Source organism: Pleurodeles waltl, chromosome 4_1 (assembly GCF_031143425.1).
Source record: "Pleurodeles waltl isolate 20211129_DDA chromosome 4_1, aPleWal1.hap1.20221129, whole genome shotgun sequence".
Lineage (NCBI taxonomy): Eukaryota > Metazoa > Chordata > Amphibia > Caudata > Salamandridae > Pleurodeles > Pleurodeles waltl.
In genome coordinates this window covers 373,776,735-373,837,682 of record NC_090442.1, presented here as the reverse complement: position 1 = coordinate 373,837,682, position 60,948 = coordinate 373,776,735, and the positions used below count along the sequence as shown (strand labels likewise).

Sequence of the window (60,948 nt, the reverse complement as noted above, 5' to 3'; positions counted from 1 at the left end):
ACAAGTTAGTCAAGCTGTACAAGGGTGACTTAGTATAAGCCAGAGCTAAATGACAATTTGAGCAATGGACTAGCATTTTATCACTTCATTCCTTCAAAGTCTAGGTCGTCCACCATTTTTTAAAATTTGTATTAATTTATTGGCAATGGAAACAGCCTTGATTATTAGGAAGCACTTCCATACGTTTTACTTTTTAATAGATACGCAATTGGTAAGTGAAATCACGGAAATCTTAAGGTGGTGCTAGCTAAGCAAGACAAATAACTCAGCATCTCAGCATGTGCTTCGATTGTTTGTCAAGTCGAGTATGGACCAGCACTAAGTTATTTCAGTCACACAAAGATCAGGCCGCTCAGTACTCTGTTCTTTTGTAAAGTCTCTTTTATTCATTATTATAGTGTTTTTACTTACTATGTTTTTGTATTGGTTTTCAGTGAGCGCACAATAAAACATATTTACTTACTTACCTGCATTCCTTATCCTGGCTCTCACAAACTCATCCTCTTGTGAATGCAGGCAGAATATTTTTCCGTGTTAGTCTCCAGGTTATACTTGTTTCTGCTGGGTTTTGGCATTCATGTGCAGTAGTTAGGGGACTTCTGGTGGCTCTGGTGCTGGTGTTGTACTGATGCTATTATGATCATTACTGCTTTACTGGCTTGGTGTCAGACTCCTTAGGAGTCTCTGCTATTTCTCGGAGGCCATACTGATGTCATAGCGGTTGCATTAATATGTTGCAATATGTACATCTGTGTTAACTCTAAGCATTCTCTATGTGTCTGTGCAAGCTCTATGCATGCTTTATGTGTGCTTTGAGTGCAGCAAGTGTGTGACAAGCGTGGGTGTATAGAGCTCCGAGCAAGGAGAAGGCTGATATGGAAGAACCTGCTGTGCATAAAACAACTTTCAAAGCCTGAGGATGTTTTCAAATACCTATGTGGGTTAGTATGACATGCCCACATGCTCTCACTTGCTCATGTGCTTGGGTACTCTTGGCATCACTTCAAATGACCCAAGCCAAGATGAATCAAACTCCAAGCCCACTGTTTGCACTGCTGATACATCTGCAATACCACTAGTGCCCATGATATTGTTAGAACAGCATACTGGTACATGAATTAGATAAGGCAGTCAGTAAATTGGCATTTTGGTTTTTATGATCTGGTGCTGATTTTAATTCTGGTGTACATTATACAAGGCCTTTCCCTGAACCCTCCTCTTCCTCACTCAGTCATCATCCTGGGGCTCTCAGGCAGCAGCCAGTGACACCCAGTTTCAAGCTCCGCCCCCTCTAAGGCTCCCGGTGCATTGATCCCCAGTTGCATGAGTGGCATCCCCATGTGGTACAGCATATCAGGAAAATGAAAAAAAGGAGTAAGGTCCAAATAATGGGGATGATAGATAATTCACCTGAAGGGGAATTTTGGTTGAAGGACAATGACTCAGAGGTGACTCATAGCAAATCACAATTGTGGAGTGGGAACTGAGGAACCAACCCACATCACATTCTATGCCAGCTATCTCCATTGCTGCAAGGATCCACCCAGGCATCAGTCACCTAGTGTCCTGTGTTGGATCCCCCTCCACATGAGACTGACCATAGCAGATTTAGAACAACCTTAGACTTTCTTCATATACCAGCAATACATTCTGATGTACCAATTTATGTTTCAGAGTGTCCTATCTGTGCCCAAAATGAGTCTTTACACTAAAAGCCTTTTGGATATTTCCAGCCCTCAGCAGTGGCTCCAATCCGTGCTTACTATTTCCACCAAATTAATTCTTGACATTCTCGCTTTTGAAGCATACCAAGTGTCAGAATCCCTTTCCGAGGGCCACAGGACAAGAAGGAGTTACTGGGCCCCACCCATGGGGTTTGAAGCCTTTCACTCCTGATGTCCCTGGGCCCAACTTACAATGGATTCAGAGCAACTGTGCCAAGTACCCCTTCAGCACTTGGCTCTCAGGAACAGAGTGGTCTGAGCAGTCCAAGGCTTCCTCTAGGGGAGCTGGATACAGGGGAATGAACACAGGCTCACAGCTCAAAATGCATGCAACAGCGACAATAAATCATTGTCCAGCCAAATACTCACTTTTAAGAAAAGATGAATTCTACAACTAACAAAACACAGAGGAAATATCCGACATTCACAAATATTGTTTTGTTAGGCTGTTCTCCAGGTCCCACGCTCTACTTGCTGCTAGCAGTAGTGGTTATTTTCCTTTCACTGTAGGCAACATCCAGGGTAAGCGCACTAGTAGTTCGAGTCTCAAGTGTCCGCTATCAAACTATTTTAAAGTCAACAATGTTCCAGTGCTGTAGCGCTAAGTACCAGCAAGTTCCCCCAGGACCGACAGGCCAAAAATCAGTCTTATCCACATCTCACAGGATCAGAGTGACCAGAGTTCCCGAGCGCACGCCTTCTGTGGGAGGTGGAGCACCAGCACCTGATTCAACTGCTCAGCATTAGGGATTTGGGCATCCTTGTAGTTGGGCACACAGGAGTGCATGTCCATTACCAAGCAGAGGACTTTTCTGTCCCATCACCATGGTTATTGTAGATATTTTCCACAACATAGCTCATTTTTCACCTTTCCCAGCTACTAAAATGGGCAATTGTTTCGTATCATATATTTGTACCCTTTCTGTCTGCCTCACACAATCATTTATGCTATGTGTGCCACATGTGAAGCACCAAGTCTATTCCCTATGTTAGGAAGACTTGACCTGAGGAAAGGAAAATTCCTTTCCACAACTCCCAATAGTGACTGCTAACACCTCAGGGAAGTGTTTCCCAAAAAAAGGCCCTTTAGAAGGAAAAATCTCTAGGCATAAAAACATCCTAGCTAAAGATGAAGGCAGATGATGGCGTGCTCGAAACGGTAGTTACCAGGACTGGACTGAGAACCAGACGGCTGCTAAATAATAGAGTATCATAATTCTTGCAGTAAGGAATTAATAAATCTGGAGCAGAACAGGACTAGCAATTTGAGAATACTAGAAATCTAAAGAAATAAAGAAAATAGTGAAAACCTGCCAGAACATGGCAATCTCTGGGCACTTTTGCAATATGCCCATCATTCTCTTTTAATGCCTTTTATAGAGAGCATGAGAGGAAGTGGGGAGTTGCCAGGAAATGGAAAACCTGCCATTTTCGACAGGATAACTCCTAAAAAGATTACCCAATCACACTCTGATTTTCAACTATACAATGATTAAGAAATAACTCTGCCCCCACAACAGGATTCCAAACTTAAAAAAATGGTTATCATGAATGCTCACAAGAGAGCAATATCTTACCCATTTGGCATGTACAATTCTCATGCTCCTGGCTGATAGAAGAATGGCAACTGGTCCGCAACCTCCAACCCAAAGCCACCATATACTGTGGGCAGAGAACGGCTGACTGTAGTGCTCGGCTTGCCTGTAGGGAAATGTTACAACATGGCCACACAGCCTGTATCTTCACTGTACATGAGTTGGGGACTGCAGGGTTTTTAACGTTTTGAGACTGAGGACCACAATAATAGTATTTGTGAAAGGCTTTTTAGAGCTCTTGGTATTGAACATTTATCATCAGGACACCATCCTGAGAAAAATAGGCAAAAAGAAAGAGTGAACTAGTGCCAAAGCAATATCTTTTCTTTTATTATAATGCCTTTCAAGACAAAGGACATCCTACTTGTTTAAGGCTTTTCTCTTATGAGAATCAAATAATAGTACCATCAAAGACTCCCCCATATTTTGCATAATGGTTTTTCATCCATTCTTCCTCAGCATTCATTGATCCTTTGGTTGCAGATGCCATTGAAGGCACGAACATCCTACCACGGTGGTTTCCAACATTTTGAGTTCTGTGGACCCCATCTTTACCATTACTGGAACCGAGACGGCCAGCCAAACATACATGCGCACTGAGGGTAGTGCTCTGTGCACTCACCTCACTGTTCATCACCCCATGGCCAGGCCCCTTTAAAAATAAAATGATAATAAACACCTTTTATTATTGTTTTATTTTTTAAGGATTGCAGCTTCTGCTGCTGGTGGGGGGGCAACACAGCTGCCCCAGCTTCTATGATTTGTCAGTGATTAGCTCAAATTTCAGCAAATCCAACGTACCCTCTCTGACGTTTTAAGTTCCTAAACTGAGCACCCTTAAATTAGGTAATATTAATACTTGGTACTTGCAGCATGGTAAAACTTTATTACTTTGCAGAAATAGATGCCTTCTCCACAGAGCTAAGCTTTGTAGCTCATTGTGTTTTTGAACATTGCTTGTTACAGATGATAGTCTATACATTTTTCAAAGAGGATGGTGAAACGTGCTCAAGAGTTATGTGGATTTGCAGAAGAATATTACTTCAGCCATATTGGAATGTTATTTTCAGTTAATGCAAAACAATATATAAAATCCTGGAGTTTTTAGTATTTAGAACGAAAACCAAGTAATTTTTTTATTTTCTATGTGAATGATACACCTCAAGGCACCAAAGAACAGGGAGCATCAAGTTATGACTGTGAACACACCACTAGGAAAAGATTGCACATTTAGTGTGTAGGCAGGTGTTAACATACAGATAGCTTTCTGTGAACTATCACAACTTTTCTACGTTCAAGCACTACACGTTAAAAAAGTTGTCTTCTCTTTTTAATTTAGTGTTCAAAGTACAAAATAATAACAGAAAAGAAATGTGATAAATTGATCTACGAACATAATTTCGTATAACTACCGTCTTCCCTGTAGGAGTATGAACTGTGTCCTACACCAGTCTGCAGTATGCCATTCTAGGCCCTGTATAACTGTTAGCACACTATACCGTGTGGCGAACCACTTGGTGGACAGTATTCAGTTTTAAATGTGTTTATTACACTAGGCACTTCATTGCTGCTTATATCCTACATTAGGCAGCGCTCAGACGGGGACGGTACTCAGTCAAGGTACAATAGTTTACTGGCTCAGATACTCAGCGCCCAGGTGTCTATAAAGTCTGGAAGGCTGGGGTATATTAGCGTTGCTCAATACAAATTGTAGCAATGATGATTTGTGTTAGGCTGTGAAATATATTTTCTTCCCTATACCCCAGCTTAGAGCAGCTTACTATTTAGAAATACACGTATGGATTTTTTGTTTGTCTTTCATTTTGTTTGTTTTAACATCTGAATGCAGTGGCGTAACAAAGGGCCTTGCAGCCCCTGAGGTGGGGGGAGCGCTGAGCTCCTGCCCCCACCCCTTCAGCACAGAACACTGTGCACCAGCGGAAGGCCTCTGACTGAGTCCAGGGGTGAGGGGAGCTCCACCAGGTACTTTGCAGGGGGGGCAAATTTCATTACACCATGGTCTGAATGAGGCATTTTATATCTTGCATTTCACTGTAGGCTTGTTTGATTTTAGCTATCTTGTCATATGGTGTATTTGATGTAGCTCTCCTTCTTGAACATAAGTAGGAAATGTTTGTGTACACGTCCTGTTGTGAAGGACTGATTTTTAATAGGAAAAATGTTTATAAGGATTTTTATGCTGGTACAATAAAATCAAACTGAATTTAAAAGAGAGAGGGAGGGAAAGAGGGAGGAAGGAAGGAAGGACAAGAGAGAAAAAAGTATAAAAGAACAAAACAGCAATTTAATGGGAGACAGAAACAAAAGGAAACACAATTGGAGAGAACACGGAAACAAATTATGGAAAAACAAAGGAAGGCAAGCTACTTGGAAAGGAAGCTAGCCAGATGGAAGAATGAGGAAAAATTTAAGTGAGGAAAGAAAGGAAAAGTTGAGGCAAAAGAAAAAAGAAAAAAAGAAGAATAAAAGAGAAAAAAGGGGAAGAATGAGAAGAATGAGAATCTATAATTGAGGAACGACACAAAAACAGAAAGTAATAAGAAACAAGAAAGAAAGAAAGGAAGAACCAAGAAATGAAAAATGACAGAAAGAAAGAAAATCAAACAGAAGGAGAGAAAGAATCTAAATATTTTAGTTCATGTAATTAAACTATTTTGGGCCTCATTTAGAGGTAGAAGCAATGGATCATCTGCTAAAATTGGCACATATCTCACGCCTAGTTTAGAGGTCGGTAGAAGACATATCAGCAGCAGAGTCAATGTGAACACTATTGTGCTGACCTACTTTCAGCAAGAATGGCATCGGAAGTGCAACCCCCCTCCCAAAAAAAAGCAAGAAAGGAAAAAAACACATATAAATGTGCTATGCAGGGCATCATTTACATGTTGGGAGATCAGAAAGAGAGAAAGGAAGAAATAAATGCAAAATGTTAGCACATTAATTAGGAGACTGGTTTATATGGATTATTCCATCACAAAAATTACAGATATTCCGTCCGCCCTATTCCAAGTGCATTCTACCATCTGGCATATGTAGTAAGGTGGGTAGGATATTCATCACATTTGTGAAAGAGCAGGTCCTCGAACAAACTCTTAATCCGGCCCTAAATAGGGATTCAGAGGTGGGGGGGGCAACAGGATAGCTGCTAAAAAATGGTGAATACAATGGCAGCTCCTTCGTGATGACAAAGGAGCATCACCCCACTGGCTCAGAGCCAGTAGCTGAAAAATAAAATGATATTTTGTTTTATTTTTCAGCTGCTGGCTCTGAGCCAACATGTGCAGGGAGGGATGGGGCTGGGCCAGGGGAGGGGGAGGAGTAGTGAGTGCACTTAAGCATGTATGTCTGTTTTGCAGGCCATTCTAGGCCAGCCAAACAGACATGTACACTTACGTTGAAAAAACAGCACAGACTCCCTGTGTCTGAGCATGCAGTGAGCCAACCTGCTCAGGCCAATCCCCGCACTGCTGTCATGCTTGGTAATAGCAAGAGAGCAGCACAGGGATTGCGCAGAAAGTCTCAGAAGCTGCTGGGGCCAGGAAGAGTAGTGTGAGGTGGTCAGCAGCATCAGGTCAGTTTTTTTTGTAAAGGGAAAACCCTCCCATGCCCCCTACATTCCCCCCTCCTTTGCACCTCCCCTGTACTTCCCCTGTGCCCGTCTCACCACTTTTATTATGTGTCACCCGCCCATGGGTGGATATTGTGTCCACCCACCTCAGAGAGTTCCTGAAAATGGAGTACCACCAGCTCCTCAATCAGGAAAGCCATTGTGCAAACCTGAAGCAGGAAGAAATTCCATCTGAGGGAATACCCTATTTAGGGCAGTCCCTGAGACACCACAAACTATCGCCTTATTTCTGTAAAGAATAGTAATTTACACTATGATGGTACTGGACAAGAAAAGTCCTCAAATTTCCCTGGCTCAGATAGTGGAGATCAATAATGTAAATTGGAAAGATGGATCTCAATTTGGGGTGTTTGCCACCATCAATTTTCTAAGTGTCAATAGAGCATCCATGCTGCGATGACATGGAACACCTGTAAACAGTTTCTTCTGTGGTCGCCATTGCACTATTTTTCTTCAATCTGGCACTACAATATGGGCGACATTGAAAGGTCCCCTGTTTGGGCTGTTTTGTTTTGGTCCTGTCACAGCTTATGGGACCATAAAAAAACACGACCCACACACTGACCCTTTCAAGCTGGCCATTTGTCGGTGCCAGGCTGCCTGATAGCCCATTCCAACACTGTCTGTGGTCAGTTCACTACACTTAAAATGACCCCTTAGTGCTTAATTCTTACAATATGCAGAATCTCCGTGCCCATCAAGTGAGCTGCTGTCTCCAGACTATATCATGTTATTGGTTCAAGGCATGTGAGTAAGTAAACTATGAGCATTCAGATGTGAGACGGAATCAGATTTCATCGTTTCTACATTTCTCCTTTGCTGAGTTCACTACCATAGAAGATAATGGATCTGTGTACAAATTGAAGTGTGAATAATATTTTGCTGATTAAAGTAGCTAATAGATACACTGATATGAAATGCTGAGTGAAAAAGTAACGGGATTAGCAAACCTAAAAAAAGCAAACATAAATCAGTGCAACTACATATCTGGCAGCAAGAGAACAAAGGCGAAACCGATTTTTATTCGTTTTTTATCACCTTGCGCATAACTGTTTTATCTTATCTTTAAAAGTAAGAAGAAAAAGACCAGAAAAATCTAACGATAAAAATGAGATAAAACAACAGAAATGTTTAGAAAAAGTAATCAATTCAGGAAATTAAAAAATATAGAAAGATTCTTAATGTCTTTCTTTTCTCACAGATACTTGATGCTAGGGACCAACTTTCAATAACATGAGTGAGGCTGCATTTATCACCTTCCTAACACGCTGCTTGGTACTAATCAGAGGTGGAGCTTATTCCTTCAAAGCCTTCTCTACTCTGGGAGATTAGTGTACGAGCAGTCATGGGCTAATATACAATAGTTGCAATTTCAGTAAAGATTGAATGTCCAAAGTTGGACTGTTTCAAAGGAAACAAACAGTATTGTTATCCTTTGGGAGGGGAGCTGATCTCAAATCCTCCAACCAAATAATGTAACTCCTGCTGTACCTTTCACGATCTTCCTAGTGGTCCACTATTCAACGTGTGTAGACTATGATTCCTTCAAGTAATTATGATCAGAAGCAAAGAAAGCGAGAGGCCCCTTCGAAACCAAGGGGATAGGGCCACTGAAACAAGCAAACAATAAAATTCCCCTGGACCGAGACTCAAATATCTCCTATGAGTGTAGACTGTGCAAAAACGTCCTACATAATAAATAATATACAAACAAATAGTATTTATTAAAAATGAGCACATCATAAATGATTAGAGAAAACATATCACAGCTCAAAATCAATGCATCAATTTAAATATATAAAACTAAATTTAATGGCATGCTCTATTTCACATCATTGAGTATTAAATCCATATCCATATCTAATGATCATGATCTTGATCATGAGACACATATCTCTGGTCACCTTGGAATCCAGAAAGCATGAGCAATATGTGTGGATTATAATACTCAATGATGGGCAATAAAGGATGCCATTAAATTAAGTTTTATATGATTTTAAAATTGATGGACTGTCTTTGAGCTGTGATATATTTTTCTCTAAATGTGTTAATAAACTTTTTCAGGTGTTTATATTTAATACATGATATATTTTTGTATATTTGTTTATGTTGTAAGAGGTTTTTCCACAGTCTACACCCATAGGGGCTCTTTAAGTCTGGGTCAATGTCACATAAAACATGACAAGTCATGATTGTATAGGATCAACAAGCAAAATAGCATACAAATGAACATATTTGACATGCAAAGAATACTGAGATGAACAGGTGTTGAAAGGGCACGTGATGCTTTTATGAGGTGCTTAAGATTTCAAATCTGCATTAATTATTTTACAGGGTTAAAATAAATAATCAAAAATTAGATATGTCACTACGTTTCGTAAGAGAGATTTCTGAAGTGCAGTTAAAGAGACTGTATGATGGCTCACTATAGCAGATCTATTTTTTGTGCATGGTCACATGATTTTTTAAAACTTTTTCTGGACCCTATTGTTGCTGGTACTTGGCCTCTGTGCACTGTGATGCTTATATTTAGTGCCACAGCGCTTTCGTTCTGGCCCTATAATGTCTATTTATCGTTCCTACTATAAAGCATCCTACTGGAGAACCAATGGTTAGTACTTCGAAGATCACTCAGAAAGGCATAAGACACAGAGCTTCAGAAAGGAGGGTGAGAAGGGTGAGCTGGGTGAGGATTGCCACCAGCCAGACTGTAAAACTCAGAGGATGGAATGGCGTAAGTACCAGAGAGAGGTGTGCTAAAGCAGCATGAGGACTTTGCTTCTAGTTCCGGTAATAAAGAAGAATGTTAGAAGATGCTTAGAATTGCAGACGTAATCCACAAGACTCATCCGATCTTAACTGAACATCATTTGAAGGGTGGTGATCCTCGCTCAGTTATCACATTATTGAAGAATTGCCATTTGTATCAGCTATTGGTGACTAGTTCTAAATCCAGCAAACCATAACCTCATAAAAGGTGTATGCTTGTTTCATGTCTTCATAAGCTGTGAATCATTCTTAGATTGAAGAAATGTATAGATTTATTTACAACTTTGAATGTTCATGTGTTTCTTTATTGATCCAGTGTTTCTTTATTGAAACTGATAATAGTTGGGATGGGACATATGTGTAACTCAGTAAAAGAAGCCCAGACCTTGTTGGATGTTTACTCTTGATTAGAGAACGGATCCAACGTTAAAGTTACTGCCTCAATTCCATTTCAAATTGGAGGGTAGCATTCTGAATAATGAAAAGGGTATCTACCAAAAAAAACAGCTTGAGTCTTGTAAGAGTGAGGAAATTGTTTGCCACAATTTGAAACATCTGCTCCCTTGTGGTTTAGGTGGGTGAGAAATAGTTCTGAATCTTTTTTCCACATTTAATATGCTATAAATCAAGCATGCTGCAGCTTGGATGGGCATCTTAAAAGTTATTCAGTAGTTTGTTAATACTCTAGCATAAGCCAAAACAATAAGTTAAGACAATTAGATGTGACTGTGTAGGTTTAGGGAGGCCAGGCCTAATCCCATGACGTGAAGGAGTTATTTTCCAGAGAAAGTTCTTGATACCCAAGAAAAGCCAACCCTTTGACAAGACAACCCTATCAAGTGAGAAGAGAGGCAGTGAGGCAGAGGCCGGTGGAACTCGAGACACATCCCAGACACGTGGAGTCGAGAAGGAACAAACAAAGAAGCCGATTGCAGCGTCCTGTCTGCCAGAGATGCTGTCTGCCCTCTTATATAAACCCCAAAGAAGAGGAGCCTGAAGTGATGCTGCTACATACATATATTTAGAGAGCAAAGGCATGGTTTGCGCTTACTATTATAGTTGATAAAATTGTTTGGGGGTTATTTCCAATGGGGTAGTTTCGACCCATGAGACACCTTCAAAAGATGAGACATTTTAGAGACATCAGTGAGGCCAGCATTGTTTTGTTTTTTGCAGTTTTTGTTATAGCGCAAACTTGACATGAAGGTTTGGCAGCGCTTTACCTGAGCACCAGCTGCATTACACAACGGCAGATTTATTTTTAAGGCACGGGGACATTAAGAAATGTGCCCAGAATCACAAGATGTTGAGCTGATGCCGAATCTGGTTCCCTAGTCCCAAAGTCGGAATCCTCATGGACGTCATTTAGGGGTCACCAGCTGCTACACCTGGCATGGACTTTGCGACCCCTTGTCTCAGAGGTGGCGAAATCAGTACAGCTCGTCCTTGTGGATGTCAGATGGGGCTCCACTCTGTTTTCTGTCAATATTTTATTACTCTACTAGTGAATAAAAGTGTATTTTAGTGTAATAAAAATGGAGTACAGTTAGCTTCCATGGAAGCTGAGGTAAGTAAAAAAGGTTTTTAACTGTATGTTGTGTGTGTGTTTGCAGGTGAGAGTGTGTTTATCTGAGAGACAGTGTATGTAAGTGTAAAATTGTCTGTATGTATAAGTGTATATGTGAGTGAAAGAGGGGGGTCAGAGGGCATGTGATGTCACCTGCGCTACCCCTGGCATTTAGGTGACTTGACGTCCATGCACATCCTCTTAATAAAACATAGGCAGTGATAGTAGCGTGCGACAATGTGAAGGATTCCACGCAGATGAGAGAAAGTATAAAGTACTTACATGGAGAAATGCAATAAATACTATCTCAGATTTGTAAGTCTTGCATACAATTTAGGATTTCACTTTAACCGCTTTAGGGCCCAGGACAAGCTGGTCTCACCCTCGGCCACGGCTCTCCGGTGACCTGGACGAGACCAGCGCGTCCTGCTATGGGTCCTCGGGGACCGCGCTAGCGCTCCCCGACGAGGGCCTGGTACCCCCCTCCCCTGGGCAGGGATGGAAGGGGAATCGCTTTTTTTTTTGTTTTAGTTTTCTTTTTTTAGATATGGGGAGCGACCCCTTAGGCAAGGGTCGCTCCCCTGGGGGAAAATTTATTTTAGGTCATTTCTGCCCCCTTTGGGGGCAGATCAGCCTATTTGTACAAGGCTGATCTTCCCCCAAGGGGGGCAGAAACCACTAGTCAGCAGGGATTTTCTTTTTTGCACCAATTTTACGAAAGGGGAGCAACCCCTTAGGCAAGGGTCGCTCCACTAGGGGGGGGAGTTTATTTTAGACCATTTCTGCTCCCCTTGGGGGCAGATCGGCCTATTTCTATTAGGCCAACCTGCCCCCGTGGGGGAGCAAAAACCACTTAGGCACCAGGGATTGGTGTGTGTGTATGTGTGTGTTTTGTTTAGGGGGGCAGCCATGGGGGCACATTACTGTTGGCCATATCTGCCTCCCTTGGGGCAGATTGGCCTATTTTTGGAAGGCCCATCTGCCCCCAAGGGGGGCAGAAAGCCCACCAGAGACCAGAGAAGACTTTTTTTTTCAAAAAAGAGGGTGTGGGTATGGCCATGCCCCCACCCAAAATAAATGGGGGCAAAGTTGTTCTGCCCACTGGTGGGCAGATGGAGCAATTACCCCAGATCCTCTTCCCAGGGGGGTCAGAAAGCCTACTAGATGCCAGGGAATTAAAAAGAAAATAGTGGGATGTGGCTAACAACAGTATGGGCATGGTTATGCTCCCTCCCCAACTGAAGGGGGTAACAGTCTTTCAGCTCTTCCCTGAACACTAAAACATCTTATCCCATGGCAAGCAAGAGGACATTTGATCATTTTGGGTTTTGGTTTTACATTTGGGCCATGAGAGCTTGTCTAACTCTCAAACTCATCCCACTTGGAATGGTGAGGCCTCACTTTTTTAACTTTGGGACACTGCCATAGAAAAATCCACAACACCTAGATATCTGAAAACTAAACATCTGGGTGAGTCCAGGGTGGTGTGCTTCACATGCACCCCGCACAAATTTCTTACCCACAATACTGTGCAAACCTCCAACTTTGCTGGAAATCACACATTTTTCCCCCATTTTTATGATGGAACCTTTCAGAATCTGAAGGAATCCACAAAATTCCTACCACCCAGCATTGTTGCATCTATACCGATAAAAATTCTGCCCCACTTGTCAGCCTACAAATGTTTCTTTCAAACTGCCCTTTTGGACCCACTTTGGGTCCCCCTCAATATCGACATGTTTTTGGCTCTTCCTGTCACAGGTACTTGGCCCACCTACGCAAGTGAGGTATCATTTTTATCAGGAGACTGAGGGGAACGTTGGGTGGTAAGAACTGTGTCCCGGTTCGGTGATCCCACACAGAAATGTGAGAAAAATTAGATTTTTTTTTAGTTCAATTTGAGGTTTGCTGAGGATTCTAGGTTAGAAAACACTGAGGGATCCATGCAAGTCACACCTCCCTGGACTCCGTTGGGTGTGTAGTTTTCAGAAATGTTTGGGTTTGGTAGGTTCCCTATATGGCTGCTGAGCCGAGGACCAAAAACGCAGGTGCCCCCAGCAAAAACAGGTGTTTTGAATTTGATAATTTTGATGTGTCCATATAGTGGTTTGGGTAATTTCCTATTGCGGGCCCTAGGCCTACCCACACAAGTGAGATACCATTTTTATCAAGAGACTTGGGGGAATGCTGGGTGGAAGGGAATGTGTGGCTCCTATTAGATTCCAGAACTTTCTATCACTGAAATGTGAGAAAAAAGTGTTTAGTTTTGTCAAATTTTGAGGTTTGCAAAGGATTATGGGTAACAGAACCTGGTGAGAGCCCCACAAGTCACCCCATCCTGAATTCTCCTAGGTGTCTAGTTTAAAAGAATGTACAGGTTTGGTAGGTTTCCCTAGGTGCCGGCTAAGCTAGAGGCCAAAATCCACAGCTAGGCACTTTGCAAAAAACAGCTCTGTTTTCTTTGGGAAAATGTGATGTGTCCACATTGTGTTTTGGGGCATTTCCTGTCACGGGCACTAGGTCTACTCACACAGGTGAGGTAACATTTTTAATCGGGAGACTTTGGGGAACGCTGGGTGAAAGGAAATTTGTGGCTCCTTTCAGATTCCAGAACTTTCTGTCACCGAAATTTGAGGAAAGGTGTGTTTTTTTTTTTTGCCTAACTTTTGAGGTTTGCAAAGGATTCTGGGTAAAAGAAACTGGTGAAAGCCCCACAAGTCGTCCCATCCTGAATTCCCCAAGGTGTATAGTTTTAAAAAATGCACAGGTTTTGTAGGTTTCCCTAGGTGCCGGCTGAGCTAGAGGCCAAAATCCACAGCCAAACACTTTCCAAAAACAAGTCAGATTTCAATGTAAAAATGTGATGTGTCCATGTTGCGTTTCCTGTCACGGGCATTAGGCCTACCCACGCAAGTGAGGCACCATTTTTATCGGGAGACTTAGGGGAACACAGAATAGAAGAACAAATGTTATTGCCCCTTGTCTTTCTCTACAACTTTCCTTCCAAATGTAAGACAGTGTGTAAAAAAGACGACTATTTGACAAATGCCCTGTAATTCACATGCTAGTATGTGGACCCCGGAATTCAGAGATGTGCAAATAACCACTGCTTCTCAACACCTTATCTTGTGCTCATTTTGGAACTACAAAGGTTTCCTTGATACCTATTTTTCATTCTTCGTATTTCACCAAATGAATTGCTGTAAACCAGGTATACAAGGAAAACCCATTGTAAGGTGTAGCTCCTTTATTGGCCCTGGGAACCTAGGGTTCTTGATGAACCTACAAGCCCTATATATCCCCGCAACTATTAGAGTCCAGCAGACATAGAAGTATATTGCTTTCAAATATCTGACATCGCAGGAAAACGTTACAGAGTAAAATGTGGAGAAACATTGCTGTTTGTTCACCTCAATTTCATTTTTTTTTTATTTTAGCTGTCATTTTTTGTAGGAAAACCTTGTAGGATCTACACAAATTACCTCTTAGTGAATTATGAATTTTATCTACTTTTCAGAAATGTTTAGCTTTCCAGGATCCAGCATTAGTTTCACATTCACTTCTGTCACTAACTGGAAGCATGGTAAAAACACCAAAAATAGTAAAAATGGGGTACATCCAAGTAAAATGCCAAAATTGTGTTGAAAAATGTGGTTTTCTGATTCAAGTCTGCCTGTTGCTGAAAGCTGGGAAGATGGTGATTTAAGCACCGCAAACCCTTTGTTCATGCCATTTTCAGGGAAAAACCACAAACCTTCTCTTGCAGACCTTTTTCCCTTTCTTGGTCTCGTTCAAGGGAACCCACAAACTCTGGGTACCTCTAGAATCTCTAGGATGTTGGAGTAAAAGGACGCAAATTTGGCGTGGGTAGCTTATGTGGACAAAATGTTATGAGGGCCTGAGTGCGAACTGCCCCAAATAGCCAAATAAAAGACTGCCACCTGAGGGAGAAAAGGCCTGGCAGGGAAGGGGTTAAAGTGAACAACGAGCCTTTTTGTTCTACTAACGCAAGTTTATGCGTATGTCACTTCAGTTAGTGTGACATTGCGTTTATGTGGCACATCAGGGGGTCCCTAGGCATCTGCCTTATATACGCGGTCTCGACCGTCCATAATCTCGATCTGGTATGATCATCTTCACTCGAGATTGATGCGAGTTTCGCCAGGAAATTGCAGGCTCGGGTCTGTAGAAAATCGTGCCTCACGGAAGGAGGAAATTGCAGCTACACCACACTAATCTTATTTAAATGAGATAAGAGGGAGAAACGTGTTGGGCAATGCTGATGAAAGGAAGGTCTGAAAGAGATCTGTTTTTCTTTGGGCCGTGCCGATATCACGCTCTCTGGGTCAGCGTCAGGCACCTGGGAAGGCCATAAAGTTCCTGATAAGGTTTGATTGGAATAATGTGGCAGGGAGTTAAGGGTATAAAAGAAGCCCTCAGACTGTACCTCAGTCTCTCTCTCCTGGGCACTGATGCTAGTGTATCACTGACTGAAAAGTCACCTTAACTCCAGTGATACTCTAAGACCTTACCACACTAGCAACAATGTCAAGCCACCCAAACCTTATTCACATGTTCAATGGTATCCCCTTCACGACAAGGTCGTCTACTGACCTCCTGAGGTCACTTGATACCTTCCAGGCGAGAGAAGACGACCTGCTCCTCGTTTCTTACCCGAAGTCAGGTAAATCCGCATTTTACAACTTTCCAGTTGTTTGCATTGCATTCGAAATATTTCATTTTGACAAACAGGATATTTTTCAGGGTTGGTTTGGGGGTACATTGGTAGTTTTCTCTTGATGTGGCACAATTCCTGGACTCTAATCTATTGTACTTTAAGAATAATATGTCCCCATGCCATTGGCTGTAAATGAAATAGTTTATACATGTTGAAAAGGTTATCCTCAGAATTTATATTTGGTGTAGTAATCCTTGTTGAACACTCCACTTTCCAATAGTGTATGCTTGTCATAGCCTGAATGAAATGAGATAGCAAGTTTATGAGAATTTAAGGTTCAGAAACCTATGTATTCCATGTTAATATGAATGCCATAGTAGTGGAACAATATTCACTGGACTCCTGTTTATAAACTCTGTACAGATCTTTTTGAGCTAGAATCAAGAAGGCTTGTTCGCGACATGGGACTAGTGTTAGCAGCATCTATTGGGTGGACTGGATCAATTACTTACAGTAATATCAAATTTAAATACAGTGAGAATATGGCTACAGGAAAATTTACTCAAGGAGGAACATATGTTTTCTATGCCAGATTTGACTGTCCATGTCATTATGTGGGTGCAATAGGCACAGCCATACATTAAAGTTTGTTCTAGGCAGGTGAAGATTTTTGTATATACACATGTTCATCCTTAACCCAGAGCCTGGTGGAAGATGATTCTTTACTTACATCAAAACACCAAAAATTGCCAATACCTTGCCATTGTTTTTTTTTTTTTTTTCTAATTCAAATTAGTGTAGGTGATTATTTAGGTCAGTAATGCAACTAATATATAAAAATAGATTTTAATTTTCAAGTGTTAGATTATTGAGGAACAAGAGAATGTATACATTGGAAAACAACTGCTGGGTTTGACTTGAGTCCGGTAGTGTTTCAGCATTACCAGGTCTCTCAGAGTTAAGACACACCGCTGCAGACCCTAAGCGTTTACAGATTCCCATTTGGAAAGAAGCATTTGTTCCAAAAAGAGAATGACCTTGCATGTCATTTTTGGTTTTCCAGGTGAAAAAACAAAACACTGCATGTGTCAGTGGATACCATTGTATACCACAACACGCTCATGGAACATATGCTAGAGATTTTCAAGAGATTTTCAAGAGAGAAAGAGTACACAGGTACATTAAAGAGCCTGCTGCATTGTTCAGTAAGGTTAAATCAAATAGGCTGACATAGAAGTCACCAGGAAACTGTGTATGGAAAGTGGTCAGGAACAATGGTTTTTGAGGATTTACTTCAGACACTAACGTCCGGCAGCCACATTATGATCCTGGAAAGATGCAGACAGTACACAATCTGAGGGTGCTGAAGTGCTACAATATTGGCCTTGGCTCCCTTAAGGATGCCAAGACCAATATGGTAGCACTGTTCCCATCGGTCAGCCCGGCGGGAATGCGTAATACAATGTTCCTGCTGGCCAGCATGACGGGAACATTGTAATACGCTCGGGGGAACGCCACCGCCATGCTAGTGGCGTCCTCTTCGCATCTTTGGCGGTCCTGTGGCGGGACCGCCAAAGGCAGAACCAGAACCTAAGTCAAAGGCAGCTTGCAAATGAACACTTTTATGTTTTAGAAAATTCTTTTTTCCATAAATGTTGTGAAAATGTGAAAGGTTGAATAGAAATTCCTCACTATTATGGAGAAATGAACTTGGCATTCTTCAATATTATAATCAGCGATCTTGTCACATTAGATATTTTCTTATGAATTACCCAGATCATTGTATTGGTTTTGATAGTATCGTCAAATGTGATTGAGGGACTTCTAGGGAAAGGTTCTAAATGTTTACTATGTTCTTCTAGGAACCCACTGGCTGGCAGAAATTATTAAGAACCTATATGACTCCAAGGTGACCCTGACATCCCCACTTGAGTTTGGAGATCTTTCAAAACTAGAAGAAATGAAAAATTTGCCTTCCAGAAGAATTATCCCTACGCATTTGAGCTACAACATGTTGCCACATGACCTGAAAGCAAAAAAATGCAAAGTAAAAATTATTTTTCCAAATATAAGTAAAAATATCAACAGTGCTAAACAAAATACATTGACTAAATGTGGAACACATACTGTTATATTACATTCCCACCATATCTAGTGTGTAGAACAAGAATGGAATACTTTTCAATATCTCAATAATTCTGAAAGAACTTGATATATTTCAATGTATCTCTGTAAACAATATTTTAATTCAGCTATGGCCCAATGCACTGATGTTGAAATGATATTCAGTTCAACACTCTCTATTTCGGCGGATCGCCATAAAAGAACAATGAATCAAATGATATAGCAATACATTTACTGAACAAAAAAAAATCATAGCAAATATTTCTAATCTGATGTAGAATTTCTCTCTGCACCAGATACAGATCTGCAACAATACAGAACACGTATTAGCAAGATGAGGAAATAAAGAAATGTGCACTGTTAACATTTGTATGAATCATTGACAGGCAGATATTTTTCAGAGTTGATCACATTTTGCCGCCACTGACAGTATTTCTTCCTTTCTATAGTCAATCTACATTGTGCGAAATCCAAAGGACACAGCAGTTTCACTATATCATTACTACAGAGACAACCCAAACCTGCCAACCATTGAAGCATGGCCTGCTTACTTCAACATGTTCATGCAAGGAGAAGGTAAGCAAGTCTATACAAGCAACGTATTTTAATTCATTCAAAGCTTTTAACCAATTGGATGTTTACGTTGCAGGTAGAAACATGAGTTGTGGGAATCAACAATGTTAGGTTCTCAGGCAATTGCAAAAGGTTGTTGGCGTAATTAATGAGGCCTGTAGCTGATTATCTGGTCATCTTTACAGTCTAGTGAGAAGCAAGAATACATCATATACACCCTAACAAGTCAGATTCACCATCTTTATTGGTTTTCCTCTACTGAGATCTTTGTCCCTTACATTTCACCAGTTATGTTTATACATAATGAAGTCTTGTGTGTAGCTAAACCAAAGGTCGTGGCTTTTAATGGGATTAACGATGCCTATAATGTCTCTCAAATACACAACTGAGAATCTCGTTCACTTACAATGCACTTTTAACTTTCAACAGTGCACCCTAACCTACCATTAGCTGTGGATTGCGGTACCATCACTGAGATAGGCAATTTGCATATTGACATTTCTTGCCTCCTGTTTGGTCATATTCCATTATGCCATCTCAGTGCCCAAGCCAGCTGTCCAATCACTAACCCTCTCGCATCTCATATGCTTTCTGTTAGTCCTTTAGCCCTTTCCTGTGCCTCGCCTCTCTAAAGCTGCTGTCCGTGTAGCAGAATGCTCCCCCGAATTGTCAGCTTCCTGTCTTACTCCCCATCTTCATTGTTCTATACATCCTGGTTATGCACAAAAATTAGGAAGCCATCCAACTTTGGAGTTTAACCGTAAGTGAAAACCTAGGGGCATATTTATACTCCGTTTGCGCCGAATTTGCGTCGTTTTTTTCGACGCAAATTTGACGCAAAACTAACTCCATATTTATATTTTGGCGTTAGACGCATCTAGCGCCAAAGTTCATTGAGTTAGCGTCATTTTTTGGCGTGAACACCTTCCTTGCGTTAATGAGATGCAAGGTAGGCGTTCCCGTCTTAAAAAATGACTCCCAGGCATGTGCGTGGTATTTATACTCCCGGGCAAAAATCACGCCCGGGAGTGGGCGGGGCAAAAAAACCCGCATTTGCGCCTCTTTTTAACGCCTGGGTCAGGGCAGGCGTTAAGGGACCTGTGGGCTCAGAATGAGCCCAGAGGTGCCCTCCCCTGCCCCCAGGGACACCCCCTGCCACCCTTGCCCACCCCAGGAGGACACCCAAGGATGGAGGGACCCATCCCAGGGAAGAAAAGGTAAGTTGTGGTAAGTATTTTTTTTTTAAAAAAATTGTGGCATAGGGGGGCCTGATTTGTGCCCCCCTACATGCCACTATGCCAAATGACCATGCCCAGGGGACATAAGTCCCCTGGGCATGGCCATTGGGCAAGGGGGCATGACTCCTGTCTTTGCTAAGACAGGAGTCATGTTAATGGCGTCTGGGCGCCAAAAAAAAATGGCGCAAATCGGGTTAAGACGATTGTTTTGCCTCAGCCTGACTTGCCCCATTTTTGGACGCCCAAACGCCATTTTTCCCTACGCCGGCGCTGCCTGGTGTACGTCGTTTTTTTTCACGCACACCAGGCAGCGCCGGTCGGCTAACGCCGGCTAACGCCATTCAATAAATACGGCGCCCGCATGGCGCTTCAGAATGGCGTTAGCCGGCGCTAATTTTTTTGGAGCAAAACTGCGTTAGCGCAGTTTTGCGTCAAAAAGTATAAATATGGCCCCTAGTTTTGGCAACTGAAACGCAAGGAAAGCTATTTGGTTGCTCAGTGGAAGAGTTATTTGCGTTGTAAATTCTTAACAGGACTTTTCTTGCTACATAAATTGAAAATGAAAAGTAAAACAGTTGAAATAAGAAAGCCAATTCAAAGCGCCATGTCCGCCATGAGCATGAGCGGGGAAAAAGAGACACAAAAGGAAAAAGAAGTTCGCTTGCAGACAAACGTATTGGCAAATGTCCAATTATCCTGTAACAAAGTCGATGGCCAAGCCAGTAACAAAGCTGCCCCAAAGAGATAAAAACGTAAAGCTTTTACCAATGATGACAAAGGATTTTTGAAAGGCAAGCCCATGAACTAGTAATAGTAGGTTAAAAGCCCACAGATAGATTACAACACATCAGAGCGCTCCCGTGCTTGACATAAAAGATTGAGGGGAAGGGGGATGCTCGGATGCATCTCTTAAATTGTCTTACTAACCCATACCATTCCTAGGCTGCCTAGAAGCTCCTGTTGTCCAAAAAAGAATTTCCAAAGTTCGTATGACTTGACTGACTATAGTAAATTCGAAAACTAGAACATAAACTCGAGCCTAATAATTACTTAATTTATTTTATAATGCATTATTTTGAATGACAATCTGGCCTCCAGGGTAGTACTTCAGAGGACTTAGGTGTCGAACGCAGAAGAGAAGGAGCAGATGTGGTAGGAGAAAAACAATACATAAATTAGTCTACCGTTCCGGATTCATACGCAGAGCAGAACAGGTTGGCCTTCATTACTCTTCAGAACTTCCTACAGCCACGTTCCAAAAGGGGTGCAGCAGAAGAGCCTTTGTAGCAAAGGGATCTAACCCTAGAACATTTAGACTTTTCTGGGTGATAGTCAGACGCTTTGGGGAGGTTGACCTTACGTGTCACGTTGACTAGTAGACCGGGAACACTCTCGCGTGAGGGAGGCAGCTGGCTGTAGGAAGCACCACTGGTACCCATTCTAGTTGTCATGGTCGTGGAGTTGTGGTCAGAACTCCTTCAGCAAATGTTGATACTCGCATTGTAATTTTGAGCATGATAGAAAAAGATAGATTGAAAGGCCACGTGCAGCCTGAGCAGCTATCGTGCAATCACGTAGCCTGCAGTGCAGAGGCACGCTGTACAGACAGTAGAGGACATACAACGGTGCAAGACAGCACACTATTGTACATAACTGAACATTTCGTTATGCTCCATTCTCCTACTGCTTCTTGTCACACTGACAGTCTAGGAGGGCACTGGCCTGGCACAGTCACCACATACCACAGAAAGTGGACACAATAAGGAGAACAGGCAAAAAGTGAGTTTTTCACAGAACTTTGAGCTGTTCTTTCCCTTTTGTTTTTTTCCATTGTAGCCAGGCTTCTTTGCTGCTGCTGGTCCTCTGGTTTCTCTGCTTCTGAAGCAGTGCTAATGATTTCTTAGAGCCCAGTGATTCTGCACATCAGCTGCACACCACCCTTTCCCTGGCTACGGCAGCAGTAATATCACCTGGCATTCCTGCAAACCCAGTACAGCCCACAGCAGTGTTTACTGTGTAACCTCACCCATTCGACTGTTACACGTTGATGATCACGTGATTTGTGACTTGTGGCTTAACTTGTGCACGAGTCCCTGAGGCTCGAAGCCATTTAACATTGTCTCACTTCGATAACAAATGTAGCATTATAAAAACGAGTTCCAGTATGATTCTCTAGTGCCACGAGCTGCTGTTTCGAGGAACCAGCGTGTTTCCACTTGCAAGATCTTTTTCAGACACAATGTGCACCGGTGAGGTGCTTTCGATGTTTCAACTTCAGCAGAAAGCTTTACACTGTTGCTCGGCTGAGCTATTGTAATAACGTCTTTTGAAGTGACTATGAAGGCTCAGCTGAGGCCGTGTGGTTTGTACTCTTCCGTATACTTTGCTTTTAGACTGCTAAGTCACCCTGAACTTTGCCCCTTAGAGTGAGAGTGCAGCCTTTCCCCCAGATTCATCGAAGAAGCAGATTAGATTGCGTTGATGGGTCTTTGGTATGGTTTTTCCAACAGTTGTTCTCTTTATACTTTTCTAAGTACGCGAACAAAATCTTGTGAGCGGATACTATGGTGATGTGTCTGGTTTTTTTTAAGGAGCTCCTTTTATTCAAACAGTGCGTGTTCTTGATTTACTGGAAAATTCCCTGACAGAAAAACACGAAGACCGTGCCTGGAAAGGAAGGGCGGGATGGTGAGGGATGCACTCTACTACAGTATCTGCCTTACTCATTTGTTTATTTAGCCATTTTATAGAACGTCCCAGCAGTGCTTAATTTATAAATAAAAACGTGCGGGTGTCCACAGCCGCCCTCTTAAACGCACGGCTGCTGCAATTAAATGTGGGAACAGGGAACACGGAGGAGGCGTGATCCTGAAGCCATCCTGTGCCTCTCCAATCCATTTAAAGTCACTCCCTGCCCCTTCGGCTCACTCAAACAGCTTTCTACTTTCTCCCTTTGTGACGCTTTTTCGTATTTCTCTTCCTCCGCCTTTCCCATATGTGTCTTTTGTTCGCAGCAAATGCTTGAGGCAGAAGAATAAGCCCGGCCCTCAAAAACAAGTGCCGTGCTCAGCACCGGAAACAACAAGCACAAATTAAGCACTGGTCCCACGTGTCCTTACGTGCTGTTAATGCTTGATCGTGTTCCAAATGGTGGGTGTACTGTGAGTGCACTGTCACAGCTACAGAAAAATAATGACATCAGGGGTGTGGCATGGCCATTGCAGCCCCTGCGGCTCAGGAGGGCCCTCCAAGGACAAACCTCACCTGCCCATACTTTCACAGACTGGAAAAACCTGAAGGCTGATTGCAAAACGCAGTACTAATATTGTTTACTGAATTTGAGGTGGTGGTCTAAAAATATATAGTGAAGAATCAGTTTTTAATTTGCAAAAATAAATAAATGCATACATGTAGAAGTTGAAAAGCTTTCATTGGAGATTTCCACCATCACTGTCGTATTCAGAGGTTGCCCAAAACCTAGGCTGGCCATCTTGATTCCACTGCCTCCACCACCCTAAACTTCTTGTCCATTTACCCTCTCTTGCAGGCTGTATTAAATTCCTGTTTTCTCCCTGTTTCTTATCTCTGTTCCTTGTTTTTTGTTCTTTTCTTTGTCTTGGATAGGGTCAAAGTCTACAGACAAAAAATAAGAACTGAAACCCCAATTTTTTTCCAGGTGCCCACCATCTGCAGACCCCAGCACAAATTAGTACCTGTAAGAAGTTATGTCTATAGACTGGCACGAAGAATGTTTTGTCGCCAAAATACATACCTGTTTTAAGCAATGCAGATATGTTTAAGAGGTTTGTGTCAGCTGAAAATAGCTGTTAGTTCACTGACAAACGTTCTAATGTGATTTACATGTGATAAATTCTACCAAGCACTGTCAATAAAAGTCAGATTTTCAAATACATTTTCCAACCTAATTGTTCAAAATGAGCCATCAAACGTAAAATAACATATTACAGATGGCCTGATTTATATAGTGCCATTGAGCTTGCATATGCTATGCAACGAGCATTAGTTTTTGCACATTCATAAGGTCATGAGCAAAGTCTCACTAAAGGAGAGTGACCACAAATCCCAGGGGCAAAGAAGTTAATACATATAAAATCTCCCTTTTTTGTTGAATACATTTTTATTGAGGATTTTAAGATTAAAACAAAACATTAATGGTTAGTATGAGCATGTAGGTGGTACATCAAAGAGAAATTAAATATGAGAGGAATTTAACCACATCCTTGAGATATTATACAAATATGGAGGCAAGCTTCATCAAATATGAGTTGCGGCACATAGAACAGTACTCGTCTATATATGTGATGCTGAGAAACCGGACAGATGCAGCATAGCTATGTAGAGGGAGGCAACAATGAAAAGGGGCAAAGGACGGAGGAGTAGTGCACAGAAAAGGATCACATTCAAATATCCTTACCCAGTTCCAGCGAGAACGTTAAAATTGGGATTGTGTAATGCGCAGAAGGAATAAACAATTACTTTCTGTACGAATAGCCCCACAGACCAGTGCTCATATAATTATGGAACTGGGACTATATGATTTTCTTTTTACTCCTACATGAGGTGCAAAAACACAGTGACACTTCCTTCAAACTGGTCCTTCCTATACCCATGGAGAAAGCTGTGCTCCCTGCACAAACGTGTGGAGGTCTCTCAGCTTATTGGTGTCACTATGCCCAACCCTGTTCCTCCATCAACGAGTATTTAATGTCTTCTCTCTGTAATATGTTGTCTATGTGAAGTAGAGTGGAGGGATAGACAGAGATCTGTGATGAGTAAACTCCCAATTTCAGATGTGAGATGATTTACATAGATTTGATCCTCTAGCTTGAAGTGTTTATGCCAAAGTATGTCCTTCATTTTGATTAAATGAAAAGATAACATTTTCTGGGAATATATATCCATTGACTGTAACAACATTTTTGCTTTACAGTTGTATGTGGGTCTTGGTTTGACCATATCCTGGGATGGGAAGAGCACAAAAATGATGGAACAATCCTAATTTTATATTACGAGTCAATGAAGAAGGTAAGAACAAGCGATTCTATGACTCAGCTGAAACGAATTCTCAAACCACCATTACCAAAATAGTCAAAATGTATTTATATTTAACTATCCTGAATCTAATACATAGAGTAGGTCTGAACGGGCAGATGTAAAGTACTTCATCATCAACTCACTGACATTGCATGCACATTGATTAATAATAATATTGCCTCTCTCCTTTTCATCATGTCAAATACGACTATTCTTAGGGCACCAAAACCTAAGGGCTTCCAGCAGCTTGTCTACTATATCAGGTGGACGACTATGAGCTTGGAAGATAGTTATCTACTATTCAAACAAATAAAAGTCCAGTACAGACATGATTGTTTCTCTAAAAAAACAATAACAATAAAATTGCTGGTTCAGCTTGTTTTACAAAAATCTGCTGCTGGATGCCCTCCCCCTTAATGTACCTAGACAGATCCCCGGCAGAAGTTCTAAGTGCCCCTACAACATCAAAATCGTAACTACAAACATTTAGTGGAATGTCAATTGTCCCACTGCAGCAGCACCCCTCGGTTCTTCTATCAAGCAGACAAGTGGGAGACCATCAGTGGTGCAGATGTGGTTTATGTGGATGGGGCGGGGATGTGGAGGGGTTGAAGTCTAGTGGCTAAATTGCGGACCTTGGATCTTGGAGTCCTGAATTTTGCTCTCAGGTTTGTCACCTCACAAACATAAATTGTATGATTCTAAGGCAGGTGCCAGTAAATCAGACTAAGTGTTTGTAATGCAACTATTTAAAAACCTAGCATAAGGCGTTATACTATGTTAGTAGGCATACGTTTGAGGAAACGTTGTTTATAATGGCAATCACAACTAAGTTTGTAGTTACAAAACATTCTTTGGCAACATTAGCGTCACATATGATGTAGGTACCTGCGGTCATCCCTCCAGCACAAACAGTGGTGCAACACTTTTTTTTATGGGTGGCCAAGCCTAACCAGACTGGGTCACTATTGTGATACATACTTGCAGTGCATTAGGTGACCTGACATTCAGCACCTAGATGGTCACCTCCCTTCCAAGGGAATATTTTGTTGTAAAAGTGACACTCAGTAACCATTTCCCGTTCACTCTTGCTTATTGAGCTTGGAAGAGGACAGTACTTGCAATGATTGTACTGTTAGACTAAGACATCCTAAGACAACTGCAAGGGACTTAAACATAATAATATTAATGTACCTAAAGAAAACTGGGCATTTCTAACTGAAGTTAATACAATTTGCACAAGATATGTCGCTAGTACTCTGAGGCACGTAAAGCGTTTCCTGCTTTCTTTGATTATGGTGACTGACGGTTATTCCACTTATTTGATTTTCAGAATCTTCCTAAATCAATTCGGAAAATATGCAGTTTCCTCGGATTAAGTATTAGTGACCAAGAAATCAATGAAGCTTCAAGGATGTCTTCTTTCAATGAGATGAAAAACAATGTTGAGAAGGAAAACCATGACCCAAACCACACAGTGTGTGCGCTCACATCCAACAGGAAACTCATATTCAGGAAAGGTGAGCAAGCAGAACGAGAGCGAGAGAGAGAGAGAGTATATATGTGTGTGTGTGTGGAGGGTGGGGTCATGGGCACTTGTGGGTGGGACGATGTGTGAAGCATCCATCTTTTCTTAACCAATGTATAATGCATCATTCTGACAGCTTTGTAACATAGCCCGTTTTACAATGTTTCAAGCCACCCTTAGTGATCCTAGCATTACACAGGAAACACCAACAGTTTACAATGGATCAGTGGGGCTCACTGTGCAAAGCCTGCCAAACTGTCTATCCTATCAGCATTTATAGTAGTGAAACACAAAACATATTTTGATGGGGAAAATGATAATGGCCTTAGATTAAATCACATTAAATAGTAATGTCCAATTAAAAATAAGCCAAAACCAGGCACAGGAATAATAGCAACATTTGTAACTATGAGCCTGATTTAGATGTTGGCAGTAACGGTCCCGCTGCCAACTTTTTGACTGAAAACCCATCCGCCGCCATGACAGTCCACCCGCCGTGACGGTCCGCCCCTCATATTTAGATGTTTGAGGTCCCATAGACAAAAGCCTGCATTCGAACTGCTATTTCTGCCAAGAAACACCACCCTAATTTACGGTGGGAGAGGGAAAAATAGATAACGGCGAGACCCCAGCCACACTTCCCGCTGTACAGATTTGGATGTGCCTTACTGCCAAGAAATAAATGTCGGTCTGACCTCCACTTCTGAGTTGGCAGATTGGGGGGGGGGCTGATAACTCACCTAATTCCATTCCACATCTGTCTTCCACTGGACACAACTGAACAGCATCTGACATCAGTGCTTCCAACAACCCATGGAGAAAACACGACTCCCCATTGCCAGACTTGAAGGTAGGGGCATCGCGTTGCCAGGATATGTTGGGTTGGCACCACTCAGGAGGTCGGGACCACTGCAGGCATATACATGTGACAGTAATTTTTTTAAATCACTGTGACTTGCATATGTTGGGGATACAATTGTGTCACACATGACTGGGGACACACTGGCACAACACGCATATTGCACACATACACAACTGTCATTGTGGTGTCATTATTCATCGTAAAAAGAATGCTGGCACCCCAGTGACCATACTCTCACACTCGAAAATGGTGTCCATGTGTGCGCATTGCAAGGGGACCTGTAGGGTAGGTTTGCGCTATCTGTTGTGTATGATAGTCAGTATGTGTATGTGTGTGTGGATTGGCTGTTTGAGATGAAGGAAGCTGGAATTGGTTGTGTGGTTGTATGTGTATGTGTATGTGTGTCACTTGCATGTGAGACTGATGTTGTGAATGTTGTGTTGCTGTGTAACACATTCAGGTGAGTGTTGTGTGGTGGACGTTGTCATGATGTGTGTAGTTGTGCATGTATGTGTTTGTGTAGCTGAGTGTGCAGTTGTGTTGGATGTGGTTCTGTAGTGTGCGGGTGCAGTGTAAATGGGATGTCTATGTTGTGTCATGGATGTATGTCAATGTGTGTTTTTGGCATATATGTGTTGTGTTGGAATTGGAATGGATGATGGTGTTTATGAGGTGTGTTGCATAGTCTGTAGTGCAGGGGGACACAAATGGCTAAGGTATAGTGTGTGTGTGTGTGTGTGTCAGTTATCTCTATTCCATAGATACTGCCATTGTACAAAGTTAATTGGGTCTTGCCACCGTCTCCCTCCATCAGCAATTCATTGCCAGTCCTCCGCTTGCAGAGCCGTAACATCAAAATATAGCAGGCAGACCACGGTCTACCTGATGGTCTTCCAGGGTGCGCTGCAGATGCTGCTTGGCTGTAACACCGACAAGATCTAAATCAGGCCTTATTGGTCGGTTACTCCATCACAACTGTGGCAGCTATCCTGTCTGCCGAAATCTAAATCCCATTCAAGACAATAGGATTTAGATTTCGGCAGACAGGTATCTGTCATGGTTGTGACAAAGTAACCCTGCCACGTTCTAAATCAGGCCCTTTTTGTTTTTTGAACTACAATTTGCAAACTAAATTGTCTCCCGATTATACACTTCCCTTATGCAGCCAAAATTGCCACTAGGCTTAGCTTTTCTATTTCATTAGCTAAAGGGATCATATGCAAATGTGCTTCTTAAGTTAGTGTATTGATGTCACTGTCATATATTGTTGAAAATAATGGGGTTTGCTAGCCTGCAACAAACTAAAATCATAAAATATGACTCGCGAAAATCCTGTTTGCTTTTAGTAAAATTTATTTTTAGTATGACTAATTTTATGCTTTGCAGTAATGTGAATTTATGCTACCATTTCGGCCAGTAATAACCCATGAATACTATGAAACACACACCTTGGTAATAAGATCCCCGTTATGCAGGCCCCTGATCCACTGCTCTGATGCTACTCTTTAAGTTGCCAATACGCAGGCAGGTTTTAGTGACTCGTTTTCCTGAATTATCCCGCCGTATTTGCAATTCTGCTTGATGAGAAAATATGAAGCAATGGGTATATTAAGAAATGTATGATGAGGGCGCTAGACAACACACCTGAGCTGCAGTGTGGAAAGAAATACGGAGGCACCTGATGAATGTATTCTGACGCCTTCGATCTGATCGCCAAGAATGAAATTGACTCGGTTCTGTTGACGGCAGAGGCAACTCACACTGCTTGTTTTATTTTATTTACTCTTACAGGAGCTGTTGGAGACTGGAAAAACCACTTTTCATCTAAACAGAACCGACTGTTTGATGAGGTTTACAAATCGAAGATGGAGTCCAGCGCTTTGGCAAAGCGCATTAGATACGAATGAGGATGCGACAAACGCGCACTCCATTTCTAGGAAAAGAAAGTTCAATCTCAGACTTTAGGAGCTTTCCTCAAAATGTGGAGAGACAGTTTTGGAAGAACACTTCCTGGCAGAAATGCTGCTGGGAAATGAGATGAAGGAATACCAAAAGCCAGTTTAGGAGTCAGAGCTGTACTTTTCAGTTACACTGACACTTTTATCTCTTCTGTGATTGGTCGTGGCTTTCCTCATTGAATCCCTACAAAACAAATGTGAGCCCAAGCGATGTTTGATAACCTGCGGGTCCCAGATTCTAAATGTGGGAACTTTAACATCCATTCTCTGTCGTATGGTAAAATGTGGACTCGTTGCCATGGAGTAATAATTATAGGTTAGGTTTCCTAAATGCACGTTAGGATTTAAATGTGTAAATATTCTTATGTAAAATGCAGTGGTAGAAGTGCTTTATAAAAGAATGAGAACTGTGATGCTGCGCACAATTGGGGGTGGGGGGTGAGTGAGTGGAGGGCCGAGTCAAATGCGTGGCTAAAAACAACAAAATATTCTTTAACTTTTTTCCTTCTTTCAGCTTTAGGTAACTATAGATAAAATGACACAGCTTAAACGATAAATACATTCAAGTTAAGTTAAGTGGGAAATACACAATTGTACATTATGAAGCTCTATAAGTTAATGCACTGCAGAGGTCAGTGCCTCTAACTGGACAGCCACAGAACTGAATCCTGGTTGATGCAGTGTTGAATAGTGATTTGTGTATGTTTTGTGCTACAAGGTCCCAGTCTGAGACAGAAAGTACTGTGAATATGTAAGTCACTATTTTAAATTTGCATTATACTCAGTATAAGATACACAGGTACAAAATGCGCCAAAAGATTTAAGATAAAAAAAGTGCTACCAAAATATAGATTTTAGTAATATCCAGACTGCACATAGTGCAATTTTTAGGGGAAGCGCAAAGAGCGCCATCCCACTTCTAATCTCTCTTTAGGGGGATTTTAGCCACGCCCATGTTACCTCAGTCACTTTGATTGGTTTGCGGGCTTACCTTTCAAAATCTGCTTGTTTTCATTTGTGAAAGTCATGCATACGTCGTGCCTTTTCCGGTGTTTAGCGCTCCTCGAGAACACCGGTAAACTACTGGAAACATATGTGGCGCCATGTTTTCCGTATGTTTTTTGGACTGATTTTTCTCTTTATTTCGCAGCGCGATCGCGCTGTGTTTTACACAGCATGATCGCACTCAGTTATTTTTTTCTTTTAATGTGCAAGAAAAGTCAGGTTAGGAGTTTACAACGCTCATAGCTCTAACTTTACGTAATGCGAGACCCGTTGCATTGCAAATGCTTGTTTTCATAGCTGTCCATTAAAAGCACATTTGACAGTAGGTAACTCTCTTGCTATAACACTAAAAAATAATATATCTGTGTCATCAGGAAGCTTCATGTAATTCCATCAATTAAAGCCAATACCAGCTTCCAAGCACCCTTTCTATTTCCAGATTGGCTAGTTGTGCAAATTTACATTTCTTTCAGGCAAGCAGGCATCCTGGCAAGGTTGCCTGTTTAACTATCTGCCCAGGAGCACAGGAGACTCCCTGCCTTACACTTCAGTTGAAGCATTTCAGTTGAGGAATTAACCATCTCGGGACAGTTGTCTTTTCTCAAAAAGTACGGGAACTGTTTCTCTTAAATTAAAAACGTATGGGCACGTCCTTCCCCTCAGATCCTGCCCACTTCGAATACCATTAAGATGCACTGGATTCTTGTAAACATTAATAGAAACAGTGGGATAAGTTGAAAACAGATGTGCTCTACGTGGCATGGTTTATTCAATGTAAGTTTCCCGATTTACTGTCAGACGGCATTCATAAAATGGCAGTCGTGAAGGACATTCTAACCTCTAACACGTATGCCACTTGATAACAATCTCTTACAGATCAGGGTAGAGCTCAATTCATGATGTAAGGCTAATCGATGTTTGGTAGGAACCATAAACAGTAACTATTAGTTACAGGACTAATGTTACAAAAACTTTCACGTTTATGGTTGCAGGGGAATACTACAACAGTCTGATATCCATTTAAATACAGAAATACTCCCTTCCATGGTATAAATGGCAGTAGCAATCACCTATACTTCACTCCTAGGAGGGTAGGGGCTAGCAGTGATAAAAAAATATATTCCATTAAGTTTGCAGAATGTTAAGCGTTCACTGCTAAGGTCTGAGTGTCATCTGAAGAGCACAGACTCCAGTTCCAGCTTGACAAACTCTGACTTTCGCCTTTCCAAGGTAGAAATAAAAATATAATAGATTATACTTTTATGTCTGTCTTCTCAGGGAAGCTCATTCTCAGTGACTGGAAGTAAATCTATGGAAGTCAATTCATATTCACAATTAGTGTAATAAAAAATTGACAGAAAACAAAGAAAGTGGAACCCCAGCTAATGTTTATAAGGATGAGCCTCTCCTGTGTTCCTGGCACCGATTTGCCACCTCTGAGGCCAGGGGTCCTAAAGGCAGTGTCAGGGATCACAGGTGGCGAGCCAGGGGTCACAGCTGAGAACCTCTGGCAACACCTAAATGATGTCCATTGGTAAATCCGCTATGTAGACATCATTCCAGAGATGGTAGGAAGCATGCGGTGTGCAGAAAATAGGAAAACGCATAGTAACACACTCGTTTAATAACATGGACTTACTTTGTATTTCTGTCACGTCTTACCCTCAGTAGAGGACAATAGTAAAAAGCTTACATTTTCACAAAGTCCTACGAGTTTTCAACATTTGTAGCTCAGCACCTTATCCCAAAAATTAAGTGCAAATGTTCATTTTCTAATTTCCCTGACTATGAATTCAAGGTGCACCTCGCACACCTGTCCTGAGTAAATCAAACACAGCAGAATTTCTTCCTTCAAAAGTCAAGACAAACACATGTGGGTGAAAAGCGCGATGCTGTGCCAAACCATAGGTCAATATGTTGTTTTTCTACATAGTTTTGTGAATTGATAACATGAATACATTTTAAATTAGCTCTAGCTCTGCCTGAAGGTCTGCTATTCTCTTATATAAGTCTTCTGTTTTCTCAGAGCCAACAGCATAATCACTGACTGCACACTGGAGCGCCTACTCTGTCTTTTCACAAAGTAGGCATGTGTCATCATTGCATCATCGAACAGACTGATCAGTAGTTATCAAAACGTTGTAAGCACTGTGCACTTTGTTTGAAGTGTGATGTATTCCTAACTAAAGGGCGCATATTTTGTGATTGTAGTATGATAAATGTTATGCTCATAAACCCCTGAATTTGAAGCAGTGTATGCATGTTTATTAAAATTAATCAGTAATGTATGTTTAATCTTGTTGGAAAACAACAAGTAGTTCCTAAAACATTGCACTTTATGAAGTAAAAATAAACTAACAATACATATATATTGGTTGTCTGTGTCAATTTGTTATGAAAAGAAAGAAAAAAATGCATTGTCATCATATATGATCTTGAGCTCTCTGTTCTCGACTAGATGACGGAGCTGTGAGTATATGAATCCAGGGGTATCCAGGTCTCAAAATCTAAAGATCTAATGGCAGTAATTTTCCCCTTGGAATGATTTCTGTATTTATTACTGGAGCTGGTTCAGGAAAAAGGCACAGATAATTGAGGCTGCGCCATGCCAGATGACCTGTCTCTTATGTGATCCTGGAGAATAGAACCCTAATGCAGGAGTCAGGCTCTTGAAATCACACAACCAATGTACTCCATATCCTATGAATTGTCTGGCACTAAATGTGTGCGATTTAGCATGTTATACACAAAAGATACACTGGTGGGAATGACCTTGGAGGGTCCGCCTTTAATTAGGCTACCTCTCCAACAACAATCCGCACAAGGACAGGTGTTTCTATGCTTGATGCAGCACCACCACTGAGAACACTTTCTTCTTCCACACTCTAAATGAGGTGAATTTACATGGTGGTGAGCACACAGGACAGCTGCTAGTTTTTTTGGCAGATGTTCTGTTACCTTCTGCCTTCAACTGAGATTCTAAGCCTTCATCTAGGCTTTGTGTTCCACTTCATTTTCAGCAGACATATTAGTGAAGCGCTTTCCCCATCATCACTACTCGACTGTGCTTCCTCACTCATCCTCCACAGGCTCACAGGTCCTATTTCCATTACCATCATCTCGTTAAGTCTCTGTTGGGCCCTTCATGAACCACCTTCATCTTAATCTAACATTAACAAATTAGCATTAAAAGACAGTCTTTGATGCGTTCTGAATGTATCTTGTTGGCCATCCCTTTTAACAGAACTGTGATGTCCTTCAGTATCTTCTAACCGACTCTCAATGAATACTGTTTATATTACTCATAGGGCATTCTGACCTAATTAAATTATACCAATTTAGTATGTTTCCATTGACGTGTAAAGATGTAAATAATCTCTGTCAATCACACATGGTAAACGGTGCCTACAGCCACTAATGATTGAATGCAATGCTGCTACAACAAATGTTCAATTAATGGAAGGAGACACAACAATGGTTACAGACGATGAGTGAGGGGTGATATTAAGTTCCACACAGTAACATAATGATTCAAATAAGGGTTATGCTTTCTCTAAACATCTTCCCCAGTTCACTATGGAGTCCGACTGCTTCTCTGCCTGAGAGGGAACTTTTTAAATAATACTTCTCTTCAGTATCATTCCTTACATTTATTAGTCCCACGTTTCCATACAGTTTCCTTATATTTACTTACCTTCCTAAAAACTTTCTCAAAAGCCACACCAAATAGGTTGCTATTCTCCTTCTTTCACATAGAGTGGGCATTTACACAGGCACTATAATGCTCAACAACTAATTGTATCAATAAAAGAACAGATTAGGTGTGTCCATGTGTAAGGAACCACATTTAGAAAGGTCTTGATTGAAAATAAATTTGGAATGGTAAGAGCTTGAGATCTTCCTTGAACATAGCTGAGACTTTTGTTGTGCTTAAAGCAAGTGGGGGAGTTCCAGATGCTGGTCACACTGCTGAGAAAGATTGAGCCAATGTGCATTCTTTCCTGAATGTGGAAGGTTTTAGGAGACGTGACCCCATACTCTGAAGAGAGCACTGGCCAGCTGACAGGATCAGCTTTGTTAGAGAGATATTGCGGTATGGTTGTTTAAATACTGTGTGTGATAGACGCAGATATGAAAATTAATCTAGCACGAATGGGGAGCCATTTAGGCATAAGCAAGATCACTGTTATATGGTCACAGTTGCTGCTTTCAATGACAAAACAAGCTGCTCCATGCAGCACTGCTCTAAGAGGAGGAAGGTGAGATTTGGGAAGTACAGTCCATAAATAGTTACTGTAATCAGTCCTAAACAAAACCAGTGATTGAACTATGGTTTTTAGGTTTTTGGCAGGATTGAACTCCCAGATTCATCATGAAAATGTTAACTGCAGCCATGGACAGGTTTGCAGAGACTTGGATTGAGATTGAAGATTTAGGGCCTGATTCCGAGTACGGCAGCCCTAAAACTGCAGTACCCGTGGTGGAAGGCCGACCGCCACATACTTGGCAGTCTGACTTCCAGATTATGATGATTAGGATGAAAAGGCAATCAGAAAGAGAGACACAGCCCCTGGGGGGGTCCTGCACTGCCCATGCCCATGTCATGGGCAATGCAGACGTCCCCCTGTCAGCAGAGTCGGAATGCATGCGGTCTGTGATGGCAACAAGTGCCCATTCTGACAGTGCGTGCAGCACAGTCAGCGCAGCTGGCATTGGCTCACTTTTACAGCCAAAGCCAATGCCGCTACACTGACTGTCCCACCAGCCCTGTAGGCATTTCATAATACAGTAGTCTGGAGACTGCGGGTTTTGCTGCATCCTCCAGACCGCCATATTGCCGGACCAACGGTCTGACCACTAGGGTCGTAATCAGGACCTTAGTCTTTTGTCTGGAATAACATCAAGAGATTTAGCACTAATTGTAGCTTTGAAGTCAAGGAAGTTCCAAGAATCAGTCCAGGATTGAGCTGGTGCATTGGCAACAGCCAGTAAAACGAGGGGGAGCTCAATTTTAGCATGCTTTAGTCTCAGAAGATGGCAAGTAATTCAATACTCACTTTCTTTAATATAGAGCCAGGATCAAGATGTCAGTAGGAGAGGAGATCTTTAGGTAAAGATGTGTGTTTTCAGAATAACAAAGGTAAGTAATTCCTGAGCACTTGAGAAAATCTGCAAAAGGTTTGAAGTAAAGGTTGAAAAGAGCTGGAGCTAATAATGAATCCTGGGAAACACTCATTGACAAGGGAGTAAAGCTGGATTCTCGTTATTTATGGATAACCTAATCAAGGCCAGGCTGGAAGGGTGGGGAGTTGCTTTTGTTACAGGCGCGGCCAGGTTTTTGGCAGTGCAGCATTTTTAAAGCACTGCAGAATTCTTTGTAAACCCAACAGTTTTGCAGGCAACAAGAAAAGTGGCAAGATAATACTGGTGATTAATTTATCTGCTAGCGTAGAATTGAGTATTACAGAGTAAAGTAAAGCGGAATCACAGAGCGGAGAATCATGCAGTGTAGTGGCATACAGTGCTATAGCATATAGTGGAATACCATACAGTGGAGTGGTGTAAAATGGAGCTCCATAGAGTATAGTGGCGCACAGTGGACTAGCATAAAGTATAGTGGTGTAAAGTGTAGTTACGTATGTAGAAGAGCATATAGTGGATTGGCATAGAGTGGAGTGGGGTACAGTGAAGTGACGTAGACTGGAGTGCCATAGGGAGGAGTAGTGTAGAGTATAGTTGTAGACAGCAGAACAGTGGACAATAGAATGGTGTGGAGTGGAGTGGCATAGACCGGAGGGGGGAATTGAAGTAGGCTGGATTGAAATTGTGTACAGTGCAGTGGTATAGAGTGGAATGGCCTATGGTGGAGTGCAGTAGAGTGTAGTGGTATAGCCTACAGTGGAGTGGGGTAGAGAGCAGTGGTGTAGGGTGGAGTTGCATAGTATGGAATAGTGTACAGTAGAGTAGTGTATGATCGAATGATGCACACTAGAGTGGCATAGACTAGAGTGAGTTAAATAGTAGTGGTGTACAGTGGAGTGCGGTAGAGTGGAGTGATGTAGAATGGAGTTTCAGAGTGAAATGTTATGGAGTGGAGTTGCATATAGTTGAATAGTGGGGAGTGGAGTGGCGTGAAGTGGTGTAGAGTGGAGTGTTGTAGAATGTAAAAAAGTAGAGTGGAGTATCGTAGACTGGAAAAGCATAGACCATAGTAGCATACTGTGGAGTGCCAAAGAATGGAGTGGCATACAGCAGAGTAGCATACAGTGGAGAGGTGTAGAGTAGAATAATGTTGAGTGTAGTAGCATACATTGGAGTGACTTAGAATTGAGTGCCCTATATTGGAAGATCGTAGAGTGCAGTGACACAGAGCATAGTGTTGTACAGTAGAAAAGTGTAGACTGCAGTAGTCTACAGTGGAGTGGCAATCATTGGAGCAGTGTTGAGTGGAATGGCATAGAGTATTTGAATTTGAGGCATTTTTTAAATGCATTAAACCAGCAGGCATCAAAGTGCTAGAAAGCATGAGAGAACAGAAGGAAGGACAGCAATGAGCTACAGCGTAAATAGCCAGATTTTAAAATGCTTGCAGAACTGTAAATATGAATTCAGACTCCTGATGTGGACAGGGAGAGAGTTCCAAAGCCTAGCCACAGAAAAGGCCCAGTCACCCCATCGGGCTTTCTTACAGCGTGCTACAGATACATTAAAAAGGCCTACAGATCTTAAGGGGTGGCTAGGAGTATACCACTTCAAAGCATATTGCAGATACCCAGACCCATGAGAATGGAGGGCTTTATAAGTCAGACAGAGAGCCTTAAAAGATACTTGTTTCCTTATAGGTAACCAGTGAAGATGTCTCAGGCCCTCCCTGATTTAGGAATACTTGGGTAGTCCTAAAACCAGTACAAATCATTACAAAAATCCAATCTCAAACTAATAAGAACAACAACCACTGATACTCTATGTTCTTTGGGTACAAAAGGTAGAACATTAAAAAAAAAAATCTAACAATCTGGAAACAGGCACTAACTGTTCTGTTAACCTGGGTACCAAAAGTTAGAGAATTTTCAAACATCACCTCCACGATCTTAGCCACTGTTATTGGAGTTGGCAAAGCCCTGCAAGACTCACTCCACCAGCGATCAGTCCAAATAGACCTATCTCCCCCCAAATACCATAATCTCAGTTTTATCCCCATTCATTTCAGCCAGCTCTGACTCACTCACTGGCTGACCTCCCTTATACAACCATGAGACCTGTCTGCAACCTCTTCCCAGTCATCCAAGATGGAAATAATGATCTGAGTGGCATCTGTGTACGAAGAAACCTGGAACCAAAAAGAGTGAACCAGTTTAGCCAGAGGCGCAATGTACATATCAAAAAGCATTGGACTGAGGGAAGACCCCTGGAGAATTCTACATGGGAGCTGAAAGGGGGCAGCTCTGTAATCTACACAACTAACTATAATAGATCTATCGTGAAAAAAAGACTCCAACAAACTGAGCGCAGTATCCCTCAGACCTGAACAATGCAGACGCTGCACCAACAACTGAGGAGAGATGGCTTCAAAAGCTTCAGGTAGATTCAGTAACACCAGTAAAGCAGCTCCCCTCCCTCATCCATCTGTCTACAGATGGAACTGTAAGTAGCAATAAGTGCAGAGTCAGTACTATGATACTTTCTGAACCTATTCAGCAAAGGATCCAGGAGACCATGTGAGAGGAGGTAACTAGTAGGAAGAAGAGAAATCGGGTGTAAATTTTTCAGGTAGCTGGGATCACCCTCTGGTTTCTTTTTCAATTCAAGGGGAATACCCCAGACTCCAAAAGATCTGCAAAAATCATCTCAAGTATTCAAATAAGATCCGGGGCCAGCTGTAACAGCCTCGGCACGCATGGGTCATCTGGGTACCCAAAGTGATCCCAGCAAGAAGGGCCTTAATCTTATCTGCAGGCAACAATGAGAACCTGGTAGGGAAGGAAGGAAGAGGTAAAGTGTTGCACACTATAATATCATACAGTGAGTGTCGTACAGTGGAGTGGTGTATACTGAAGTGGTGTACAGTGAAGTGGAATAAAGTGAAGTGACATTCAGTGGAACAGCATACAGAGCAGTGGTGTACACAGGAGTTGTGTACAGTAGAGTGGCATAAACTAGAATAGCATAGAATGAAGTTGCGTACTGTAGAATAGAGTAGAATGGAGTAGTGTAGAGTGGAGGGGTGTACAGTGTAGTGGCATACACTGCAGTATCATAAAAGGAGTAGGGCAGAGTTTAATAACATACAGTGGTGGAGTGGTTTAGAGTATAGTGGCATAGGGTGAAGTGAGGTACAGTGGAGTGGCATTGATGCATTAGTGTACAGTGGAATGGCATATTCTGGATTAGTGTAGAGTGCAGTGGCATACAGTCAAATGACAGAGTGGAGCGGCATGAAGTCAAATAGCATAGAGTGGCGTGTCATACAGTGAGTGGCGTGAAAGTGGGTGAACAGATGCAGATCTAATGTACAAGGAATATAGATAGGGTAATATCGATCCAACAAATAATGAAATACAAATAGCAGAAATTAAATATTGAGAAAAAAAAATATTGACCCATATATATGACACTAAAAATCACAAATATCATGCACACAAATATCGTTGTCAAAAATATAGTGTTATATATATATATATATATATATATATATATATATCGATAGCCAAAATATCAAACACAAATATCATCACCAATAACCAAAATATCAAACACAAATATCATCACCAATAAATAATCATATATATTTTCAAACATATCGATTACCAGATTATCGACTAGAAAATTATCAGCAACATAACTAATAAATCAGTAAAAAATACACAAAAAATTATTGTAACATAAAACAATTATTTTAAATAAACCCTAAACTTATAATTAACATCTAAAATTAAATAAATATGTAATACATCAACCAAACATTAAACATTCACCCCAAAAAATGTGTACATTGCAAATACATAAAAAAGACACCAAAAATGTTAATTAACGTCAACTATAAACATTAAAACACAAACAAAAATATAAATGAATATATAAACAATTTAAAATATAAGTAAAGCAAAATATATATTATAACACAAAGACAGCATAAGTTAGCCTTTGCCAAACAAGAACTCAACTGATAAAAACATTCAAACTATAAAAAACAACCAATAAAATAACACTATAAACAACTTTAACCAATAAAATCACACACACAATTAAAAACAATATGAAAGGAACACTAATTCAAACAACTCAGTACTCCAAAAACTACAAAATCTGCAGAGGAAACTACTGGATTCTAAAAAAAGAAAAAAGAAAAAAGAAAAAAGAAAATATACATCTCTACAACTACATAATCAAATAAGCGATACTTGTTTTAAACTATAAATTAATGGCTACTAAACTATAAAATAACAAAAATATAGTAACATACTCTGTAACTTATAACTTTTTACATAGACTACCTAAAAGAAAAAAAAGACTTAAAAACCAATAAACTGCCAGAAAATATAAACTATATCAAAGCACCAAGAACATTTAATACAGTAAGTATACATAAACAAAAAAATTAAAAACTCACCCAAATCGTTAACAAAAATAAGCCTAACTCCTTAAGCCTCGACAAACTAGCAACAAAATAACATTTTTAATTATTCTTACTTTATCCCTTCTTACAACAGAAAACCAAACACCTAATTCATCTTAAACAAGTTCAATGGAAAAAATACAAAATTATACAGAACATCTCAACAAAACATACAAGTAATCTGGTGTAGACAACTGGGTAGGAAGCAACAGGGAGGGTGGTGATTGAACGGGGGTGGAGGACAAAGATGGTACATGGGTATGGCCCATTGGGTCCGCCACCACTAGGGAGTGTCCACTGGAGGAAGATTCCGATCATGAAGATAATGTTCCGGTCTCTCACGTAGCTCTCCCCTCACCCTCCTGGCCACTGGCTACCTCTGTGTCCGTGGTGTCATGACCCAAGGTCCAATGGCCAGATGCGTTCAAACTCATCTAGTCTTAAGTTCTTCAAAGCTGAAGTGTCTGAGTTGGTAGGGTCAGAGGCCTGTTTAACTACCCAAATGTGCCTTTGAAGTGGGGGAGACTTCAAAGAGTGGCTTAGAAGTGCACAGGGTCGGCTTTCAGTTCCATCCTGTATGCCAGTGTCCCAGTAGGAGGTGTGGCAGTCCATTGTGTGAGGGCAGGCCACTGTCCTTTGACATGTAAGTGTCAGGCCGTCCACCCTCCCAGCCCAGGAAGACCAATTCATATGCAGAAGTGTGCAGGTGTGACTGAGCATCCTGTGTTTGGGGTTGTCTGAATGACATGCAGAAGGGAGCGGTCAACTGACCCAGCCAGACGTGGATTGGAAGGCACAGAAGGATTTAAATGTAGAGAAATGCTCACTTTCTAAAAGTGGCATTTCTAGAATAGTAATATTAAGTCCAACTTCACCAATAAGCAGGATTTTCTATTACCATTCTGGCCATACTAAATATGACCTGGTTACTCCTTTCAGTTCAGAATCTACCACTCAAACAGTATATGAGGGTAGCCCTAATGCTATCCTATGAAAGGAGCAGGCCTCACTGCAGTGTAAAATGGATTTAGGAGTTTTACACTACCGGGACTTATAGAACACACATGTTCATGTCCTGCCTTTTACCTACATAGCACCCTGCCCTATGGGCTACCTAGGGCCTACCTTAGGTGTGACTTAGCACCCTGCCCTATGGGCTGCCTAGGGCCTACCTTAGGTGTGACTTATATGTAGAAAAAGGGGAGTTTGAGGCTTGGCAATTACATTTAAATGCCAAGTCAAAGTGGCAGTGAAACTGCATACACACACCTTGCAGTGGCAGGCCTGAGACATGGTTAAGTGCTACTTATGTGGGTGGTACAACCAGTGCTGCAGGCCCACTAGTAGTATTTAATTTGAAGGCCCTGGGCACATGTAGTGAGTGCACTTTGCTAGGGACTTATACGTAAATTAAGTATGCCAATTGGGTATGAGCCAATGTCACCATGTTGTAGGGAGAGCGCATATGCACTTTAAAACTGATTAGCAGTGGTAAAGTGCGCAGAGTCCTAAAGCCAGAAACAATTAAGTGTAAGAGGACTTCCAGGGAGGTTCCTATTTGTACCCGGTGGTTTTAGAAATGCTTAGGCCAAATGACAAACATGGATGGGGTGACATTGATATTATTGACGTGATTTATTGTATTGACTCTAATGGTTCACACTTTTAGTTTAGTCCGTCACTTTGTTCTCCTTCTTGTCCCTTTCTCCCAGGTGGTCCTGGTCTTTGGGGAAAAATCAGCACTTAGTTGTGTGGGAAATAAGAACAGAGAGAGAGGGCCAATGACAGATAAGTCTATTGATCGGTAGGTGACGTGTTTCTTATATAGAAACAAGACAAAACTTATGATAGTAGTATTAATAATGTGTGGGGTGGATATCTAACAAACAAAGAAACAAAGGTGACTGCATGCACTGTGATTCATACTGTGCACCAGCCAGCGTCCGTCCCCAGTGAGGTTTTTGGACTCTTACAATTGTCCCTCCCTATTCTCCAGCCTACGTAATATTTGTATGTATTCCCCTTGATTTCTCTGCCTCTCCCCATTTCCTTTTTCCCCTTCTTAGTATTGATGATGCTGAGCCCTGCAATCGGGCATTTATCTGGGATAGCCACGTCCATGCCTGGGACGTGGTGGGCTTCTGGGTCCTGATTCTTGGAACCTCATTGTTCCTCCGTTTGGCTGGTTCTTCTGGCATCTCCTCCTTCTCCCTCCTCGACCACTTCGTTGGTCCGCTCTCTTCCTCCCCTGTTCTCCATTTCCTCCTTTCCATCCGCTCTATCCTCCTCCTCTCGGGCTGTACTCTTGGGCCGTACTCTCCTCTTGCTCCCCGGTCACGTTCTCCTCCTGTTCTCTGGCGGCACTCTCCTCCTGCTCTCAGATCACGTCCTCCTCCTGTTTTCTGGCCGCGCTCTCTTTCTGCTTGACGGCATCTTCTTTCTCCTCTCTGACAGCGGCGTCCCTCCCTTCTGGCTCTTTCGTCACTTCTTTGCCTGTGTGCCTCCCCCTATGTCAGCACGCACAGGGTCCCCCTGGGGTACCCTTATGCCGGCCCCAGTCCTTCGCCTGCGTCAACAGGGTCTAATTCCCCATCACATTAGGTCAGAAAAGAGAAGGAGAAAGGCAAAAAGTTTGAGGGTGACTCTGCAGAAAGGCCATTTTCAACACTTAACAATAAGAAATGATGCTCCAAAATCATGCCATGTTGCTGACAAAAGTACAATAGCCTGGAGAAGGTGACATGGAGATACTCATATCACACTGGAAGCAGTTCCACAATGCACACTTCACTAAGTGATATTTGTCCCAGTGGAGTTATGGAGGTAGTACTAATGTTGCTCAGATAGAAAACACACGTGGAAATGAACACTGTAGACATCATGTGCAATATGTCAGGGAGAGATGGACATAAAATCCACAAAACAATAAATCAGCAAGCTCCAGGGAAATCACCACTAATGCCTGGCACCCATTACAATGACATACAATGATTGCATCAGTAGACACCATTAGTCACTTGCATGTTAGAGAGGCCAAAAGATTTGCAAGTACTTATAGAAGGACCTCAACATGTTGCTCAATTGGAAGCTACATCATTGTCTCCATTATGATCATGCAGACCCAGATGCCCGTGGATGAAAGCTTGTACCCAAACACATATGATTTCAACATAACTGAAAGTCACTCCATGATGCATGTCAACAGTTAGGTTACAAACCTTTAAGGGTAGTAGAGGTGTAGAATTTTGTACCTCCTGGAGGTAGTCAAAATGGTAAAAACAGGAGAGTACCCAAGTTTGTGGATGGTGCAGGTGGTCAGGTGCCTTACTACCCATAGGCACAGAGAATGTGTATAGATATACACAAATGACAATGGACAGATAAGACCACAGCACACAGCGTGCAAAACAGTGATACAAAAACAGTGAATTCCAAGGTATTTCACGTTTCTCATAGGAAACATCTTTTATTTTGAACAGCGGTTTGGTAAATGGAAAGACACATCCATCAAGTACAGCCAACACATGTTTTGTCACACAAGTGACTTTTTCAAGGCTAGAGTATAGGCAAAAATAGAGAATAATCCGAGTTGGGAATTTGTACAGAAAATATACTGCTGTTTCACAAGTAGATAAATGCGGCCAGTGTTTTGTTCATATGTCCCGAGGTAGGGAACGTAGAGAACAAAGACCATTGGTTATGTATATAAAAAGACCTTGGTAAGTCCTGGTATAGTCCTGATGAGCAGAGTGCCGCGTAACGTTCACTATAGGTTGTCAGTTGAAGGATACAAACCTTACCCATTTCCCATGTGCAGTGCACTTTGCTACATGATGCCACATCAATGGCATAGAAATGCACACTTGTTCAAAACTGTAGACCTACCCCTTATGACCCTCATTGCTACTGCAGTTGTACATGCTAAATGACATGCTATGATGCATGAGGGGGTGTGTCAGCCAATAAACAATGGTGAAACACTCCTGTATGTGCACAACATGAAATTTATCCCATATGTAAATGCCTTATTGAACAAACAGGCTGCCATACACATATATGTGAGTGAATACAGCCATCACACATCAGAACAGGTAGACCATGCATGAAACAGCAGCTTACAAATGTTTTGATAATGAGAAAGGGACACATGCTGACATGTAGGCACAAGGAATGTTGGCAACAGTGATGGAACATAGATCATGTCAATGGACATTTCCCACTTACCAAGTGAAAGGTCTGATCTGCAGCTGACCTAAAGAACAATGTATGCTCTGTCAAATATAGGATGTCCATCTTCACATTACAGACTGTAGTGAGGCAGCAGCACCCGTCATACACTAAAGAGGAGTAGCCTCTGGATGGCAGATGCCAAAATACTCGTTTCACCGGACACACGACTGAGGACAGTGATCTATCACTTCCATACCTTTGGCCTGTGTCAATGAGGAGCAGTCGTCTGTTGCATTGAATTTACAACCACTACAAAAAGAAACAGTACTTGATTGATCACTGTACACAGCCATATGTTGTCCCTGAAGAGCAAGTTGTTTGTGAAGTGTACACAGTTGTGCCCTAGGTCCTTCGGCCATCAGGCAAGGCACATCAGTATACAACACATGACATATCTACACAATCACTCATCTACGTGTTATACATGGCTCAATTCTAATAATCAGGAGTAGCTGTCAGAACCTAACATATTTGCTTGGCAATGCGACTGGAAGGAATATGCTCTGTACTCACCCACTGGTGGCTACTGTGCTGTCCTCAAATGCCTATCAAGGTCTGAGTAGGCCACTGCCAGAATTCAGGCCATTAGTGGTTCATGGTCCGATGGGCAACACACCCACAATAGGAGGACATCCCCAGCTGGACCTCAGCGGCCTTTCCGGCCCAGCCTCTGAGGTCCTCCCACCTCTTCCAGCAGTGGGCACTCCGCTGGCTGTGCAACCACAGGGTCCACAGCTTCTTGGTGCTGGCTCTCCAGAATTCCTTTTTCTGATGGCTATTTACCTGCATGGATGCAAAAGACAAATCAAGAGATTATAATCTCAAGTTTCTTGCAAATGGTTCAGTTACATACATGTCAGTAACACCAAGCTATGACTTTTCTACATGTTCATACCCCCCAAGTGTGAAACACACAAGCCAATAAGTACAGGGACATGACTACGAACATATGTATTTGCAACTGTAAACTAACCCACTACCCTGCTCACAGCCTATAGTGGCTAAGCAAGCTTACTGACATCAGGTAGCCTATACTCTAACAACCTGTACTGTGATGTGATCCACAATGAAATATTACACACCTATGTGGCTTCTAAAGGGTAAACTCCTTAGGCATGAATGGGCCAACAGATTCACACTCTGTGAGAATGACTGACAGCATACAGTCCCTAAAAGTAACTGCCAGAGTACAAACTTCAATATTACACAAGTCAAAATCAAGGGGATGGCATGGTGGGTACAGAAAGTGTTTTCCTTGTCCATCTGTGGACATGTGGCCTAACAAAGGCAGACTCATGCCACTTCAGGAGGCAGGGTTCTGTGTTACGTACCTGTATCATAGAACACTCCTTTTTTGTGTCTATCCTACAAAGATAGCATCCAACAAACAAAGGCATGCATTCTACAGTTTCTGCTATTTAATCAAGCTACTGGGTCACAACATATCATGGCCTTTCGGGAATCAAAACACTGTCTGCACTGTGGGACTGTCATTTATGCAGTATGCCTGTGCAAGACAAATATGGCCTGTGTGAAGGTGACAACAGAGCTGTGGGAATAAGGGACGTGCATGGGTCTAAGGCACACATTGACAATGATGCTAAATGCACATATGAACTAGATTAATGATTTACCTCTGAACACATTCTCAGTCCAGTCAAAGGACCGAGAAATTCAACGCAGGTGTTGCCACCGGAGGCTCATATTGGCCACATCACAGGATCTGCTGGGGTACTACATGGAGTGGACACAGTGCCACAGTTGCATAGCCACAGTGACTCTCCCATAGTCTAGACTAGGTCCCATACTGGAAGATACATTTGACTGGCCCTGGTCTCTGCAGGCTAAGCTGACAGAACCTGACTGGAACTCCATTCCCATCACTTTCATGCATGACAGTACATCATGTAGCCAACAGTAATTTGTAATGCGGTTTGGCAAGGGCAGATGTAGTTTGAAAGATCTGTGGCACTATACATATTGTTCACATGACTCTCAACTGACCCAAACAATATGCATACACAGCTCATGCTGTCATGCACTTACATGTTGTCTGATATTTACAACAATCATGAGGAAAGAGATGTAATTGAATGCCATAATGTCTCCTTACCTAGTTATGTGCATCCAACACAAGGAGGATCTAGTACCCCAAAAACCTAATTCGAACCAATGTGACTGAAGTTAACATATTTCACTGGCCACCAGTACCTGCACATTATCCATCCCATTGATGTCACACAGACTGCAACTTCAAGCACACGAGTAGTCTAACTGGCACACATGGGCACATTCTAGCCTGTGAGGAGGGAAAGGATAGTGAAGTACAGAGAACATTTTTACACATGAGGTACTTACCTGCTCCTCTGGTGAGCCATGAGGCTGTTCATATAGGGGTAGGACCTCAGTCACCGGCCTCTCCAGCTCCTCTGATAAGAAGGCAGAGGCCCTATCACCTATTGGACGTGGTATGATTTCTCCCAGAGGCAGCACACAGCAGCTCAGGTCATGGAGGTGTTGCTGACAGCAGTGTAAGGAGTCAAGTGAGTTAATCTGCAGAACATGGCTGACACGTTCGCCACATACGCAGTTGTCACCAGCAGTGGACAAAGCCTTTGGCCCGTAACTGCCACCAACGTCAGCATATGGCTGTGTCTGCCGCAGCTCCAACATCCTATCACCCTGATGACTTCTACCGGCAGTCCCTACCGGTCAAGGGTGGTTCCGTATGTCTAGTGGAGTAGACCAGACAGCTGCCATTTTGGCGGCCTGAAATGCTGTACTGGGCTTTCGAAACTGCGTCACAACTGCGAGAAACGATTTTTGACTACACAACCATGCTTATCCCAACTTGTCATGTAGGTCCTACTACTCAAACATCATTGTAGTATGTTTCAGGGCACAGATGGCATTTAACAGTGGGACACAGTCCACCGCCGCTAAAGGTAATTTTGGCAGTCGGGATATCCAGTCACATTTCGAGGGGCAATTGTGTTGCATATATTCGAGTTTGGTCCCTACACATGTTGTGGACACATGTGTGGAAAACCATGATGGGGGGTGTCACATGTGATCCATGTGTTATGTGCAGCTATGATGTGTACTGGTTGCCCTATCTATCCATTGAGAAATCCTTTCCATATGTAATCATTGACATGCATCATAGATGTTACTGTGAACACACTGAATAACATTACAAATCTTGTCTTGTCATACACAGTTACCTAGGGAGAGGGAGGATGCAACATCTTCCTGTCTACCATCCACTGGCAGACCTCAAGACCATGGAGCAACACTTAAAAATAACATATTACAACCTGGATATGTAAACAACTGTGGACCCATGTCTTCAGTTGGAGCCAGATCTGAGGCTGGCTGTTAGTTATCCAACCAGCATACTACCCATTGTACAAGTCATGTCAGTATTGCACTTCCTTCCATCATACAGTGAGCCTATCTGCTGGTATGTCCCAACCAATGTTCAGTCTGGTATTGAAGGATGTCCTCTCAGCAATGTAGAAACACCTTCACAGCTATATCCGATTTCCCCGGTGTGAGGATTTAGCACATGTGAAGGCTGGCTTTTATGATTTTGCACACATGCCACATGCAGTGGGGGCCATTGATGGCACACATGTCAGCAAGGACCCACTGCAGGCCAGTAAACAAGTATATCACAACAGAAAGAACTTCAATTCCATCAACGTGTAAGTTGTCTGTTTGGTGGATCTCTACATTTCACATGTCTGTCAGTTATCCAGGTTCAGCCCATGATTCCTTCATAAAGCAGAACAGCAACGTACCCTAGCTAATGTTATAACTATACCCAGAGTGGGCCTGGCTGGTTGGTAAGTCACATCTGTCTTGCTTGTGTGTGTACAATGTCTGGTACTACAGTCATGAAGCTAGTGACTCTTTGTTGCCCCTATGTCCTATTACTTAACAGGAGACACTGCATACTTAAACCGTACTTGGTTGTTGACACCACTAAGGAATCCAACTACACCAAGGGAAGTCTGCCTCAATGAGGCCCATGGAAAAACTCAGTGGGTAGTGTAGTGGGCATTTGGGCTCCTGAAGGCCAGATTTAGGTGTCTAGACAGGACTGGCGGAGCCCTCATCTACTCACCCGGAAAAGTGTGTCAGATCACCGTGGCATGCTGCATGCTCCACAACATTGCCCGGGAGGAATATCCAGTACATCCCAGAGGAGGGGGAGCCTACAGTGCCACCGGGTGAGAATCTTGAAATGCCAAATGAGAATGACAATGGTGAAGGGAAAGAAGCTGATTTGCGGGAAGATCTAATCAACAGCTACTTTTCAGGAGTGTAAGTATGTCATGTGATGTAATGACTGTGACTGTACAATGAGCTGTAGTTGTGAGAATGTGTGCAGTTGAGTGTTTTAGCAACAAATATGGAGCTGATACTCTGCAATATTCAGCCAAAGCCTGCTTGAAGAGTTACCCTTTGACATATCCCACCCTTGATGATGTTGCTTTGTTTGTGTCAGTTTTATTGCAATGTAATTACATTTACAGTCGCATGCTATGTGATTTATGTAATAGGTATGTTTTCAAGCTTATTCGCCTTGTTTTTAATTTGTACAGGTAACTTCACCATGACATCCTCATGTAGACATTTCAGAGCTGTGACATTGCAGGTATCTGATGCTGTTCTGATATACAAAGTGGACGTGGATTGTTCCAGGTAATATAGGTCACAGATATAGTGTGTATGAGACCTGTGCCAAGGCAGCTTGAACAGTGTTTGGGTGGAAAGTCAGAAGTACACATTGGACTTGTTTCGCGTGCTGTGTTGAGCCGATTGCATCATGTGTGTCATCATGTGGGCATGAAATATGTAGCAATAGGCAGTGAGCAAATCATTTACACATCACATTGGCCAAGCCTGATTCTTGTATGACCTGTATGTAGCTATAGATCTGGTTCATCATTGCAGGCCACAGTGCCTGTGCCACAACACTGAAATATGTTTGTGTCATACCACCAGATACATGATTTTTGGATTATGATGGTCCTGTGACCAGGGAATGTTGTACTGTCATCTGTCTTGGATTATGTGATATTAGATTACTTTGGTGTGGTATGCGATAAGGCTGAAGCTTCTGCCATCATCCACTTTAATGTTTGCCTATTCTACTGGACAATGTCTGACAAATCCCTCCCTTCCGTGGTCTGGGAGGCTGTACCCTGAAATATGTATTTTGACTCAGTACCAGTCACACATTCTTATGTCAAAATGTTCCAGACATATGGGCGGCCTATGTGCTGTACACTGGAATAAAATGGTTGGTGTGACCAGACACTTGTGTTTGCATGTAATGGTTGTAATCCTGAGCAGGACACTGTGTATGTATAACATATTCCTCCTTGCACAAGTAAGTTACGTCATCATCATATGGTTCAGAATTTGAAGTTCAGAAAACAGACAATGAGCTTGTGATGCGTGAATTTATTACAGTGATGATGCAGTAAACATATTGTTGACAGTAAAGAAGAAAAAAAATAAACTGAAGGTGTCAGCCATGGTGAATGAATTGATTAGAGTAGATGCCACACCACTGGGAGTCGAAAGTCCAGAGTACTCCTCCCATTGGAACTGGTAGGTAGCTCAGGATCAGTCAACAGAGTAAATGTGTGGCACCGAAAGGAGTTCCGATAGGAAGTGGTCACTTGCTGGCAATGGTGGGTGTCTTGCCATCCACACCTCCTGGATTCTTCGCCAGACGTCCTCACTTGTGTGGTGGTGGGGGGCTCTCCTGCTACAGAGGCAGAGGTGTCTGGGGCTTGTTCCTCTGGTAGGGCCTCCCTTACAGTGGCTGGTACTGATGAAGAAGAGCCTGTTGTTGATGCGCCAAAGAAAGCAGTAGAGTGGTATTGTAGAGCCCTGCTCAGGGTAGTGTTAATATCCCTCCTCACCCCTGTTAAGGAAACCATTTTGGTATTGTGAGCCTCCCACTGTTCATGCATATCCCTATGGATGTCCCTCTGATTTCCAGGAGTTCGGTCAAGACCTAGCCCATCACACCTTTGGACTCCTGGTATTCCCCTAAGATGTGAGTAATGGTGTATTGGCCAGGAGCAGCCCCAGTGGCCTCACTCCACCAACAGGTCTGTACCCTTGCCACAGGGTGCCCTCTCCCACTGGGTCCTGGACTCACATTTTCTGAAGTGTTGTGCTGCAACTCAGGATCCAGGGCTGGGGTGGGGTGAACAAGATGGTAGACACTATGCTAGGGACACGGGTTGGGGGGCGAATGGTTGCCTGTGATGTTGCGGCAACTAGACTGGGAGGTGTTGATGTGGCCACAGTGAGACACACTGTTGGTGTCTGACCAGGTTGCCCAGATGGGCCAGAACTGTCCTCAATGTCCAGACTTCCAGGGGTGTATTCCCCACTGAGAGGGGTAGTGCCAGTCTCTTCTGTGGCCTCTGTTTGTCCAGTGGAGGCTCCACCTGTTGATATGAAAGATACAATATTACTGGGTGTATTGTGACATCTACCTTCAACATTCTTTAGTTGCATTAAGCATAGATCTTGTACAAAGGTATTTTGCAGTTACCCTTACTGTGACAAGTAGTCATGATATTGGTTGTATTGACCTGACACTTGTGAAGCATGCAATTCCATCAAAGTCAAGCAGCTGCACTTTAACACTTGGGAGGATGGCGTGAGAATGCCATCTTGCCACCAGTGCAGGGAAAACAGTGGCCCAGCAAGATATGTATTTGGCTAGCTTGAGGCCTAGTTTATTGTTATGCATACAGACCCAGGAGTTTGTTGAATATGTGACTGGAGTCATCATGAAGTCAGCACATTGTGAATGTGTCTGCTGCCAGTACCATTCTGGTGATGCATCTTTAAGCCTTTGGGATCATTGTTTTGCACACTGAGTAAGGTATCCTTCCTGTCCTCAATAGTTTAATCTTTGGTTAACTGGTCAAGATGGAGCTAGGTGGTCAGACACATCTCAGAGTGGAGCATGATCTGTATTTTGCTCACTCCCAGGTGAGTAAACTTCAAATGAGAGTTAGCAGGTGTTGGAAATGGCCCTTTTTGCAGGGTTATCCCCAAACTTTTTGCCTTCTCACTCCTATTTGTTCTGATTTGTTTTTGCTTGTTTATTGTCTCTGTGCACTTTACCACTGCAGATCAGTGCTAAATTGCAAGTGCTCCAAATGTAAATTATATTGGTGCTTAGTTTATTCATGATTGCCATATATGATTTACTGGTAAGTCCTTGTAAATTGTACCGGAGCTGCCCAGTGCCTGTAAATCAAATGCTACTAATGGGCCTGTAGCACTGATTGTGTCACCTACATGAGTAGCCCTGTAAACATGTCTCAGACCTGCCACTGCAGTGTCTGTGTGTGCAGTTTTAAAGTGCCAATTCGACAGAGCAAGTGCACCCACTTGCCAGGCCCCAACCTTCCCTTTTACCACATACAAGTCACCCCTAAGGTGTGCCCTAAGTAGCCCTAAGGGCAGGGTGCAGTGTATTTAAAAGTTTGGACATGTACTTATGAGTTTTACATGTCCTGATAGTGAAATACTGCCAAATTTGTTTTTCACTATTGCAAGGCCTATCGCTCCCATAGGTTAACATGGGGTCTGACTTTAAATATCTTTTAAGTGCAGCTTCCTACTGGGAGCAGATAGAGACTTGGAGTTTGGGGTCTCTGAACTCACAATTTGAACATACATCTTTTGGTAGAGTTGATTTTTCGATTGTCCGTATGAAAATGCAACTTTTAGAAAGTGGGCATTTTCTTACTTAAACCATTCTGTGCCTCTGCCTGCTAGTGTATTCCAAGTCAGGGCTAGACTGACAGTTGGCTGTTGTGAATTCCCTCTGAATAGTGACACAAAGGGAGCTGGGGTGTAGCCTGCATATCCCGATGAGTCTCCTGTGCTAGTGTGGGGAGGGAGAAACTGACACTTACACCTGAAAGGGCTGTGTCTGTCCTCACACAATGCAGTCTCTGACCACGTGGAGTGTGACTAGGTCCAGGCCTGGGCAAGGCAGAACCTTGTCAACAACAGAAACTTTCCTTTAAACTTTGCCTACTTCAAAGGCAGAAAGGGGTATAAGTAGTGGACCGAAAATCCCTGACTTTTAGAACACTTCTTGATCAAGGGGAACCTCTGCCAAGGAGAAGAGCTGAAGGAGGAGTACTGCCCCTTTGCTGTGTGTGCTTTGCTGGGCTGGCCTGCAGTTGCTGCTTCTGCCTTAAAGAGGGCAAAGACTGGACTTTGCAGTGTATCCTGCTTGTGAAGTTTCTCCAAGGGCTTGGAGTAGAGCTTGCCTCCAGTTTGAAGTCTCAGGGATATCAAAGACTTCAGCTTCATCTGCCTACAGCATGGGAGACTGGGTGTTTTTGTGCTGCAACATAAGAAAAACCACTGCAATGCTGTCAACGACACCACTGACTGCAATGTCACCGGACGATGCCACACGGAGACGTGCCCCATGTCACACCGCAACCCTGCTGCTGCTTGCACCATGACCTGTGGGCCCCAAACTCCACATCACCTTGCTCACACCTCAGCTTTGGCATCCCCGACAATGCCTTCATTGTGGCCTGTGGACATCGCTTGTGAGGTACACAAAGCACCGTCCTTTCCCATACTGCAGCCCCGGTCAACATTCGGCTCAAGCGTCATCAACAGATGCCCCAGTCTGCACCGTGACCCGTGGGTGCCCCACGGAGCCTGCCGCGCACTGCACAGCCACCTTGGGCCTACCGACGACAGTGCTTCAGCAACGCCGCCGCCAATGCCTACACATAACCTGGAGATACCGCACATTGCACCACCTCGGTTCAGACCGCAGCCCTGGTCTCACTGATGCCGCATGATGCGTCACTGAGCCACTGCCTGCAACCTGACCTGTGGGCACTCCACGTCGCATCATCCCGCTTAGCAACGTAGCCCAGACGCCATCCACACCAGCGCTCCTGACTTTGTCATCAGCCCAGAATTCAATCTGCAACACGTGTGACTTCAAGGGCCCGACGACAACCACCCCGACCTCCGGAACCAACACCTGTGACTCCAGCGATGCCTCACTCCAGATCTCATCGTGGGGATCACAACGCCCTATATTTCCAAGGTACCATTTGTGGGTCTTCCCAACACTGTAGCTGGCCTGCGTCGCCAGGGCTGTCCTCAACTGTTGGATTTGTTGTTCACAATGCCGTGATAGCCCTAGAAGGAGCTATTAGCCTCATGGAACTGTATTTTACAGTTCATTCTTCCATAATTGATATCTTTATTACTGTATGTCCGATATTTATCATTTTGGTTTACACAGATAAATATTGGCTATTTTTCTAAAACTACTGTGGTGTCCTTTTGTAGTGTTATCACTGTCTTACTGTGTGTTACGTGCACATGCTTTACACATTGCTTCTAAGATAAACCTGACTGCTTCTGCCAGGTTACCAAGGGGGTGAGCAGGGGTTACCTTAGCTGGGTATCTCCCTTATCCTGACTAGAGTGATATTCCCTACTTGGACAGGGTGCAAACTGACTGGCAACTAGAGACCCAATTTCTAACAGCAGGAAAGGGTATTTGGACAAGTGACCACTGGTCTGGAATTTGGAGTTACTGAAACAGTGCCTTCTGGGAGCTGAAGTCAGGTCACTCTATACTACACACACTTGACGAATTATATCCTCCAAGGTGAGTAAACTGCAATTGAACATTCATAAATAGATAGATTTGGGCAAGTGGGTAGAGAGAGAGACACAGGGCCTGTTGGGCTTAGCATTCCGGTCTACTTCCCACCACCATACAAATGGTATCCTCCCAGATGAATAAACCTCATTTGAGAATTAAGACACAGGGGTATTTAAGTATGACAACACTGGACTTGTAAGTACAGGTAGACCAAGGCACACAGAGAAGTAAAAGTTCAACAATGTTCATGGGATGAAAGTAGAGCCCAAGTACAACGAATCCAAAGGCGAAGAGTTAAACGATGATTCCGGGTAGGTGTAAAAGGTAGAGTCTTTATTCACGGGTTTGTATCGTCTTACAGGAGACAGCCAACACGTGTTTTGTCACACAAGTGACTTTATCAAGGCTGTGAAGAAGTAATAAAAATATACCAATATATACAGTTGGTCTGAATATATGAAATTTGCAAAGTTTTTTTACACAGTGTGTGTTAGACCCGTAATCACCAATGAAAAAAGATGCATGTGCGATTAGATACAAGTGAGAAAACAGTCATACGGCACGGCAAAAGCTGGATGCTGTTATGTTGAACCGAACACAAGTGCGAGTTAAAGCAAAGTCTATTATTGTATGCCTATGAAAATAGTGAATATATATTGAGGTGAACCCAAACATCAGTAAGATAGAAAGCAAAGAGGTAAGGTTACCACAGTGACAACAGTGATTATATTGGTAGAGTGAAGTATAGTACCAAATGTGAGGGTTTAGCCCGAGACAGCGCTCATAGAGAGTGGCAAGGTAGCCGGAGAGGGAATGAGTTCAGAAATGGGGAAAGAAGAAGGGGGAGGAACACGTGATAAGGGGTAGTAAAGAAATTGCTAAAAAGGTAAGTCATAGAGAACCATACCTGGGCCCGTCCGGCCAGAGGCACAAGAAGACAGTAAATTCAGTAAATGTAGACACGGAGATTTCCAGTGGTCGAGTATATGGTGATATCAGAGCCCTGATAAGCCCAAAGTGTAACCTGAATTGGGTAAACAGAGTTGTAGTAAAAGAGGTTGTAGGGGTTGGAATCTCCAAAAAATGGCTTGTGGCGTAGGATAGTTTGCCAAAAATTAGAAAGAAAAAATTCGACTGCTGGTAGGCGCAATATTGTGCTAATATGTAAGTACGAGGTAATATTATCCATGCCCTTAAAAAATGTATAGTAAGACTGAACCAATGTAAGGCATTAGGTGTCAGCGTGTCCGTAAACTTACAGTGAATGCCGGGCAGATTCATCAACAATAAATACTAGAGTGAGCCACCGTTGCGTAGGGGTAGATAACACCACCTTGGAAAGTAAAAGCAAAAAGCTTACTTGTATTTCAATCGGATATGTCAAAGACCGAGTTGTAGCAAGTACGAAAGTCGGTTTGCAAAATATTGTTTATCTAAGTATGGTGAGTGGAAAAAAGTGAAAAAGAACCCTCCAGTGGTATGTGCCACGTTGGGAGGGTCCCGATTACCTGAATGTTGGTCCGTGAGTGTCTAGTTCAGCGAGGCGAGTCCGTAGCTCAACGACGCGCGTTTGTTTTGAACTCGATCACAAAGGGTAAAAATAGAAGAGGGACTAGGCTAAACAATTGTAGGGAGGTGGATGGCCAGAAACACAGGAAAAAGGAAGTGAATGTCGGCGGCCATATTGGGAAGGATACGAATATATTAGAAATATGGTAAAAAACATATATGATAATAAAAGAAAAATAACATAATAAAAAAGACTGAGCAAGGATTAAGAGAATTGAAGTAACAGGAAAGAATATGAAAGAACAAGTCATTATAAATAGAAGTCAATATAAGTGGACAAATGGAAGAAGTGAAGAAAGGAAAAGAGGATAGTATGTATTGTAGTATCAAAGAAGTGAGGATAGTGGAAAAGTATGGTGTGTGTAGAACACCGAGAGAATCATTGTGGAAACGTATATGTACTGCGGGATAAATATAGTTAAGGAAATTAGAGAATATATAAATGGCCCGTAAGTACTGCTGAGATTTGTAAGGAGCATATGGTGTACAGGTGTCATGTCATCCAGGGTGGTTATACAATATTGGACACGGAGTAATAAGGCAAAGGTAACAGCGTAAAACATTGGAAGAGTTTGTAAGTTCCGTGGTTATAGACACAATAGGAAAAGCAATTTATACTGATGGTAGACACAACAGTGTTGAAATATTACAGGCCAGGTTTCTCTGAGTCAATCAGAGCATAAGGTGCATTGTATACGCAAGTGTGCTCAATCTCTGTGTAATGCTGATGCCAGAATATGGCAACGTGTAACAAGTATTGTGAAAGTTACAGTCATGACTATTACATAGTACAAAATAGAAAAGTAATAAACACAGAAACATAACATTGATGTTAAACACAATTTACGTGAGGAAAAAATGCAGTTCGTGGTCAGTGTTGAGTCCAAATTCAACTGCACGGAGTTTGAGAATCCATTTGGCCTCGCATTTGCGGAGGTCCCTGGTTCTGTCACCCAGTCTAGGTGAACCTGTGACCTGAGCAATTCCGTGAAATTTGATATTGAGGATGTCCCTCTCACCATGTGAGGTGTTGAAATGAACAGCCAACGGGTATGCATTATTGTTGTTTCTGATAGCCCTAATGTGTTCCTGAACCCGTTCTTTGAGTGGCCGTATAGTACTACCGATATAGATGCGGCCACATGCACAGATGATACAATATACTGTGTATCTTGTATTGCAATTGATAAAGCTCCTAACATTGTAGACCGTCTTAGTATTGTAGGAGAAAGAAGTAGTTCTGTTGAGAGCCATTTGGCAGGAAATGCAGCCCCCACATTTAAAGAATCCATTGGGTTTCGTAGGAAACCAAGTTGGGGGGTGTGTCTGTGTATGGGGCATGAGAAAGCTAGGGCATAAGATGTTCCTAAGGGTGCGTCCCCTGCTATGTGTCATGGTAGGTGAGCTGTTGATATAGTTTCTAAGACCTGAGTCAAGGAGTAGTAGGTGCCAGTGTCGTTTAAGGATGTGAAGTACAGTTTTGCTGGCAGGGCTGTACTGAGTGATGAAGGAAACGGGACGTTTGTTAGATGTTTTGGATGTTCTTTTTGAGCCCCTTACGAGGAGCGAGTGTTGATTCATATTAGAAACCCATTTGGTAGCCGTAGAGATGAGCTTCTCAGAGTACCCCCGTGCTTGGAACCGGTGTGTTAGCTTCTTGAGTTCATCCTTGAAGATGTCAGTATTGGTGCAGTTACGACGAATTCTAATCATTTCCCCATATGGAATTGCTTTGATTTGTGTCAAGGGATGGGCACTCTGCGCATGTAGGATAGAATTGCAGGCTGTTGGTTTTCTGTATAGCCTGGAGGTAATTCTGTTGTTGGTAGTATATAGAAGAAGATCCAAAAATTCAATTTGAGTGCGATCTGTCTTATGTGTAAAGGTTAGGTTGAAGTCATTGTCGTTGAGATGGACTATGAATGTGTCTAGATCAGATATACTGCCCGTCCAAATGGTGAAAATATCGTCAATGTACCTTCCCCAGAACAGAATGTGTTGATTGATATGTGCCGGGCATTTGGACCAAAGATTATTTTTTTCAAACTGTCCCATGTACAAGTTGGCATATGATGGAGAGAATTTATCACCCATCGCTACCCCCTGGCTTTGTCGGTACCAATTACCATTGTGTAAGAACACATTGTTTTCAAGTACCAAACGTGTTAGATCAAGGAGCATAAGCGTGTGATCATACAAAGTGGCATCGCGTGAAAAGAGAGTCAATGAGAGCATCTCCAAACCCTTCTCTAGGGAGATTGAGGTGTAAAGTGAACTAACATCTAAACTGACGAAAACACAGTCATCATTCCATTCTATGTCCTCAAGTTGACATAGGAGATCTCTGGTGTCTTGAATATAAGATGGAAGATTCCGAACCATGGGTTGTAAAAAGGAGTCAATATACTCAGAGATGTGTTCTGTAGGAGAACCAATTCCTGAAATGATGGGCCTGCCCTGTGGAAAGTTGCCCTGTTTGTGTACTTTGGGTAGGATGTAAATGCAGGGTGCGCGGGGTGCTGATACAAAAAGGTATTTGTACTCATGATCGGAAAGGAGACAGGTATTCTTCCAATGGGTCAATTTACTCTCGATAAGTGTGGTGATGTCAGGGAGAGGGTTAGACTGTATAGTAGTGTGGGCTCGTGTATCTTCAAGTTGTCTGTTTATTTCCAAGATATAGTCAGATCTGTCCATCACCACCACGTTAACCCCCTTGTCCGCTTCCTTAATGACTAAGGGTCTCATTATGACCCTGGCGGGCGGCGGAGGCCGCCCGCCAGGATCCCGCCCTCCAAATTACCGCGCCGCGGTCAAAAGACCGCGGCGGGTATTACGAGTTTTCCCCTGGGCTGGCGGGCGGTTCCAGTAAAACCGCCCGCCAGCCCAGGGGAAAACGACCTTCCCACGAGGATGCCGGCTCGTAATCGAGCCAGCGGAGTGGGAAGGTGCGACGGGTGCAGTGGCACCCGTCGCGTATTTCAGTGTCTGCAAGGCAGACACTGAAATACTTTTCGGGGCCCTCTTACGGGGGCCCCTGCCGTGCCCATGCCATTGGCATGGGCACGGCAGGGGCCCCCAGGGGCCCCGCGACCCCCCCTACCGCCATCCTGTTCATGGCGGCTTTCCCGCCATGAACTGGATGGCGGTAGGGGGGGTCAGAATCCTCATGGCTGCGGAGCGCGCTCCGCAGCCATGGAGGATTCCAATGAGCAGCGGAAAGTCAGCGGGAGACCGCTGACTTTCCGCTTCTGACCGCGGCTGAACCGCCGCGGTCAGAATGCTCATTGGAGCACCGCCAGCCTGTTGGCGGTGCTCCCGTGGTCGGTGGCACTGGCGGCCACCGGCCGCCAGGGTCAGAATGACCCTCTAAGTCTGTACGTTTTGAAAGACCTTGTAGGGCTAAGGTTTCTTTCTGTGTCAGATTCTTGTTATGTCTACACTTGTGTGTCCCGAGTTTGTCTTCTAGTTGGAAAAGGTCAGTACTCACTGCCTTGTAGAAGACATCGATACAGTTGTCCGGGGGTAGTATCGGCACAAAAGTAGATTTTGGTCTGAGTCCACTGTTCAGCTCAAGATTAGATGGAACGTCAAGTTGGGTTAATAACTCGTCCAGACAGTTGGCAGACAGGGATGGGTTGTCAAGTGAGAGTACTGTCTGTATATCTTGCAGATCCTTGATGGATCTGTTGCATGGTAGTGTTGGGTTAGGTGAGTCCCTGTTGGTTGTTACTTTATTGTGGAAGAATTTCTTCAGTTTGAGATTACGTACAAATTTAAAGAGATCGACGTGTAAATTAGTATAATCAGGTGTGGAAGTAGGACAGAAGCCCAATCCTTTTTTTCAGAACATTTATTTCATGTACAGACAGACAAGCGCTAGGTAAGTTAATGACCTGTACGGAGTTGTCTAATGTGGTTAGAGAGGCCTGTTCAGATTTCTTGCTCAAGATTTCTGTGTTTTCGAGATAGAACGGGTTGTCATTTTTTCTCTTGTGTTTACTGTTGTGTCTGAACCCTCCCCTCCTGGTGCGTTTCTGTTTTGGCCTTGTCTGTTGAAGTTCTGCCGAATCCCTTTCCTGTATCGGCCTAGTTCCTCTAAAAAAGCATTAGGTTGGTGAGAGGCATTTGCGTGAGTGGTGTTGTCAGAGGGCCTGTCTAAGGAAAGGCTTGTGCTATCACTGGAAAGATTGGAGACGTCAGACAGACTGCCGGAGATGGACTCAGTCGGAGTGGTGAATCTAGTTTGTACGGTGGTGGTTTCTCTATTGACCTGGTCAAATTTTCGTGCAAATGTGTATATTCTTCCACTACTGTAGTCATTCTCGTCCCTAATGAGCTTCCTCATTTTTTTGTCTTTCACATATAGTTGGTAACCATTAAGGATATCTGATTGACTCAGAGAAACCTGGCCTGTAATATTTCAACACTGTTGTGTCTACCATCAGTATAAATTGCTTTTCCTATTGTGTCTATAACCACGGAACTTACAAACTCTTCCAATGTTTTACGCTGTTACCTTTGCCTTATTACTCCGTGTCCAATATTGTATATACTATATTTATCCCGCAGTACATATACGTTTCCACAATGATTCTCTCGGTGTTCTACACACACCATACTTTTCCACTATCCTCACTTCTTTGATACTACAATACATACTATCCTCTTTTCCTTTCTTCACTTCTTCCATTTGTCCACTTATATTGACTTCTATTTATAATGACTTGTTCTTTCATATTCTTTCCTGTTACTTCAATTCTCTTAATCCTTGCTCAGTCTTTTTTATTATGTTATTTTTCTTTTATTATCATATATGTTTTTTACCATATTTCTAATATATTCGTATCCTTCCCAATATGGCCGCCGACATTCACTTCCTTTTTCCTGTGTTTCTGGCCATCCACCTCCCTACAATTGTTTAGCCTAGTCCCTCTTCTATTTTTACCCTTTGTGATCGAGTTCAAAACGAACGCGCGTCGTTGAGCTACGGACTCGCCTCGCTGAACTAGACACTCACGGACCAACATTCAGGTAATCGGGACCCTCCCAACGTGGCACATACCACTGGAGGGTTCTTTTTCACTTTTTTCCACTCACCATACTTAGATAAACAATATTTTGCAAACCGACTTTCGTACTTGCTACAACTCGGTCTTTGACATATCCGATTGAAATACAAGTAAGCTTTTTGCTTTTACTTTCCAAGGTGGTGTTATCTACCCCTATGCAACGGCGGCTCACTCTAGTATTTATTGTTGATGAATCTGCCCGCCATTCACTGTAAGTTTACGGACACGCTGACATCTAATGCCTTACATTGGTTCAGTCTTACTATACATTTTTTAAGGGCATGGATAATATTACCTCGTACTTACATATTAGCACAATATTGCGCCTACCAGCAGTCAAATTTTTTCTTTCTAATTTTTGGCAAACTATCCTACGCCACAGGCCATTTTTTGGAGATTCCAACCCCTACAACCTCTTTTACTACAACTC

General features: G+C 42.6%; 1 protein-coding gene across 1 annotated transcript; it reads left to right on the top strand.

Annotated features, from left to right (window-relative positions):
• Positions 1 to 15,779: 15,779 nt before the first annotated feature.
• On the top strand, positions 15,780 to 32,673 carry LOC138288515 (sulfotransferase 6B1-like). The gene is made up of 6 exons (XM_069230060.1): positions 15,780 to 15,988; positions 17,845 to 18,029; positions 18,556 to 18,682; positions 24,869 to 24,963; positions 26,306 to 26,492; positions 29,154 to 32,673. Exons 1-6 carry the CDS (start codon positions 15,850 to 15,852, stop codon positions 29,267 to 29,269), a joined length of 849 nt encoding a protein of 282 aa, XP_069086161.1. The 5' UTR covers positions 15,780 to 15,849; the 3' UTR covers positions 29,270 to 32,673.
• The last annotated feature ends 28,275 nt before the right edge of the window (positions 32,674 to 60,948 follow it).

Excerpts from the sequence above, each read along its gene's own strand:
- LOC138288515 (XM_069230060.1), top strand. The coding sequence starts at position 15,850 with ATGTCAAGCCACCCAAACCTTATTCACATGTTCAATGGTATCCCCTTC. Across the intron at positions 18,683-24,868 it reads CATGTTCATGCAAGGAGAAG|TTGTATGTGGGTCTTGGTTT; the intron begins GTAAGCAAGTCT and ends TTTGCTTTACAG. Across the intron at positions 24,964-26,305 it reads ATTACGAGTCAATGAAGAAG|AATCTTCCTAAATCAATTCG; the intron begins GTAAGAACAAGC and ends TTTGATTTTCAG.